The sequence below is a fragment of the Alosa sapidissima genome, chromosome 11 (genome assembly GCF_018492685.1).
Source record: "Alosa sapidissima isolate fAloSap1 chromosome 11, fAloSap1.pri, whole genome shotgun sequence".
In the NCBI taxonomy this organism is placed as follows: Eukaryota; Metazoa; Chordata; class Actinopteri; order Clupeiformes; family Clupeidae; genus Alosa; species Alosa sapidissima.
In genome coordinates, this window is record NC_055967.1 from 21,687,567 (window position 1) to 21,746,476 (window position 58,910).

General features: G+C 41.7%; 3 protein-coding genes and 3 long non-coding RNA genes across 6 annotated transcripts; 3 read left to right on the top strand and 3 right to left on the bottom strand.

Moving 5' to 3' along the window:
• Positions 1-286: 286 nt before the first annotated feature.
• Positions 287-8,546, bottom strand: LOC121724619. Its single transcript, XR_006035245.1, has 3 exons — positions 8,535-8,546; positions 7,606-7,612; positions 287-370 (listed from the first exon to the last, which is right to left on the bottom strand). It is a non-coding gene; the product is annotated as an uncharacterized LOC121724619 (long non-coding RNA).
• Positions 8,547-8,911: 365 nt separating this feature from the next.
• LOC121724111 (C-C motif chemokine 18-like) lies at positions 8,912-10,474 on the top strand. The gene is made up of 3 exons (XM_042110466.1): positions 8,912-9,189; positions 9,634-9,754; positions 10,207-10,474. The coding sequence occupies exons 1-3, from the start codon at positions 9,123-9,125 to the stop codon at positions 10,313-10,315; spliced, it is 297 nt and encodes a 98-aa protein (XP_041966400.1). The 5' UTR covers positions 8,912-9,122; the 3' UTR covers positions 10,316-10,474.
• Positions 10,475-18,307: 7,833 nt separating this feature from the next.
• On the bottom strand, positions 18,308-32,580 carry LOC121724112. Its single transcript, XR_006035126.1, has 3 exons — positions 32,515-32,580; positions 19,148-19,235; positions 18,308-18,529 (listed from the first exon to the last, which is right to left on the bottom strand). It is a non-coding gene; the product is annotated as an uncharacterized LOC121724112 (long non-coding RNA).
• A 9,332-nt stretch (positions 32,581-41,912) lies between these two features.
• Positions 41,913-43,488, top strand: rxfp3.3b (relaxin family peptide receptor 3.3b). The gene has a single exon (XM_042110583.1). It carries the CDS (start codon positions 42,033-42,035, stop codon positions 43,251-43,253), a length of 1,221 nt encoding a protein of 406 aa, XP_041966517.1. The 5' UTR covers positions 41,913-42,032; the 3' UTR covers positions 43,254-43,488.
• A 1,796-nt stretch (positions 43,489-45,284) lies between these two features.
• calml4b (calmodulin-like 4b) lies at positions 45,285-54,704 on the bottom strand. The gene is made up of 6 exons (XM_042111291.1): positions 54,591-54,704; positions 53,915-53,973; positions 53,773-53,803; positions 51,055-51,195; positions 46,418-46,606; positions 45,285-45,544 (listed from the first exon to the last, which is right to left on the bottom strand). Exons 2-6 carry the CDS (start codon positions 53,915-53,917, stop codon positions 45,438-45,440), a joined length of 471 nt encoding a protein of 156 aa, XP_041967225.1. The 5' UTR covers positions 53,918-53,973; positions 54,591-54,704; the 3' UTR covers positions 45,285-45,437.
• A 3,112-nt stretch (positions 54,705-57,816) lies between these two features.
• LOC121724506 lies at positions 57,817-58,503 on the top strand. The gene is made up of 3 exons (XR_006035219.1): positions 57,817-58,057; positions 58,166-58,334; positions 58,412-58,503. It is a non-coding gene; the product is annotated as an uncharacterized LOC121724506 (long non-coding RNA).
• The last annotated feature ends 407 nt before the right edge of the window (positions 58,504-58,910 follow it).

Here is a 58,910-nt window from a genome sequence, read left to right on the forward strand (position 1 = left end):
TAAAACGAGACATTGAGAACTTTGAAAAAGCACTGGTAGTTTACTTACAAGACGATTTATACAGACAGTATCTTCACGAAGTTTAGCGTTTGCAGCCATCTTGAATTTAGTCACGATAAGTCGAGCGACGAGTAAGAATGAACAGGTATGATAAGGGATCAGATTCCAAAAATAATTCAGTGGAAATGCATGGATTCCAGTTTCTTCCAGTAGCAGCAACTGGAATCCATGCATTTCCACGGACACATTATGCTGTTACTGACTGCTGACAATTGTACTCTGTAGGCAGTGTTGTAGAAGTTCATACAAGAGCTAGATGGACGTTGGAGTAGGCCTATTTTGTAAGAGGTAGTGTGGATCATAAAAGGGCCTCCCCCGGCCATTTTTTTTCAATTCTGGCTGTTAAATAGACTACACAATTTTAGCGCAGTTTGGGAGGAACAGAAACAGAGCAGGGCCCGTCTTGGTAGCTTCTTTCTGACTCCCGTGACGTGAACACTGGCTACCTGCAACTGCATAATGTTATCACTTCACTGACACTATGGAGACATATTTCACGCCAACAATGGAGATGAAAACTAGCTTTCGGTTAACGGAGATGCAGATCATCTGCCTAATTAATTTCTTTGCGCAACAGGCCACATTCTAAGTTCATTTCAGCGAGATGAGTGAAATAAATGTTTTTTTAAGCTGCCATCGCCATAGGCTACCATTTGTTATGATATTCATCTGTTAGAAATATAACAAGTTGCTATTTCCTTTTTTTCGTGCAGTGGATTAGGCTATCAAATCGCTCCGATATCCGATAATATTCGATTCGATCCGATAATAGCCTGCTGCAAATTAACAGACAGAAGCACGGCAGAGCACGCCCCAAATTAAAACGAATGAACGGAACCTCGCTTCTCGCGTCAGTCAGGAAAAATACTGTTCACCAAGTCACGATGATCAGCTATCCAGCAGCTGTGTGTGATGTTTAGCCTAGGTAATGTCATGTCATTTATGAGAACTAATATTGCCTGGCAATACTACATTGACATGGCGGTGGCCATGTCTCCAGGCATTTTGGTGTTAAAGTTAACGTAAGTTTGCTTTGCATGTGAACATGACGTGACTTGCAATGCATGACACGAAGCAGTAGCCTAACATTCCCTTGCACTAAAATTAGCATTCCACATAATTTAGATATTAAAACCATATAGCAAATTATAGCCTAATGACATACTACAATTATAACCTTATGATATATTACAAAAAAAAGTCAAGTCCTCGACGAGTCATCGCGAGTGCGAATGCACGAGTCCGAGTGCAAGTTCGAGTCATTCAGTGCTCAAGTCCAAGTCAAGTCACGAGTCTCTAAATTTAGCTAATGACTCGGACTCGAGTACTACAACACTGGTTTATACTGTATATGCACATATGTATATGTAATGTTTATTAGTCCAAGTGTGTGTGTGTGTGTGTGTTCAGTCTGTTTGTTCACCCTGTAGGCAGCAAGACAGTTAAATTGACCTGCAGTGTCTTGGGAGGTCTGAAAGTCAGAATCAAGTTGAAGGTGGTAATGAGCTCTGACACGGATCAGTAAACCATTTAAACCATTTTAAACCATTTTGCTTTGCTCCAGTTCAGAAAAGAAAGTGTGTAATATTTTTTTTTGTGTGTGTGTCTGCTATAACGTGAATGAGAGATGCTATTACAGTAAGAGTTTTTGTGTTGGTCAGGACTTGTTCCCCATAAGTTTATGTGTACTGTAACATAAGAAATGAATAAAAAAAGAAGGATTTAAGGATTTAAGTATGTAAAAATGTAATTAGAGTGTCATTAGATTGTTATTGTGTGTAGTGTATTTGTGATGGCAAACTTTTTTATTGTTTCCTTTTACATGTAAACTGTATGAATGAATACTCCAATAGATATTTGGAATGCCCTCTACGTGTGGAAATTGCAAATGTGAGTAGTGTAAATGAGAGTATTTCTATGGTATAAATGCAGAGCTCTGTAATCATGTACAGCCTGGGCTACCCTGCCCTCCCCACCCAGGGGAGTCTCTGCTATTTCTGGAGGGGGGGGGCAGCGCCCGCCCAAACAGCAGTCTGTAATTTAGCCTCAATGAAAGAGCAGAACTCTCTCTCTCTCACACACACACACACGCACACACACACACAAACACACACACACACACACACAATCACACATACACACACAGAGAGAGCTGCTTCCTCAATCTCCCTCTCTCTCTCTCTCTCTCTCTCTCTCACACACACACACACACACACACATACACACTGAGCTGCTTCCCCCAACCTCTTCTCTTCAAAATAACTTCCACATGGCAGCCAGGCAAGAACAACTTCCCTCTCAACAAACACACACGGCTGAGCCTTTACTGCTTCTGCTCAGTCCGAGAGTTCCATCGTGCCTTTACTGCTTCTGCTCAGTCCGAGAGCTTCCATCATGCCTTTACAGTTTCTGCTCAGGCCGAGAGTTCCATCGTGCATCCAGTCCTGTGTGGCCCATGAGTCATGCTGCACGGTCTGCTGCTGTTCCAGTCAGACCTGTAATGGCAGCAGTGCTGATCAGGCCCCATTAAACCAGCAGAGTTCCACCACAGGGAGACACACTATGGGAAAGCACTGATGAGTAACTTGAGAAGTATGAGAAAGATCAATGACAAAGCACTGATCAGTTATTCTATGAGAAAGTAATGATCAATCATTCTACGAGAAAGCATCAATCTCTCTTGTTCCTTCTTTATTGACTTCCTGTCTGTGTGTGCAGGAGCAGAGCACTGGAGACAAGGTGCTGTAGCTGTTTACTATCAGGAGGTCATACCAGAGCTGTGGAGTTTGCTGCTGTGTGTGAAGCGGGGAAATGATCAGTGGTGCTGGCTAACACATGTTCAGTCATATTTACACCTCCTGTTCTATGTGTCTGCCATATCATATTGTCTGATTGATTGATTTGATATGTGATAATCAGACACAGCAATCAATGTTTGTCAGTGATGGAGACAGACTGTAAAACCAAGATCACCAATATCTTAAAAGCCATTAAATTAAAAGGAAGGTAAACTATATTATGTCACAATGACAGTCTAGAATAGGAGTTTTTTTAGGGACAGAGTTTTTTGGAGTATTTTAGAGAGACAGTGTGGAGTAATAGTGGACTATGTAAGAGAGTGTGGAGTTAAAGTGGAGTATTTTAGACAGTGTGGGGTTAATAGTGGAATATTTTAAAGAGACTGGAGTTATAGTGGAGTATTTTAGACAGTGTGGGGTTATAGTGGAGTATTTTAGAGAGACTGTGTGGGGTTATAGTGGAGTATTTTAGAGAGACAGTGTGGAGTTAAGTATTTTAGAGAGACTGTGGAGTTATAGTGGAGTATTTTAGACAGTGTGGAGTTATAGTGGAGTATTTTAGAGAGACAGTATGGAATGGGAGTTGTGTTGAATCACCAGCTTTAACCCTCCCCAGATAAATATGACTGGCCCTACCCTAACCATACTGTTACGAGATATGGCATCCATGCCTCATTTGTGTGGTGTATGTAACAGCGTATCATATATGCAATATAGAGCACCCTCTAGCCTCATTTGTGTGGTGTATGTAACAGCGTATCATATATGCAATATAGAGCACCCTCTAGCCTCATTTGTGTGGTGTATGTAACAGTGTATCATATATGCAATATAGAGCACCCTCTAGCCTCATTTGTGTGGTGTATGTAACAGCGTATCATATATGCAATATAGAGCACCCTCTATGCAGGTGTTTCTGAAATGGTGTGGTGGTTTCATGCCATGGAGGGAAATAATGCAAAGGTGAAGTGACCTCTATTTAACCTCTATTTAAAAGCTGTCAAATAAGCAGCAGTATAATTGAGGGAAATCATATGGGAGATAAAGTTTCCATATCATATTGCCTGGAGGTTTGGACTTCTTAGGATAATTGGACAGTGTTTATACCGATTGTTGCCTGATTATAAAAGTATATTCTCAAAATAGTGAACTAGGCATTGGAATGGTTATAGGACTTTTTCCAGGTTGAATGGTGGCCTCAGGCCTCAGAGTCAGAAAGTCTCGCGGGAGTATCAGATCTCACAATGTAACGAATTGCTTTACAGCACTAAACACATATTTGACAAGCACTGGCTGGAACAAGGTAGCAATGGAGTTTCATCATGGCAGAGCCAGCGAAAAAAAGCAGACAGTGAGTAAACCGTCAGAGAAACAGGGAGAGACGAAACGGCAGACTGACCGAGTGAGGAGTGTTTTAAAATATCTACTCTGAAGCTGTAGGAGGAGCTCTATGGAGAAAATGGCGAGCCAAAAGATAGAAAATAGCGAAGAAATTGGCAAAACTGCATAGAGTCCCTTTAATCAACTCTTACACTTTGAAATTAGCCTGGCTAGCGCCACCACTTCTCAATGAGATGTGGTCTGGGAACCAAACGTTAATTTTCTCGTATTTGAAAAAAATGCCCAGATCCGTTTATTGGGTGCCACGGATGTCTATCAAATGCGTCTGTGCATAGCTCATCATCGTCTTGCTTTCCCCCTTGTTCTGTGATTGGTCCCCTATCTCAGGGGAACATTTGCTCCATGGTCTCCAGGCTGCCTTAGCAGCGTGAATCAAATCGCGCGCAAGGCAGCATGGGAACACCCAGGCTACTTTGAAATAGTAGTGTAGAAGAATGACATTAAAGGAGAATTCCGGTGTGATATTGACCTAAAGTGTATTGAAGCATGATACCGAGTGTGAACGTATGTCTCATAGCCCATCTCGGCTTGTCCCCTGCACTCCAAAATCTGGCGCTAGTTAGCCGATGCTACCAACAGCTTTTTCAATAGTGGTGCTTCGGCATCGGGCTAGCCATGCAAATAAATCACTGTTTTACACCCATTTACGAGGCTCAATGTATCTCCACACTTCATTGGTAGACTTCCGAGGGCCCTGACATTTAAAACGAGACATTGAGAACTTTGAAAAAGCACTGGTAGTTTACTTACAAGACGATTTATACAGACAGTATCTTCACGAAGTTTAGCGTTTGCAGCCATCTTGAATTTAGTCACGATAAGTCGAGCGACGAGTAAGAATGAACAGGTATGATAAGGGATCAGATTCCAAAACTAATTCAGTGGAAATGCATGGATTCCAGTTGTTGCTACTGGAAGAAACTGGAATCCATGCATTTCCACTGAATTATTTTTGGAATCTGATCCCTTATCATACCTGTTCATTCTTACTCGTTGCTCGACTTATCGTGACTAAATTCAAGATGGCTGCAAACGCTAAACTTCGTGAAGATACTGTCTGTATAAATAGTCTTGTAAGTAAACTACCAGTGCTTTTTCAAAGTTCTCAATGTCTCGTTTTAAATGTCAGGGCCCTCGGAAGTCTACCAATGAAGTGTGGAGATACATTGAGCCTCGTAAATGGGTGTAAAACAGTGATTTATTTGCATGGCTAGCCCGATGCCGAAGCACCACTATTGAAAAAGCTGTTGGTAGCATCGGCTAACTAGCGCCAGATTTTGGAGTGCAGGGGACAAGCCGAGATGGGCTATGAGACATACGTTCACACTCGGTATCATGTTTCAATACACTTTAGGTCAATATCACACTGGAATTCTCCTTTACGTAAATTGAGAATTTATCCTTCACAATTTCTCCGGTGCCAAACAAACATCCTGTGTATGCCTTCTCTCCAAAGTCCACTGCCAAAGCTCCAGTAGGCCTCTCAAGGCACATTCCAGACCAAACCAAGTAGAAGGAAAAGCCAAGTTTTGCAAGCAGAGATCACAGAGGTTATCACTGAAGTGAATTGAGTTTGGGTTGACTGACATATAAGTATGCTGCGATAGGTCTGCACTCTGAGCGCCCTTTTAGTTCATTCATTTATTTTGTCATTTTGTTTGTTTGGTGAACATGATTATGTGAGATATGAAAGAAAGTGTCTTCTATGAATGACTTGGTTTCAGGTCAGGCTCCCATGCACTCATGTACGTTTAGTACAAAACTAAGAAACAGGGAATCTGTCGCAGTTTCATTTCAGTACAGCTAAACTGTTTTGTTTGGAATTAGTTTCATTGGTCTGGCATGCACAAAGGTTGACATTTGGCATTCCGTTTTAAAAATACACTTGTGTGTTTGAAGGGTAAACTTACAGGCCTGGCCAGAGAACATAATGACACAGAGGGCCTCTTTTAAAGGCAGAGTTGGAGTCGGCCTCCCATCTTCAGCTGTAAGAACGCAGCTCCTTACTGGCCTCCCTCAGCTGTAAGAACATTACTCCTCACTGCCCACCCCCCCCACCCCCCCTTCTGTAATGCTCCTCATTGGCACCTCCTCATCTGCACTGCTCCTCACTGCACCTCACTAGCCTCCCTCCCACCTCAGCTGTAAGAACACTGCTCCTCACTGCTCCTTACTGGAACTAACTCCCCCCCCATCTCGGCTGTACTCATCTCAGCTGTAAGAACACTGCTCCTTACTGCACCCACCCCCCATCTCAGCTGTAGGAACACTGCTCATCACTGTCTCAGTGTGGCTGCTGTCTCATATGCTGATGTGAGCTCCAGTCTCTCCACTGGTCTCAGATATGCTCTGTTTGATTGACAGCATGAGTTGAGTTATGTTATGTTTGTGTGTAAATACTGTAGCTTGTCTACATACTGTGTGGTGTCTATTAGTGATTTCTGTGCTTATGTGGTGTGTCGAACATGAGGCAGGGGCATTGGGTGGTTGGAGCACCCTCTAGTGGTAGTCTTACTGTCATTCTGTGCGGAGTCCTGGCACTGAAATTCTGTCTCTTACATCAGTACATCATTCCAGCGAATCAACATGTGGCTTCAGGGACGTAGTTTCCTGAATCTAAACATATCTATGGCAATATGAGATTAGAAGGGCATTCCAAATAAAACATTTTAGCCATCAATATCCCTTTGCAGTGGGTAAGGAGCAGAGAATACAGCCTTGCGATTGCAACACAACCATGTGCAACTCAGTGAGGTTTCTAGGCCTTAGGACTACACATACTCAATAAAAAATAAATTTGAAATATATTTTCACAATATATTTTGAAGTATATGTAAATATTCAAAATTGGCCCAAAAATATATTTTTTACACTTAAAATATATTTCTAATTTGTTTTTCTGTAGGCTATGGGTATGGTCAAAAGTAAATGTCAAAAGTAAAAAATGTCATATTTTATGTCAAAAGTAAAATGGTCAAATGGCTGTTGATAGAAAATACTATAATTATCACCGCACATGTATTTTCAGAATAATTGCATAAGTAGCCTACTATTAATATGGCTAAATATTATTAGTCAGTTATTATATTATATTTTTAGTTAGTAGTATTAAATGCCATCATCAGTATCACTTATGATATTTTCTATTATATGTTTTATTACTGTAAACATTATCTGTGTCTGTCTTTTCAATCTCAATCTGGTCGAATAGATCAGTTCGTTTTAGCTAAATTACCAACATTCAATTATAGGATTTTGTTATATGTTGTTTTATGTTGTTGTATTTTAATATTATCACCAGATAATGTACAAAATAGAACATTGCTGCCAAACAGGCACATGTGACATTTTTTCTACAATTAAAAATGTAAGAAAAACATTTTCCTCAATAAATAATTTTTGTTCGTTAAGTATATTGTCACCCATGGCTGTGTAAGATTTTATTTAAAAAAAAAAAATCAAATCAGTATGTCTTTTTTTATCTTTTAAGGCATCATACGTGAAATAATTGCGTAAAACAAAGCCAAGACTCATGGGGGCAATTGCTCTGTCACTAGCTTAGCCACTTTTTATAGTTTAACATGGTTTTAATCCCATACCTGACCAAGCTCTCCAATACAGCCTGATACAATACAAACATAATCCTAAAAGTATTATCCAGGTGAATTCCCTGGTACTTGTATGAGCAGACCTGACTAATGTGTGTGTCATATATGACCACTGTGGTCCCCTAGGTCCACCATCTCCTTAGTCTTCGAGATGTTTATGATGAGATGGTTAGCGTCGCACCACTGCACAAAGTTTCCTATTTCTGAGACATAGGCTGATGTACATGTGTCTTGATGCAGTAGGCTATGGATAGCTGTGTCAATTGAAAATGTAAAAACATAGTTCCCAGGGTGACTGTTTGAGCATCCATTTGTATACAGGACTGGTGAGCTAACACACCCCTGTGGAGCACCTGTGCTGACTGTTCTCGCTTCCGAGATGGTATGGTTGACTCTGACACACTGACTACGGTTGGTAAGAAAGGGTTCACATTTATCTGCTTTGAAACTTTGAAAAAGCATATGAGGCTAGAGTGTGTTGAAGGCTGAGCTAAAATCAGCAAATAAAATATGTGCGTAGGCTTGGGGAACCTCTACAGCATGACCAATAACACAAGCTCTCATCATCAGTAGTGTGAAACATTGATCAAATGTGCAGTTGATATGTGAATACAACACAACTGCAATCAGATATTGTACAAAACATCAACATATTGGACCAGGACACAAGATTCTGGCTAATTTGCACTGCAAAAATGTAGTGACTATTGTTTTTTCAGTGTTTGAAACTTACCTAGCGTTTTCTCAGTAAGATCATTTTGACATAATTTAATATGAGGGTAATATATTCATATGAGGGTAATATATCTGTGTAATGTCGTCTGGCTCATCTGTGAGGAACAGAACATGACAATAGAATCATGTGTAACACTTTTATCGACCTTTGCCAGAATAAAAGGAAAGCAAAAAGGAGAAGTGAAACACTGACATCACACCGAGAGAAGGAACAGAGTGAGACCAACCCCCCCCCCCTCCCCCCACCCAGGCTCTAAACGTGGCCAGACTGCACACAGTTCCTCTGCCTCTAAAGATCCTCTCGGTGACTAAAAGTGGGATTTTATGTGTGGGGTTTTATGAAATCTCCCCACCTGTTAGGGTCTCCCCGACAGCCTCCTCATAAAGGGCCGTTTGTAACCCAGTCCCCAGCAGATCGGTCTGTCACTTGGTCCTCAGCCGAGCCAAAACATCCCATCACTACCTGCTGCCTAGCTGCTCAGCTGCTCAGCCGTCCTCCTGCTGCGTGCACTCTAGTAACATGGCCGTGTCTCGCCTCCTGCTGCTCACCACTCTGGTGCTGCTGGGTGCCATCATGATCACAGAAGGTAAGAGGGTCAAGGGGGGTAAGAAGAACACTAGAGGAGAGATGGGGGGGGGGGCAGGAGTATGTGAGGAGTGATTCATGTGACAGAGACAGTGAATGATAGAGGAAATCATTGGGAAAAGAGGCAGAACTGCAGTATTCAAAAAGGTCAGTGTCAGCCAGAGAGTGAGTGAGTATGTGTGCATATTTGTGTATGTGTGTGAGTGAGTATGTACAGTATGCATATTTGTGTATGTGTGCATATTTGTACATGTGTCTGAGTGAGTATGTGTGCATATTTGTGTATGTGTGAGAGAGCATGTGTGCGTACTTGAGTACTGTATATGTGAGCGGGTCTGAGTGAGTATGTAAACATGGTGTATATGGGAATATGTGTGTGAATGTATGTGTCTGACTGTGCTGTTGATGTTTTGAGACCCTAACACCTGCATTGTCTGCATTGTAGGACTGCGTATGGCCAGTGGCCCCAAGATGTGCTGCTTCAAGTTTGAAACTCGCCCACTGCCTCAGAAACGTGTGATAAGCTACAGCCGCATCAGCATGCAGTGCCCTAAACCTGGTGTGGTGTAAGTAGAGCTTCAGGAATCTCTCTCTACTCTGACTGACCACCTGTTCATATTTAAGATTTTTAAGTTAGTCATTAAGTTAGAAGAGTATCATCATATTAAACAGGCAATACAACGCAACAGTTTTAATTTATTAGCTGCAGATCATTCTGACTTCCCTACTGCTGTGTTCATCTAATAAAAGCACTTAGATTTAACAATATCCATTTCTGTCTGTAGAAAAACTATTGACAAATTATTTCACATACATTCAAATTATTATCAAATGTTTTTTCTTGGTTATTATAAATGACATGAACATAACTTTTGCAGTGGTCTATGAAATATATGGCAGATCATTGGTAGTTAAACATCCATTCAGTTAGAGAGTCAGTATACAGCTTGGTCATTATGTATGGTCTGCTTAAACATAGCTCGGTGTAATCCTCTCCACTGATCTCTCTGTCTATTAGACTTCAGACTCCAAGGCGTCAGGTGTGCGCGCAGCCCTCCGAGGCCTGGGTGCAGCAGATCATCAGTGGACTGGACGCCAAGAAACCTGGACAGCAGAGCCCGCTGTGAACATGAGGCACACACACAAACACACTTGTTTGAACATGAGGTCTACAGATACCAACTCATGTGAACACAAAGCCTACAGACACACACACTCATATACTAAACTACAGTGAACTATATGATTTTGAATGTAGAAAAATGTAAAGTTACACTATGCAAGACTTTCACCTTAATATAACCTTTATTATATACCAACTTGATGGTAAACAAACTTGTAATAGGCAAATCGTTCACCTAGCATAGCGATACAGCATAGACGTAGTGAGTCGCTACTGTGAAAACCAGCCATGCAACTTCAAGAATGGCGGCCTGACAAATCTTGCGAGAATCGTGAAACATAACCTTGTCAGTAGATAAAGCTTTTTGGAGATTTTGTCTGTTGCCTGTTGTTAATCCTTCATCTTCACAACAAAAGCATTTTCATTGTGTGCAAGGGGGATAAGTCACGAGAGTAAAATACAGCTGCAAGCGGCAAGCACCTGCGGTTCGTGACCCATGACATTTCGGAATCCAACAAAGCACTGACATGTGGTGTGTTTGACAAATGTACATATCTGATGCGCAGTGATGCCATTCTGACTGAATTGTGGGAGGAGAGAGATGCTCGTTTTCTAGCTATAGAGTCATTATTATTACATTTTGAATTTCCCCTTGGGGATCAATAAAGTATCTATCTATCTATCAATCTATATATCTATTGTTTTGATTTTGTGTCGGCTAAACATGAGAACATTAAAGGCACACTATGCAGGTTTTTTAGCTTAATATGCAAGTTTTTTAGCTTAATTTACCTTCATTTAACAGTTTCAGAGTCATTGAAATGGTTATATGACTTTTTTCGGGTTGAATGGTGGCCGTCTCGCTTCCCCCTAGCGCCTGTGAGCGGAAAAACCACCCTTGCAACTGTGGGCCGGCAGGCCGACGGTCTCAGTGTCAGGAAGTATAACGAGTGTAACGAATTGCTTTACTGCATTTAAATACACATACATGCCAGGCACCGGCTAGAAAAAGGTAGCGATGGAGTTTCTCAGACATTCGTCATGACAGAGCCAGCGAAAAAGAAGCAAAAACCGAGAAAACAGTAAGGAAATTGCCAATACTGCATAGTTTACCTTTAAGGTATGTAGTACACTCTGTGCTGGCGACAAAGTGCTGTCTAGCTAGACATCCCAAGTCTCCCGGAAGTTCTGGAAGTCTCCCTCATATTGATAGCGGCTCCCTGACGCCCGCAAATTAGATAAAGGGCTAGTCCACACGTACCAAAATGATCTTTTTTTCCTCCATCTTCCCTGGAACCGTATCAAGAATATTTGCGTCCAAACGGATCCATCTCAACACGACTCAACACGTTACTTCATATCCTAGGCCTATAGGTGGCATTGTTTCTCTTACAGAAATTGACCAAAGCTTGCGCGCTGTAGGCTATACAAACAGACAGAATAGGCTAGGACGAAAATGGCTAGTGCAAGGAAACCAGAATTGTTTGTGTGGACTGATAGTGAACTGCCAACTGTAGTCAACTGTAAAACTAATAAACTTCATTTTTACGGTTTGTGAAGGGTGCAGTCCCGTCCTTTATTTGGCTAACGCAGGTACAAATAATCTCCTTTACTTTCTTTGGTTGTAGGATAGTCCGCGATTCACATTAGTTTTGGCTATCACCGCAAATGCATAGGCTACTAAACGCTAGGTCTACCTAAGTTAGGCTATTCTGTCGCCAAATTTATAATATTGCTATAATACCTTCGTTAGTAACAGTCGATACTTTTGCCTGCATCAAATCGCGCATTCGCATTTAGTGCGCATCTACCATAGGCTTAACATGAGTTACGTGTCTTTGTATGCTCATATCTGACTTCACTAGACTATGAATGCATTTATTTATGTTGTAAGACATGTAAAATAAATTAATGACACCGGCACTACACACAAATTAATTTAAACTTACACCGCACTTCCCTAATAACTTCTGACTAGTTCTCTCGTGTCACAGACGATAGCTGGAAATGCATCAAGAAAACACACGAAACACTGTTCAGTCCACCAAGTCATGATAATGATCTTCTCATGAAGTCATGAGAATGAGTCATGATTGGCGCTGCGCAGCACCAGTTGTGATATTTATCCTACTGAATGTAATCGTAGGTAATGTCATGTATGAAAACTAGTATTGTTAGTGTCAAGTCCAGGGCAGTTGAGGTGTGGCGATGACATCATCAATTCACAGATATGCGGTTTCGCCGTCCAAACGAACTCACAAGGGCTATGGTTTCAGATTTTTCCACCCTGGGACCAGGTTTCAAAAAAGTGCGGTTTCGGGCACTGCGTTTACAGGATTCGTTTGGACGATTGGCCAAGACGAAGCAAAACCGGTGCGTTTAACCCAAAAAGCGTCTCCGTGTGGACGGGGCCAAAATCTCCCGGAATCTAGAGAGACCGAGCAAGAGTACACACGTGAGATCGAGACTTCAAATCACGTGTGCATCTGAGTGTAGCGTGCACACGACAGAGAGGGAGAGAGAGAGGGGTGGTGCGTGTGTGTCTGAAGCACATCCAAGACAGAGAGCATCTTCGCCTGTTTCGCTAAATCAACCAATCAGTTTTCAGTGTAGGTGGGCTTTTATCTCTTTTCTCCAGAACTAAATTAATCAGTTCAGTGTATCTAGGAACAGGAGCGTCATGGCAGAGTCAGTGCCCCCTAAAAAGTAACATTTAAGACCCATTTCATATCAGACTACACGAAAGTGTACCCTTGTCTCATAAGAGTAAAAAATAGTGACTTGCACACTGCACTGTTTGTAACAGGGACTTTAGCATTGCCCATGGCGGGTTAAATGATTGCAAAAGACTTGTTGAGGTGAGTTTAACAAGTGTCATTTCATTTGCATATTCAGGCCTATACTTGATGGCTAGTTGCCAAGGCTGCATGAAAAGCCCAAACTACCTAAATCTACATATTTTATTATCACAATTGCTATCTATAGGCCTTCCTTATTTGGTGTACTGACTAGACATTATTGAACAAACATATTCATCTGTATTTCAGTATCTAAGTAGCCTAAAGGGATACCTCCCTGAAATTACTTTTTTCAGGTTGGGATGTCTGCTATACATTGTTGACATTACTGTTAAAATGCACTTTCAATAAAGTGAGTATTGGCAAAACCAGTATTCATTTTTATGTTGAGGCAGAGGGGGTGTTGTCGTCAGCTGCTGAATGTAATTAATAAAGTAACTTGTAATCTAACTTAGTTACTTTTAAAATCAAGTAATCAGTAAAGTAACAAAGTTACTTTTTAAAGGAGTAATCAGTAATCAGATTACTTTTTCAAGGTAACTGTGGCAACACTGCTGATGCGTGTGCTATTTGTTTTTGCATGTTTTATACATGGTAAGCGATTGCTCACTTCCTGTTGGTTGTGGTGTATGGTGGCGCTATGCCAAATATGCATTTTGGGCATGTGAATATTATCATTACCATAATAATGAACAACCTGTGAGGTTTGAGCCATGTCAATTAATGCATGACAAATTTATCACATATTTCAACACAGCATAAATAACACATACTGTAACAGACCATGTATTTTTCAAAGCACTTCATAACTACTGATGTCAATGCCATCGGTCTAAAGTCATTATTTTCAGTTAGGCAGCTATTGGCACCAGGATTGAGTTTTCCAGAGGGTGGGGACAGTATGTAAGTCCACAGACTTCTGAAAAATGGGGCACCATTGCACAAATGCACATGCCTTCAACAAGAGCATCGCAGAGATGCCACCTGGGCCTGTGGCTTTGTCACTGCATGTGTGTTTGAAAATGGACTGAATCCACTGATGGTTAACTACAATTCTACACCCAGGGTCAGTAGAGATGTTATTTATTAAGTTGTCACCTTCCTCTGTAAAGTTGCTATTTTCAAACCTGGAGAAGAACACATTTAATTCCTTTGCTTGATCATTATCAGCATTTCATGCATTTCCTGGTTGTATTCATATTAGTAATGGCCTTTACAGAGTGTCACATCTTTCTGGAGTCCATTGACATAAAATTATTTTCTAGAATGTCCTTATGATGCCTTCTGGCATCTCTACGCAACTTATTGAGCTCCTTTTGCACTACCTTCACCCCGCCTTATCATTATTTATAAAAGCTATCTTTTTCTGTTGACAGTTCTTTACACTCTTTGTTATATATGGCTTGTTGTTGGGGTAAACTAAAATGTCCTTTTTGGAGACAGCACAGTCAACACATAACTGTATGTAGTCAGCTATTGTATGTATTAATTAATGAAAAGTTTATTGAACAGCAATCAACAAGAAGTGTTCAAAAGGATATACAAAACACAACAAAGCCCAAAGGCTCGTTTCCATTGTGGTCCTCAAGGAAGGGGAGTAACAAGACATGGACTAAAACATTAAGGACAAAGGGGTCAACTAATAATCAAAACAAACAAATACAAAAAACAATAAATACAAAAAACAAGAGCTAAGTTCCCATTAGCGACCACGTCCAACTCTAGGTTATGGAATTAGTCTCAATCTGTGCAAAGGAGGGATCCTTTTTAACCCTTAACCCTTACCCTAAAGGTGTAGGTTTTTGAACATTCTAACTTCCGCAACAATTGAAGGTTCTAATATTCTATGATAGATGGCTCTGGTTGAACCCTGGTCTCAGTGAACCCTTTAGAACGATTTCCCAACATTCCCGTCACACCGGTGTGACGGTATCCTTTAAGGGTTAAGTGTCTCTGTACTGTCTCTATCCCATATGGCCACTCTTTTGGTTTGTGGCTTGTTCCTTTTCAGAACACTCTTGTAGATGAGAATGAGCTGTACAGTGTTATGGTCAGAGTTTCACAGGGGGAGGTTGATTTGGCAATATAGGCATTTTTAATGTTTCCATATCATTTATCTAAAACTCTGTCATTATACAAACACATACACAATAATATAGTTGAAGTCATTGTTACAGTTGATGTACTTAGCAAAAGTGACTTAGACAGAATATTTTAAGATCTAGGACATTAACAATGATACAATGTAATTCATCAACACTAATAATATAATTGCACATTGTAGCACATTGTGAAAAGTACAGCCTGCCATAGATAGAGCTTTCAGACCTGTGAATGAGACACTTACCCACAGGGTGGCGCTACAGACCCATAATTTCTCAGCTGCTGAACCTTGTCAGTACACTCATTCACCACAGGAGGTGCGGTGGTCAACAGCATTCTGTTGGAGGAGACTGCTGTTATCCCATGAGCAAACTGAGAGTGGGCTTCCTGATTTATTTCCATAAGCAGGTTGCCTTGTTAATATTGGTGGGGCGGTCACTGCGCCTGATTTATGACACACACTCCTTGTGTTTGCACTCTGCTGTTATCACTGTCTCTCCCTGCTACTGTTTGACCACCCTATGATGGTTGACCAGCTAGACCAGCAAAACTCGTGATATGAATATGATATGAAGGCCTTCAGCTGGTTTACCCAGCTCACAATGGTAATTCAGTTGGTTTTGCTTGTCGTATCACCTCAAGTGGGTCATTTTAGCTGCTGTTGCTGGTCTTACATTGCTGGTTTAACATTGCCATGCCTGCCAGCTTATGTTGGTCATTCTTGCAAACCACCATGACCATCTCACACCAACAATGTCAAGCTTGGCAGTCTGGTCACCAGCATGACCATCTTATACCAGCTGTATCCTACATGACGGGCTGGTCACACCAGCATGACCAGCTTCCTCAGATGGTCACGCCAGAATGTCCACATGGTGGCCCAACCAGCTACACCACCAAAGACCAGCAAGAGCTGGAAAAAAAACAGCAAAGATCAGCTAAAACCAGCTACCAGCATAAGCTGGTTTGGTGTAGCTGGTTGGGCCACCAGGTGGACATGCTGGCGGGACCATCTGAGGAAGCTCAGCTAACTACTCACTTCAACTCCTAGCTTACAGCTATGCTCTAAAGCCAGTTTTGCCCACTGTAGCAATAGCCCCATGGAAATACACAAGGAGTCCTGCATGACTGAGCCAGAACCATTCCCTCAAAGATTGGAATTAAATGTTTCTGACTTGTCAAGTATTGTTCTTTTGTACGTTTTCTCTACTGGCACTTCAGCATATGTAGACACAAAGCATAACCCCCCAGACCCTCACTACTGTTGTGAAAAAATCCATATAATCCCTAAAAATATATATATTTTTTAGGGATTATAATTTTGCTGTCCAACAACCTGGGCCTCTCACAAATGAAGTTGTAATTAATTGGGTGCAGTTTTGAACTTCAGCATTAACTTATTCAGCCGACCAAAGTGATGCAAGTGCTCAGCATCAGTTCAGTTTGCTGTGGCAATGCGTGTGTTATATTTAGCTCGGAGGCTCAGCTTTGGTAAAAGGGAATTTCGTATGGAGATGGAGAGAATATGAGACTGCAAGCTCTTGTACAATGTACTATGTAACCCCAAAATACGGATGTATATTCAAGTTACCTGAAAGAAGCACATATAATTAGCACATCTACATAGTACAGCTAACGTAGTCCGACTTAATAAGCTCCTTGCTAGGTTTGACTGTAGATGTGGTAAGCATTAAAACTCATAATTCTTCTGATTCTTGAAAAACATGGAAAAACACCCTGATCAACAAGTGTGGGAACAGTAGAGAGTAGCCATTGCATTGGAACTTTTCCGATGTCTGCCAACTGTCTGGAAACAGCAGGGCTGGTGTGTATGTAAATTAGGGGTATTGCAAAAAGCTACAGACCAGAGCCTAATACGGTGCAGCCTGGAATACTTCGTCACACTGCCACTTCATTCTGACTTCGTCACACTGCCTCTTCGTTCTGACTTCGTCACACTACCTCTTCATTCTCGTCACACTGCCACTTCGTTCTGATTTACCCGTTTTACAACGACAGTTTCAAGTTGCAGATATGAAGGAGGTGACATTGGGATTTTGAGGTTCCCTGGTTTAGGTATGAAGAATATTGGTAGTTTTTAATATTGTTTCCTGTCTCAGCCAAAAGAGATAGCTGAGACAGGATGTTTATTGTAAGCAGACAGAATGTTGCCACCTACAACACCAAATGGTGTACTTTATTAATTGCTCCTCTCAATAGAGACATTAGGGTTAGGGTAAGGGTTAATTGTTCCCCCAATATAGACATTTACATTGGTTAGGAAATTAGAATTAAAATTTATTTTGATATGTAGTTGGTTTGACTATTGTGCACTGGCCAGTTGTTCTCGCCCCACTATTCCCATCTAAAAGTCAAATAAAATAAAATAAAATACAATAAAATAAAATAAAAGTTAAAAAGAAGAGATAAAAGAGAGGAGCTATAAAAAAGACACAGAGTGGTTTAAAAATGTAATTTAATTTTTCATTAAGACCATGTGGGTGTAATGTTTGAAGTTTTAAAATCCACAATCTCTCTGCTCTTTTCCTCTGTAAAATGGTCCAGCCTGGGTTCCCTTCAAGGCCACAGACCCTCAAATGTGCGATGTTGTGCGTCTGGAAGTGTGTGACGAGATAAGTGTTGAGTGTATTTTTGTGTATGTTGTGCAGATGTTGTTTGTTCCCCCATTAGATACATTTACATTGGTTAGGGTTAGGGTTAATTATTCCCCCAATAGAGACATTTACATTGAAAAAGAAATACAGACTCAGCCATGATGGGAGGATGCAGTTTGATCTGCATCTTGTGACATCAATTCTTAGCTCAGCTCTAGATATTTGGGGTACATTTGATCTGCATTGTCTTTGTACTTATACTCTGCACAATGACAATAGTTTAATAATCTAATCTAATCTAAAGGCTACCCCTGGTATGAAAGAAGTAGGAGGGCACAGTCCACAATCTCACTTTCACTCATCACACAAGTCACGCTCACCCCCGACCTCCTAATGGCAAATGCAAAACAAATTGGAGGGCAAATAGACATTTGTTATTGTAAAAACTTTTTTAGATTCTTTGGCTGTGAGTGTCAGAGAGAGAGTGAGAGAGAGCGAGGCAGAGAGGGAGAGAGAGAGGGAGGATGAGAGGGAGGTGGCAGCAGGGTGTGAGAGGAGATCCCTGGCTGCTGATGTTGGCCCAACATGGTGATTCTTTCGGCAGGGAGGAGGCATAATGCATGTGTGATGCTGCAGGATAATCGTCCAATCTTGTTGGAGCAGTCGGGAAGGATTAATGCATCAAAGGAAAGATACTTCTATCTGCTCCAGATGATAAGTAATACAGAAGTCAAGAGAGCCTCCATCCACATAATGTGTAAATATTAAACAGATTATTACTTCAGGTTAAATGAAAAGCAAAAAACATGTCATCCCATCCTCCAAAGCCATGTCATCCTCCAAACCAACATAATACTAAGATGACACAAAGACAGCTTATTGTTTCCATGTATGACAGCAAATCTTTTCAAAAATGTGTAATTAGTTAGCATGTTCAATCAAGAATAAACTTCTTCACAGGACTTTGGAGGTCACCGAGTACTGTCAGTACGGAAAAAAAAACAGTGCTACCTAAATCAAGTTGCTGCTGCCAACAAGTAGAGCAGCCTGGCAACTACAGTGATGCCCCCAGATGACCATGCCCCCAGAGTGTAACACTGTAGCTGCCTGGGGACATAATCATGATCATACGCCCAGAGAGCAGCACTGTAGCTGCCTGGCTGCCGGAATTCTCTTTTACCCTCAGCTTTGGGCAGGCAGCAGGACATTAAGATCTCTAATTACTCTAAGCTCTGCTTCCATAGAGGCAACAAACACAAAAGGTCTCAATTTGTTTCACAATAGTTAAGGAGAACGTGAGAATGACTGCCGCTGACTCACGTAGGCTCACAGGTAAACTGCATGATGATGTCCACACGAAATGACGCCTAATTTTCTGTCAGCAGAAGTCCATATCAGAAAATGTGGTCTGGGAAACGGACACACAGAAGTGAAATAGGTTAACTTGGTCTATTTGAACATTGCTGGTAATATTAACTGATATCATATACACCTTGAGAAGGCTTGGTAGCCTAGACTACATATTTCGGATATATCACGTTGCGCCTAGTATTCATGATTACATTTTTGTCGCGCAATAAATGTGGTTACCACAACAACATGTTACATTTCTATAGCGCTTTTCTCAACACTCAAAGCGCTTCACAGGGAAGGGGGGACCTAACTGACCACCACCAATGTGGTTACCACAACAGATTCATATCTTCAATATCGGAACTCCCTCTATTACCGTCGGTCCCGTATTTTCGCCGTCTTGCGTGTATGTGTCACTTAATATCCATTTCTATACAAACCAAGACACAGGGAAGGGGGTCTTGGGAAGGGAAGGTCCTTTTTACCTGCCAAGGGAAATTACTGCGATTCTGCTAGTCGCAGTATACATCCCGCCTACCAACAACAACAGCGATAAGAACGCGGCTCTTAGTGAACTGTACCAGGCTGTCAGTGAACAACAGACGGCACACCCAGACGGTTTCACCATCTTCACTGGAGATTTTAACCATGCTGATCTCAAAACTGTACTTCCAAAGCTACACCAGCATGTTGATTTTCCAACAAGAGGAGATAACATCCTGGACCTGGTCTACACTACACACAAAGGAGCATACAAAGCCACCCCCCTCCCCCACATTGGACTTTCAGACCATATCACTGTTATGCTAATGCCCGCATACAGACAAAGGGTAAAAGCGAACAAACCGGTTCGTAAGCAGGTAAAAGTGTGGCCTGAGGGAGCCTCTGATGCTCTTCAAGACTGCTTTGACACAACAGACTGGGAAATGTTTAAGCAGGCAGCCACTTACAACAACCGGACAGACATAGAGGAGTATACAGACACTGTAATCTCTTACATCACCAAGTGCATCGATGATGTGACCCACACAAAAGACATCATCACTCGGGCTAACTGGAAGCCATGGCTGACAGGGGATGTCCTCAGGCTGCTGAGGGCCAGAGACAAAGCCTACAGAGCTGGGGATGAAGCTGGCATGAGAACAGCGAGAGCCAACCTGTCCCGTGGCATCAAGGAAGCAAAAAAGGAATACACTCACAAGATAACCACCCACTTCAAAGACAGCAGGAACGCACAAAGCTTATGGCAGGGCATTCAGGCCCTCACGGACTACAAGCCCGCGCCACAGAGCTGTGAGAGCAACATCCCTCTGCTCAACAACCTGAACCGCTTCTTTGCTCGCTTTGAAGCACAAAACAGCACCTGCCCACAGAAGACACATCCCCCTCTACATTAGCAGCCCCTGTGCCTCTCTGCCGACAGCGTGAAGAGGACACTTGCTGCTATCAACACCCGTAAGGCAACAGGTCCAGACAACATCCCAGGTCGTGCGCTGAAGGACTGCGCAGGGGAGCTTAAGGATGTCTTCACAGACATCTTTAACACTTCCCTGAAGCAAGCCATCGTCCCATCATGTTTCAAAGCTGCCACCATCATACCTGTGCCGAAGAAAACTGCTCCATCCTGCTTCAATGACTACCGCCCTGTGGCACTGACACCCATCATCATGAAGTGCTTCGAGCGGCTTGTCATGTCACATATCAAAGCCATTCTCCCCCCCACCCTGGACCCCTTCCAGTTTGCATACCGAGCCAAGCGGTCTACAGAGGATGCAATCTGCTCTGCCCTCCACCCAGCCCTCACCCACCTGGAAAAAAGAGACTCATATGTGAGATTGCTGTTTATAGACTTCAGTTCTGCGTTCAACACCATAATACCACAACAACTCATCTGCAAACTTGACAAACTGGGACTCAGTACCTACCTCTGCAACTGGCTACTGGACTTCCTCTGTCAGAGGCCCCAAGTAGTACGTGTTGGCAACAATACCTCAAGCAGCATCACACTGAGCACAGGGGCCCCCCAAGGCTGCGTGCTCAGTCCGCTGCTCTTCACCCTGCTGACGCATGACTGCACTGCAACCTACAGCAACAATCACATAGTGAAATTTGCTGACGACACAATTCTGGTGGGTCTCATCACTAAGGGTGACGAGACTCAATACAGGTTGGAGGTCGACCATCTGACCACGTGGTGCAGGGACAACAACCTCCTGCTGAACGTCAGCAAGACCAAAGAGATTGTTGTTGACTTCCGGAGAGGTCACACCCAACACCTGCCACTGACCATCGACGGTGCTGTGGTGGAGAGAGCGAGCAGCACCAAATTCCTGGGGGTGCACATCAGTGAAGACCTCTCCTGGACCACCAACACTGCATCACTGGCGAAGAGAGCTCAGCGCCGCCTGTACTTCCTGCGGAAACTCAGGCGAGCAAGTGCTCCACCAGCCATCATGACCACATTCTACCGAGGCACCATTGAGAGCATCCTCTCCAGCTGTATCGCTGTGTGGGGCGGAAGCTGCACTGAATACAACAGGAAAGCCCTGCAGCGCATAGTGAACACAGCTGGAAGGATTATTGGTGCTTCACTCCCCTCCCTGAAGGACATTTACACCACCCACCTCACCCGCAAGGCGACCAAAATTGTGAGTGATGCAAGTCACCCCGCTCACAATCTGTTTGATCTACTGCCCTCTGGGAAGAGGTACAGAAGCCTGCGCTCCCGCACTACCAGACTCACCAACAGCTTTATACACCAAGCTGTAAGGATGCTGAACTCTCTCCCTCCTCTCCCCCCTCCACCCTCAGCTACATAACATCCTGGACATTGGACCCAAAATGGCCGCCTGCACTACTCCACTTGCACACTTGCACACTTTACAACTTGGTGTTGTTGTCCTGAAAACACAACACTTCTGCTGCTCTTACATAACTTGCACCACTATGCCACTTTCTTTCTTACTTAGGTCAAACAGAACTACCCAAGCCTTTTATTGGCCTGACTTTGCACTAGTATTTTATTGACTGTCTATGCACAATTTCAACCAAATTTTGCTGCTCTTATTTTTTCATTATTATATGTGCCCTCCTATTTACTTATTTACTTACTTTTTTGTTTACTTGAATGTTATGTTTGTCTGTGGACCTAAATTGGCAAAATATGTCTTGTCTTCACCGTGGGATAGTGAGAAACGTAATTTCGATCTCTTTGTATGTCTGGAACATGTGAAGAAATTGACAATAAAGCTGACTTTGACTTTGACTTTGAAGACGGCGGACTCCTAAAGAAACGCAACCACCCACACCATAGGTGTATCTAAATTAGCTATGTACCAAAAATGACAGTGTTGTAAGGCTGCGTGTACACAACCGCTTGGAGCTCCAGTGGAATTTTAATTTCATGACGAGAATTCTCGGTCTAACCGTTCATGTGCCGTGGAAACGGCGTAAATAGGCGACCCATCAGGCCACTATAACCAAAGTCCTTTTAGGCAAGTCCCTTCACTCGGCGGCCATATAGCAACGCTTTTTGGGCACTCATCGGGCATCCTATTCAGCAGAAATGCACGTCACGACACCAATCTTGCTCCAGCGGCAAGTTCATAACACATGATTGGCAAGATGTCTTCACAACACACCATATGATTGGCTCAACGTATTCACATCACACCACATGATTAGAAGCCATCCCGAGGTGACAGCTGAAGCTGCAGAGCTGAACTCTCTGATGCACAGGAGGACTTAACTCAGGAACTTTAGAATACAATCAATCATTTAAAAACCATCAAACCAGAATAAAATGTTATTAGATTTGGCTACATTTCAAATCCATCCATCCGCACATGTTTCATTGATTGAGAATGAATATCCCAGAGGGGAGCGTTGTCGGCTCGCTGGGGGTATAGCTTGGGCGCTTCCGCTGGCGTTTTGCTCATCTGTTTTCGACACATGGGTAGAAAGTTGGGTAACACTTTACTTGACAGTATCGACATAAGAGTGACATAACTGACCTAACTCTAATCCTAACCCTAAACCTAACCCTAACGTGTTATGACAAAAAACGAATGACACTTAAAATAAAAGAAGCGTTACGTCATAAATGTTTATGACTTGTTTATGACACGTTCATGTCACTCTTATGTCGATACTGTCAAGTAAAGTGTAACCGAAAGGTGTAGGTCTTTCGACAGTGATGCTGCCACAAATAGCCATTGGCCCCCTGGCCCCTGTGCTTCTGACGCCCATGCTCCCCATGCTGTCCAGTACTGTCTCTGATGTCTCTTAAGAACTCTTCTAATTAGCTTCCAAGGTCTGAAAACAGACTTTTATTTTAAATGTTACACATTAAATATTTATCCTATGGACAAACACGTCATTAAATGATTGGCCTGTCTCCACTAACCCCTACTGCACTTGCTGGAATCTCCATTTAATTAACCCAGCGAGGCCTGCGCTACAGTTTAAGGCTGTTGGAAATTGTGATCTCACCGATGCCTCTGTGACCAATGAGTGTGAATTAGCCTGTTTTTAGTGATAAGAGACACATCATAATAACTCCTAACTGTGAGTTGATTAGGGACCATACACCTGTACAACTTTTTTGAGATGTGTTGCTGGCATCAAATTCAAAGTGTGCTTATATTGTCCATGAAATAGTCAAATTTCTCTCTTTCAAAAGTTGATATGTTGTCTTTGAACTATGGACTCCATTTTGGATTTCCTTTCTACTGGTCAATTAACTTCCTGTTTACACTGTACACAGTAGGCTATGACTGGTGAAAGTACTTGCCTAACTATGGATCAGTCTTGAGACCAAGCAGAGGGGCCGCAGAGTACCCAATGGGGGACATCAAAGAGGAAATGCATCACAGTGAGTGTGCAGGAAACGCATCACAGTGAGCGCGCAGGAAAGGCATCACTGTGAGCTTGCAGAAAACACATCACAATGAGCGTGCAGGGAAGGTATCACAGTTAGCGCGCCGGAAAATATATTTAGTGTATATTACATAATATAGAAATTCAGAGGGTGGGCTTCTTTGGGTTCATGTCAGGACACAAATCTTCACTACAGCTCCTGCTTCAGGGTCAGTGCTGAGCAAGACATTCTGTCTGTGTCTACATCTCTCAATTTGTTCTAACTCGTAAAAGGCTTTAAATATAAGATTTAAATACTTTATTTGGGGTATTGCATATTAATCAAACAAGCTGTCATATATGGGTCAGATTCATCCTGACATCTGCAGTGCCATTCCAGATGGTCTTTGGTAGCGTAAAAAGTAAAGAACAGCCAAGAAGGATTGGCACACAGAGGGCCAAAAACTTAGACAAGTCTGGATGCAAAACATCTTTATTTTTTCTACAGACAAGAGCAAAAATGTGCAAAGGGGCTGTGCAAACGCTTCAGTCCATGCTTATCCTCAGTGCAAAAGATAGTGCCTGCTTAGCCACCCTATAAATCAGTCCTATATACTGTATTTTCCGGACTATAAGTCACACTTTTTTTTCATAGTTTGGCTGGTCCTGCTGGCTGGTCCTATATATAATATATATATATATATATATATATATTTATATATATGTTTTTTTCCTCTTCATGACACATTTTTTGACTGGTGCGACTTATACTCAGGTGCGACTTATAGTCCGGAAAATACGGTAATTACACTTGAACATGCAAACTATGGATATATTTTTGCAATGATGTGGTTTCTAAACATATACAACTGTACCGGTAATCTGTTCATTTCATATCAAGTGTATACGCTACAGAGGCGGCTTTATAAACATAAACAGCCGTGCAGCCGTGGCCTACTGGTTAGCACTTCGGACCTGTAACCGGAGGGTTGCCGGTACGAACCCCGACCAGTAGGCACAGCTGAAGTGCCCTTGAGCAAGGCACCTAACCCCTCACTGCTCCCCAAGCGCCGCTGTTGATGCAGGCAGCTCACTGCGCATGGATTAGTGTGTGCTTCACCTCACTGTGTGTACACTGTGTGCTGTGTGTGTTTCACTAATTCACAGAGTGGGATAAATGCAGAGACCAAATTTCCCTCATGGGATCAAAAGAGTATATATACTTACTTATACTAAACATATGAGCTGTTTGTTTCATATCAAGTGCAATAGGCTATGTACATAACAAAACACAAGGTAGTGCAAGTCTAACAATGATTGTTCATAAAGACCCAGCCCATCCACCAAACCAGCTATCCAGGTGTAAACATCTCTGTTTCCATATGCCTATGACGAAACTTTAAACACCCTCTATTCTTTATTTATGTCATGTTCAGTACTTTACCTTCCATTGTGTATTTTTTCTGAATTAATTCCATATTTTAACTTTTATTGTCTTTTTATTGCATTGTTTAATTTTGGCTGCTTTTATATATGTTAAGCATATGGAATTAGCTCCGTTTAAGAATTGTGTTCTATAAATAGCTTTGCCTTGTCTTGTCTTGCCTATGAGGACATGTTGGTTATGTAAATGTGATCACATGTATAGCTTACACAAAAAAGTTAATCAAATGCCAAAGTTAATAAATGCTAGAGCAATCTGCTTGAGATAAACACTGGCTGGCAGTACAGCTCTTATCAGAGGGCAATAACAGCAGCTGCGGCAGCAGGATGTTTTCTCAAGCGTCCTCAGAAGCTGCATTGCTCCAACCCTCAACCCCTCAGTCTTGCTGCAGCCTGTAGGAAGGTGTGGTTGGATGTCCAACCCAACACATCCAAGTCGGCCATTGCACTTGATCTGTGCATGTACTGTAACACTGCCGGAAACTTTGTTGCGCTTGATTTTATTACTTTGTTGCGATTTTACTTACTGACGATGTATCCACAGATTTCCTTATGTAAAAAATTATTGTTGATATGATAAATTTACAGATGTAGCAGTAAATAGCCTATCTTACCTGCGCTTAAGGCTATGTATTACCCCATCATTAACACTGCAGTGTTAACTTACAGTATAGCCTGACGTCATTAATACTGCCGTGTTAACTTATAGCCTGACGTCATTAACACTGCAGCCCTATGTCACAAGATGGCCGACTTGGATGTGGGCAGGGTTGGATGTCCAACCACGCCTTCCTACAGGTCACAGCGAGAGGCTACTGCCTAACCCCTTCAACTCCCTAGCCCCCCAACCCCTCAACCAGCAGCAGCATCAGACAGGCAGAGGCTACAAGGCGAGTCCTCCTCACCCCTGACATGTTGTCAGCTTGTCCCTCTGCCTGAAGGGTGGGTCAGAAGTTGGCAACCACCGTTGGCATGCAGGCCAGGGAGCTCTTCCAGCCAACCAGACACTTGGCCTTCCTACAAGACAGATACACTCCACAGTCATCACGGCTGCCGGCGGCACTGTAGAGCCAATCTAAAGAAGCTGTGCTGATGCTATGGTCTCATCTAACTGCTATGCTGTGCTCTGATCTACCTACCGGTGCTGTGTTCTGATCTGACTGTTAATGCTGCGCTTTCATCTAATGGTTGATTCTGTGCACTGCATGCATTGGTCTTTTAACATTTACTCGATGGTGGACCATTGGCAGAGTCACCAGTTAAGGTCAATTTATAGTCCTTGTTAAATTGGCCTTTCGGTGATGCTTGGGGGGAGGTTACAATGGCCTCAGTAAAGGCAAATGAGACCAATGTTTCCCAGGTCAGTTGTCACTGGTAAGGCATGTGTATCCCTAACATTAGCTTTTACTACTATGTATCCTAAAGTCAATTGAAATTTGAAATTGAAAACAGGCTTTTCAGAAAAAACACGCTATTCGCATTGTCAGTAGCACTTTGCATAAGCTACATGAAGCGATTTGTGAGACAAATCAGTTATTTCCATGTCCCATGTTGGTCATCCTAGTTGGTTTACACCAAGCTCAAAGGCAGCATCTTTTAGGATTGTTGTTGTACACCAGCAAGAAACACAATCACTGAACCTCAAGCTGCATCTCTCTTGCAATTGACTTATCACTCTGGGAGACTCTGAGACACAATTAACAAGTGACAGAAGCCACAACAAACAGATATCATTTGACATTTAGAATAAGCATGACCGCGTATGAGGTGTTCCACTGTTAAGATGATAACAAACCAAAAGTGCATCAGGAAACGACTATCTAATACACAGCCACAGAAAAGGTCCCACTTCTTCCCCAGAGCCACTCCCTCTACTGAAGGCCATGAACCACTGAGTAGCAGCCAATGATATCCGAGCTGACAAACGGCAGCAGCAGCAGGGAAAAGCTTTCCCTTTGATACATTTGTTTCTGTCTTGCTATCGCGCAGCGCCTGTGAAAGCAGATCTGAATCGCCTAGATAAATCTGTCCTGTAGGCCTTTGTCTGGTTAATAGGTTGCAGTATTATTTGAGGGAAGGGCAGACAAATGTTTTGACTGACACCCATCATATGTTACCTCCACTCTCATATGCTTCATGAGTAAGAGCAGCCAGACATCAAAATCAGCTTAGTAAACAGATCAAGGCAAACAGAATACCATCTGAGGAGAACTGGTTGGTATTCATCTTACTGGTAATAACAATAAAAGTAAGAACAATCAGTTGGTATGGTCAACACAGTCTGCTTTTGTCCTTGACAGCTCTTTGCCTGTGGAAAGATTGACCTTGGGGTTGACCTTACCAGACCACATTCAGTTTTTTGACCTTGACTACACTTTTCTGGAGACCTTCTGAAACAACTGGATCACCATGGCAACAGGCACCATTCTCCAGCTCTGCCATGGCGAATTCCAAAAAGGAAGTCATTGCCTGATCCATTCCCCATTTCTGTCTAATTGGGGGATTCTGACCTGTTATCTTTCAGCCTATAAATTGCACCGAGACACATTTCACTTTGTTTCCACCACCCTAGTGGGTAAATAGTGGTTTGTCTGTGGCTAGAACGCTCCAGCCAGTCACCAGAGGTGATTAGAACCTCACGAGAACAATTAAGCTGGGAACAAACCTCCCGATTTTTAAGCCCAGTTTTGAAAGGATGGAACGTGCAAGGGACTCAACGGTAGTTGCGGTGTTCAGTCGTGGTAGGAATCGTTATGTGTGACACAGCAGATTTTTGTTTGGCTCATTCAGCATCATTACTGTACAGCAAAAAAAAAAAAAACATTTATCGTAGGGGCCTACATCAGTGGTTCTCAGTGGTTCTCAGAGTTAAATTAACATTGGGGTATGAAAGAGATCTACAAAGACAACTAAAATTCTAAAGAATGAGAACTGCTGATTTACATACATTCTAAACGTTACCAAACATAATAAATAGAAATTACCATTTTTGGTTATTGGCTGAACCTACGTTCCTCTGATACTGTGTCATCATAGGGGGGGTGGTTGGGGGCATGGTCCCCTGGAAAAAAATGTTGTATATTTTAACATTTAAATGCATCACATTGGTGCACTTTGAAAAAAAAATCAGAGGTTAGACTTGCTTATTTTATCTGGGGATGGAAATATTTGTACTGTAGCCTAAACTAGTGATGGGCAAATGAAGCTTTGGTGAACCACTGAAAGACAGCAGTGTGAAGCTAGCGACACTAATGAAAAAAATCCAATATGGCCACCACATGTAGATTTTTCCACATAACCCGTACGTATGTACGCACGTAATTAAAAAGGGCCTCGCACCCCCTTGCGACGGCCCTGCAGCTCCTCCTAAGACAGCGGGGAAAAAAGTTAAAATGATAAACCCAGAAAAAGTTGACAGGTATGTTTCGGTCCCGGTGATTATTTGTGAAATTGTGCAAACGACAGCCTTTTCAATGCATTTCAAGGAAGGAGTGGTAGCATGCAAGCTCCAAATTGACCCAGTACAGAAGGCAGCAATAATTTGTTGGGGAGGGTCAGGTTTTTTCTCACTCACTTTGGAGGGTCATAGAAAAAATTCTTGCTGGCGAGGGAGGGTCACGTCTTTTTTGACTAAGGCTCCCAAAACTCCTACGGTAACCCCTTAAATAAATAACAAACAGTCCCTTAAGGACTTTTATGTTGAAAAATAATAGTGTGGCGGCCATCTTTTTTTTTTGACTGCCCGGGTTGACACCATAGATATTAGAAAGCTAGATACCGCATTGGGCTCCCATGTAGGCTACGTAAATAGCGCTGCCATATTGGTGGGGCAGCACGTTTACTGTCTACAGGGGAGTGACAGCAACACTTGCCGCAATCAGAGACACCTGTTTGATTTCCAGTCAGTCACGTGTTTCTCCATTGGCCTCCAGTTATTGTTGCCCCCACCAATATGGTGGCCGCGTTTACTATGCCACCTAATAGAACTCGACAGTCAATGCGGTATCTAGCTTTCTAATATCTATGGTTGACACTTCAGCGTAAGAAATCAAGGGTGTGGTGTGAGAGTGTGCGAAGCCAAATGAGTGAGTCAATGCGTGGCAAGCAGTCCTGGTCAACATAACAGCCTACATTGTGGAGAATAGGCTACAAGCTCCATAAGGTCTCTTCTATGAATATAACTCTCCAACTATCGAATCCTCTGCTAATTTACTATGATGCACCATAAGACGGCTCACTCAAAAATTAGTGTGCATGAGTTGAGACTTCACGCGAGATTTGACCGTAGCCACCGCTGACTTCAAATTGATAAATGCCTTGCATTGCGTGACCATTGAAATGACCATATGCCTGTTTGTTTCGTAAATGAGGGCCTGTCCGGAAATGTGCTCTGTGCGCCAGAGTTGGTTGTGATAGTTGGGGCTGAACAGAATGAAGGACTAGCTGGGCATTCGGCACCAGATGTTTGCTAATCACTGTAATGAAGATGCATACATTATCCCAAAGGTCACATTCTGCATGTGCAGAGGGAATCTTACACAAACACACACATTAATGACCCCAACAGCGGTAATGTCTTGATTAAGCCAGGACAGGACAGACTCCAGCGTGGCTGTGCAAAGTAAATACTCTACATCTGCCACAATAGGCTCCACACAGACACACACACACACACACATACTCACTCTCACACATGGATGGATAGACAAGTGGACACAATTACAAGGCCCTCTGCCTTCTACAGTCACAGCCTTACAGGGGCCCTACAAAACATTTGATCTACTCGGACAAATAATATCTAAAACATGCTGTGGAGGATTTTAACATTTCAGTTTCACCAACAAAGTCTTCACAAGAGCGATTTCTTTATCCCGAATGCAATTTAAGATGCTCCTAGGTGCTGATGTCTAGTCAATAGCCTGGAGGAAGAAGCTGTGAGATGGGCTGACACTTACAGTAGGTTAACACAGATCCAGGACCAGTGGAAAAGAAACACAATCAGGCTGCCGATCAGCAGGCATGCAGACAAACAGAGGGACAAGCACACTGCAGAAAGGTCAAATACGTTTATCAATATAGATGTAGCGGGTAGGGTGGTTGAGACAGGAAGCGCAGCTTGAAGGCCGTCCCACTGACGCTGATTATTTGGATCAGGTGGCACAAGTAGCGCTTCCTTTTAAATGTGTAGTGAGATGCGGACAGGAGAACAATAGTGCGGTGTGCGTTGAAGAGGGAGCCTGGTGGAATAAGCTGTGCAAACAGGAGAACCTCGGTCTGGAGTCTGTGCGTATGGTGACCAGTAAATGGTACACGCAGTTTCAAGTCTACTTTGCTCGCATAATAGCGAGTAGTGAATCTACACTGGTTTGCAGCAACAAGCAACGCTGATGCTGGCGAGAGTGTGCACAGCTATTTGTCATCCACACTGGTATAACTTCATTGGCTCTTCTAATTCATCTTGGCTGGTCTTAAAACCGAGGATTGCCTTCGTCTGTCCAACAAGCCACTGTTTTTCCTGGATTTAACTATTTCGTTTAATTTCAATTCATGTATGTGCCTCTGAAATCTACCACACCTGTTGAGGGTTTACTGGGAACTTAGGTGGGCCTAGGGGGAGGCCTGCTGGTGGTAACCTGTTAGCTTAAATGTTTTGTTTGTTTCTTTGTCTGTTTGTCTGGCAGTCATTGTAATACGTATTCGGCCTGGGAATTGTGCAATATTTCTTATGGGGACAGTGCTTCGTTTGCAGTGCTCACTAGTGTGAAGTGTGAAACACCATGTCTGTGTGTATGGCCCATTTGGTGTGAAGTGCCTCTTGCAGATTGGAGTGTTTTAGATTGTGTATGTGAAAAGTATGTATTAATGTATTCGACTTTATACACTGTAACTCATCTGGAAGACCTATTCATTCATTGTAATTTATTTATTGTGGAATTTCATCCACTGTTGCCTATGTGGAACATTTGCTTGTCCTGATTGCCGATCAGTGTATTTATGGTGTCTAGTGTTTAATAAATGTATATTTTTTTGATTACATCAGTTCCATTCCTGTTCCTTCATTGGACATAACCTGCCTAGATAGTTTGAGGGAGAGCTCTGTTTGGTGGTCTAGCTTAGCTATACAAATTGTGAGCTTGAGCACCCCCTGGGGGTCACACAGAGAAAAACAAAACAAGGCCCCACCATAGATCCAAAGTCCTTTTAGGCAAGTCCCTCCACTTGGTGGCCATATTGTAACGCTTTTTGGGCACTTATAATCATCTATTTCGGCAGAAATGTGCGTGCGCAAGGCTTCACGACACCAACTTTGCTCCAGCGGCGAGATCACAACACATGATTGGCACGATGTATTCACAACACACCACATGATTGCCACAATGTATTCACGTCAAGTTTTTTGCTGCGGAATGGGCAGGATATGTGTAGACAATGACCATGTGTTACAAACTAACCCCATGCATTTCTATGGAGGATTTTTTGAGTGCTGTGTCTACTCATTAGAAAGTATCTGGTAGATCTTCCCAAATGGGTGGAAATGTTTCAGACTGACCATAAATGTCCACAAGTCGAGGGTGTCATCTACCAACTCCTTCAACCCAAACCCAGACCCATTTCTTCTGTGCTAAAATTATCAGTCAGTGTTGTCATCAGCTTAATCTTCAGTCCTCACTTCTCTTTGACATGGGACATGTCCTGAATGTAATGGATAAATCATAAATGTTGCTTCAGGCCAACTGCTCTGAATGTGTACTTACCTCTAAACCTAATTGTGTGAAGTGTAAGCAGAATGCATGTCAAGTGGTGCTGAGTCTCACAGTCCTTTTGGCACCCCCCCCCCCCCCCCCCCCCTCCCCCTCTCTCCACTCCTTCCCCCTCTCTCTACTCACTGCAGTCACTGTAAACACATGAGTCCATTAACAGTGGATGACACAGCTGGTGTAATGAGCTTCCATTACCAAACCTGGAAGCAGAGCAGAGCTGTGCTGCTGTTGGCAGGGTCCCAGAGGAGACAGTGGGACAGAGGTCATGCCTACCTGCTGCTCGGTGGACTGCCATCGTGTTTGCAGGATGTCAGATGAAGACTAAGAACAGAAACAAGTTTACATAGTGCAACTGGAAAACAGCAGTTGGTCCTGGCAGTGACATGTCAATAGACCTCAGTAGTTTCTTATTGAAGGTTTATTTGCACATGCGAACATATATAAACAGGGTTAAATTATCAACTCTGCTGAGTTATGTTTAACTCACAAGGGTACCTTGTGTCCAATTTTATCAATGGATTTAACAAACAACACTCAAATATTTGTCTCTTGTGGAGTTGGAAGTTTCACTAGAGGAAGTGATCCCTGGTGGAACCGGTTGTCCTGTCATGCGGCCTTTAAGGAGGGCTGAGGTCCTGTTACGCTTTCTTAAAGTGTTTAGGAGGGCTTTGGAGACAGCTGAGAATGCCTGTTTTTTTCCATCATGTCCTGTTACGCTGTCTTTAAGGGTTTAGGAGGCCTGTTGAGACAGAGAATGCCTGTCTTTCAATCTTCCACAGACAAATCAGCGTCTCTGCATTGAGGATACAGATATCATCCCACTCAATGCGCTGACAGTAGAATGGTTAAGCCTGGAGCACAAACAGTTATCTTGTACTGGATGGGCTGATGCATTGAACTGGATATTAGGGCCAGAAAGAAAGGCAACGTCTTGTCTCGCTCTTTGTCCATGGCCATGCCTCATCAAAACAGAGCTTATTAGTTAATTAGTCCAAATATAGAGCTTATTAGTTAATTAGTGCAAATACAAAGCTTATTAGTTAATTAGTGCAAAGACAGAGCTTCCAGAGTAATGAAGGCTTGTTATGAACAACGTTGGTGTCTGTGGCCGGTTGCACAAAGCACCTTAAGTTTTTTCCCTTAAGTATGACCCTTAACACTTAATTTCTCCTCAGGTAAGGGATTTACTTAAGGGTGTTAGACAGAATACCTTAAAATGTTTCCTTAGTTAAGGAGAAACGTCAAGGGATTTACTGCACTGAAAGGGATTTTCCGGCATGAAAATTCTATAGTTTCCACGGAGATTGTTCAACAGCTGTAGCCTAGCTAACTGCCTTTGCCGCGATGCTGTTAGTTAACCCACCGAACACAGTGCTTATATCTTATCATTAATCTTACCTTAATAATATTAGCGGAAATTATCCAGGTAGCAAGTAAAACATGTTATATACATGAACTGAACAATACTAGTTGGCAAGTTAGAAATGATCCTGACTGTCATCAGTGCACCAACGTTTTGCCTAGCGAACCGAACCGAAGCTCATAGGCTAACAAGACATCCACATGAATTGTTAACGTTAGCCTACGTAAACCAAACAATAACAATACGGCATGTTTCTGATAGGCCTATCTATTTGACAGAGGAAGCATATTTTTATATTGTTTTGAATGGTCAAAAGTAGTTAATAAACTTCATTTATCAGCATCAATTCAGTTAATAATATGGTTAAGGTAGAGTCAGATGTCCCTAAGGTCTTTTGTGCAACAGTTTAAGGGATTTCTTACAAGATAAGGACAAACCCTTAAATACTAAGGGAAAATGTTAAGGAACCCTTAAGGAGAAAACTTAAGGGTGTTTGTGCAACCGTTTTTATTTTAAGGGACCCTTAAATCAGATTTTAAGGGAAAAACTTAACTTAAGGTGCTTTGTGCAACCGGCCACTGTCCCTCATTACAGATAGAAACAACGTTTCTTCTTCACAGACACATGAGAAACAGCCCACAGCATGCAGAACCATTTCACAACATAACAGTTCATGGCAAGCATCCACATCATTAGACAGTGAAGACAAAACACTTCCAAACACTTCCACTTCCACAATGTGGCTCACTGACACGCAATATGCAATTTTGTGAATCAGAGAGCCCAAAGCCCTGCTTTGCTATGGAAGGAGCATCTGTGAACACTGTGACGTATAAGAGCTGCCACTCAGCCAATACTCAGTATGCACATCAGGCTTTAATTAGGGAGCAAAGGACAGATAACAGTGCGCCTGCAGAGAAGTTAATTTAGTCGGCACAGAGGCAGTTTGGTCAACTCTGACACCTTATTTCAGAGTGTCAGCAAACTTTCCATTAAGGAGACTGTGCATTAATCAGATGGAATGGAGCTCCTCTCTCTTGTACCTCCACCTCTATGCCATGTGAGATGCACAAAGGTCTGTAGCACTGCTTTTGTGTTCTGCTGGATAGACGTTCCATGTATTGTGTTCTTTGATACATTCATCCTTCCTATCTAGCAGAGGCAAGTAACGAGGCATTTGCACAATGCGTTGTGTGCATGACATGCTCTGTGCTTGGCTCCATTCATCTGGAAACTGTATTTCTCCCTTGCTTGAGAAGGCTAATCTTTCCTTCTGCTCGTCCAGCTGAGAACACAAACTCTACTGTGTGCATCAATACAGAACAGAGCTGGCTGCTGTGAGTGGCGGGGAAGAAACAAGACAAAGGAAAAGGCAGCTGAAAGTACATTTCATGCTTGTCAGTTCTGGCACTGCAGCATGAGACGTTTGCACACGCAGATCCAGAGCACCAGCAGGAGATGCAACCGCCTCCCCCCTGTGAAAGAGGCATTATATCAGGTGGGCGATACGGAGGGCCAAGCGAAAAACACATCCATACTAACAGGCGAAAAACACATCCAGACTAACACCCAGAAAAAATATCCATACTAAACGCCAAAACACATCCATACTAACACCCAGAAAACACACCCATACTTACAGGCGAAAAACACATCCATACCAACAGGTGAAAAACACATCCATACTAACAGGCGAAAAACACATCCATACTAACAGGTGGAAAACACATCCATACTAACACCCAGACAATATATCCATACTAAACGCCAAAACACATCCATACTAACAGGCGAAAAACACATCCAATAGCCAGAAAATACACCCATACTAACAGGCGAAAAACACATCCAGACTAACACCCAGAAAATACACCCATACTAACAGGCGAAAAACACATCCAGACTAACACCCAGAAAACATATCCATACTAAACGGCAAAACACATCCATACTAACAGGCGAAAAACACATCCATACTAACAGGCGAAAAACACATCCATACCAACAGCCAGAAAACACACCCATACTAACAGGCGAAAAAAACACATCCATACTAACAGGCGAAAAACACATAACAGGTGAAAAAAACATCCATACTAACAGCCAAAACACACAGTATTAACAGCCAGAAAACACACACATACTAACAGCCAAAACACCCATACTAACAGTATCTAACCCCACTAACAACATCTAAGTAAGGGATAATGTGTGGAACGCTGGTCATTATCGGGAAAATAAGTCCCAACAGGGCAACCAGACCCCGACGAAGGGTCTTGCTTTTCCCTGAAGGGACTTATTGCTTCGCCCTGAATGGCTTTAGTTCCATACATTATCCCGCTTTTTATACGACTACTTGCCAAAAATAAACTTCACACGATGTCTCTTTACATTTATTTGTTATTGTTTCGTTGTGGCTTTTGCTGAGAAGTAAATAGTTCACAACACACGCTGAACTAGAATCAAACATTCTTAAAACAGTGGTTCTCAAATGGGGGTACGCGTACCCCTGGAGGTACGTGAAGGCACTCCAGGGGGTACGTGAGATTTTAACCCTTAGAAGCCGATTACGCAAAGTGTGTCAAAAAACACACCCTTTCTTCTCTGTTACATTGCTCTACAACTGTTCATAGCAGTGAGAAGCCTTTATTGTGTGACAGAGCAGAAGTGGGGCTTTCCAACGAGACCACACACTTGTCTGTACGTTAAAGTATGAAGATAAAAAAAAATCATGAAATTAAATCAAATTGCATCATATTTACAGTCTCTGCGTTCACCTGCGCACCCATTACTCTCGTTTGAATTACTTGCGAACCCGTGAACGCATAGATATGGCAAGCATATCAGATGAAAGAGGAGGCACAGGGCTATCCATTGGTACCAAGTATGTCGATCCGTCTGGCTTATGAAAACAGACAAAAGTGACTGCAAAATAATAACGTCATGTACAAATACCAACTGCACACCCATTCTCTCGTTTGAATTACTCCCGGACCTGTGATCGGATAGATATGCCACACATGTCAGATGAAAGAGGAGACACGAGCTATCATTTGATACCAAGTACATCTTTCTGGGTTATAAAACAGACGAAGTGACAGCAAAATAATAACTTCATATAGCTCGACTTACCTCACGTTTTTGTCTGTTTTTATGGCAAAGCATGTTTATAATCCAACGCTATTGTGTGTTTCTCTATGGCAAAGAATGTTCATAATCCGGTTTTGAGATCCTAGCAAATTCCTGCATGGCATTCAATTCAAGGCTCATATTGCATCCCAATTTGTTCGACAAAAGAAACACCTTTTTTGCCTTTACTTTGTTCATGGCAACGCAGTAAAAAGTTGTAGAGAATCATAAGTGCAGACAGGCACACACACGTAAACTCGGGTCAAGTCAGGTCAGATCAGTTCGTGTTCCAGATATGGAGCGCAAAAAGGTCATTTTTAATCACTAAATTAAAAAAATGGCATTTTTTTCTGTAAGGCGCACACCAAATATGTCTGTATATTGCTCAGCCCCAGAGAATCTCTCCACCATGGCAATGATATTGCCAGATTCAGGACAGTCTGCCCTACACACACATGAAATGCATGTAGAGCTATGAGCTTGCTGTGGTGAGATACATGTCAAAATATAAGATTTTTTATAATACGCTTTTTATATTTTAATTCTTTAAAAATCTACCCCCACAAACAGCGTCTATAGCATCTAATCAAACAGCCTCTAACAGCACTACCAGCATCTTCCCCCACAAACAGCATCTATAGCATCTAATCAAACAGCATCTATAGCATCTAATCAAACAGCATCTATAGCATCTAATCAAACAGCACCTAACAGCATTTAACCAAACAGCAGTTACTCCTCTAAAACTTCCCTCTCCACTCTCCCATTCACCCCACCCCCGTTTTCTCCAGGAGAGAGAGATAGAAAACACATGTCCAAACACAGGAGAGGCCGTGCTGCAGTAGGGAGACGGGGACATTCGAATGCATCTGAGGGACGCAGTGAAATCACACAGAAATGCATATTGCCTTCAGATAGCTGAAGAACTGTTGTCCAGGTCCAATGTATCCAGGACTTGGGCTTGTTGTTTCCTTCTTCCTCACAGTTGAATAAGCTATACAAATGTTATTACAGTTCTTCAGTCTGAGGATCTGTGAGGATCCCTGTATCCACACAGACATTTCTCCACAATCCAACTCCAACTCAACTCAAACGCAGACATTTCTGTACAATAAACTCAACTCAAACGCAGACATTTCTCTACAATAAACTCAGTTCAAACAGACATTTCTCCACAACAAACTCAACACAAAACCGAGACAAACCAACACAGACATTACTCCACAGACAAACCAACACAGACATTACTCCACAGACAAACCAACACAGGCATTACTCCACAACAAACTCAACACAAACACAGACAAACCAACACAGACATTACTCCACAACAAAATCACCCTCTGCACAAACTTCTCTTTGCAGCCACACTCACATTGACAGCACTGCATTCAGAAAATCAAATATGAAAAGCCATTATAAGTTAATTTCACAAGAAATATCTTACATTATCTTGCAGTATGGGGACACTGATACAGTACATCACTTAACTCTATTGAATTTGCTGTTAAAGAGGGATCATTCCACAGGGACCAGAAATGGGCTATTATCCCACTGCCATGGAAAAAAAACAACAAAAACAAAGGGCCTTTGAATTGTTTAGGCTTCAGACTTACAGTATACTATCTGTTTAATCTGTGCTGTTACGGAAATATTTGCAAAGATATTAGTTACAATGGAACCCCTTATTGCTGATCTCAACCAAATTAGGACCAACTGTTTTCATTAAATGGCAGATAATGTCAGTTTGAGGAGATCACTCCATCATTAATCTATCTAATACCTCTAAGGATGCTTCCGCAGTGACTTCCACAGTGACAAAGCGAAGATTGATCATGAAAATATCCTCAATATGACTAAACTGTGGTGTGCTGGGGAGGCAGCATTAAGCAGAGGGATGCTGGGCGACTGAACAGGCTGGAAAGCTGGCTCTGTTGTTGGCATTGAGTAACTCACAACAACTGCAGAGAAAAGGACCATGAGCAGGATGCTGGCGTTCATGGACAATCATCGCCACCCACTACACAGCACGTTCAATAAATAGAGGAGCATGTTCAGTGGCAGACTTCTGTCACTGTCATGCTCAACAGATAGGTTGAGGAGGTCCTTTGTCCCCAGGGCCATCCAACTTTTCAATGCCACACAATAGGGGAGGGGAGAAATGGCCTCTCTCAGCCCATACCATCATATCACTTTGTCTGCTGTCCACCTGATTTTTTTTTACAGGCTACAATAACCCTCCTACGCAATCTGGACTGTGGTCATAACATATACATCTTATAACTTATTCTCTGTTTTATATTGTTCTTAAAGTATATTATTTTTCTTGTTTGTTAAGAAATTATATTATGTTTACATGATTGTGTCATTGTTGTATTAGAGCAGCACTCACTGTACAAAGCAGGAGCCCTGTCCAGGTTAACACACAGAAATCATCAAAAAGATTTGGAGACTCCAACTTCCAAGTCAGTACAAGCTATCATAGTAATAGAAACATCTGGAAACATTTGTATCTGGAATTCTTGTGGAAAGCAGTTTTATCTGTCAGTAATTCAGTAATAATAGCCTACAAACCACCTTTGCAATAAAGTTTTCAGATCATTGCACAGACAAATAATGAGTAAGAATAACAAGAAACAACAACTTGAAAACAATGTTTTTATTTTGTTTTAAGATAGGCTATCCCCACCTTCTGTGACTCACTGACCAATCGCGCCTTTGTAGAGGCTGGCGTTCTTCGTTCAGTAGTTGAGAGAGTGCAGCCAGTTGAGGGAACATCGATCTTACAACAGAAGAAATTATATTATGTTTACATTATTGTGTTTTCATAGTCATAGTTAATATTTACTAATAAGCAAAGTTATTGCACTATTCACATGGTCATTGCATCATGGGGCAGCCGTGGCTACTGGTTAGCGCTTCGGTCTTGTAACCGGAGGGTTGCCGGTTTGAACCCCGACCAGTAGGAAACGGCTGAAGTGCCCTTGAGCAAGGCACCTAACCCCTCACTGCTCCCCGAGCGCCGCTGTTGTTGCAGGCAGCTCACTGCGCCGGGATTAGTGTGTGCTTCACCTCACTGTGTGTTCACTGTGTGCTGAGTGTGTTTCACTAATTCACGGATTGGGATAAATGCAGAGACCAAATTTCCCTCACGGGATCAAAAGAGTATATATACTTATACTATACTTACTGTACTTATCACATGGTCAGTCCAATACATCACATGGTCAGTCCATACCAGACCTTATTATAGTAATCAATTCACATGCTCCTTAAATTTAAACTACGCTATAAACTATTGGATGCCTAAAATTTCCCTCAGGATGAATAAAGTGTGTGTGTATATATATATATATATATATATATATAAACCTTTCCTGAACTGCTGTCTCATGGATTGTCAAGGTTCAACAGAACTGATGCCATCCACTCATTCATTCTATAGAATCCAAACCCAGCACAGTGGTTCCCTCTGGGCAGCCTGACCTGACCTGTACTGTAAATAGCCATGCATGCCGTGTTTGAGACTGGATCAGTCTGTAAATAAGCTGGCCTCTTCTGTATGGGAGATTCTCTCAGAAGTTACCTTGAACCAGCCAGAGCAAATCAGCCATTCCCCAGCCACACACACACACACTTTGTTTATGACAAATCTTCTGCTCAGAAGAGTAGATAGGAGATACACACACACACACACACCTTGTCTAATTAGAATTACATAATTATATATCATATAATTCAGAATTTCTCTGTAGACAGATGTCATGTTGACCACATTACGTCAAATGTTATGCTGACCAACCCCTCACTCTCTCCGACATCTGTTCTGTTTGAGTTTCGAGTAGCAGCTTGGCAATTGTGGCTATGGCTACGCAGCTATTGCTTATTATGAAGTCAGACCCACCTGGAGGTCTAAAGAGAAAAAGGGGAGACATGTTGGACTACGTGTACATTACAGTATAAATCTCTCCAGTTCAAAACCCAGCACCTGTGCCTTCTGTAGAACATTGGTAGTCTGAATTATGATATTCTTTTTCTACTCTAGCCTGTTATAGCCTCTGTGAGCAAGAGAGTGTATTGTGACATATTGTACTGTCAATGTCAATGTCAATTTTATTTATAAAGCACATTTACAGACGACTTAGCCGCACCAAAGTGCTTCACAATGCAGAAATGCACTGTGATTATCTAATTATTTAAAACGTGTCTCCTCTCAAGTTAGAAAGCTAGAAATTGTCTAGGCTGATTTGACATGGAACAATACTCTCATTCCAGCGTAATAATCAAGAAACACCATGGGCGCAGAAGCACAATGATATCATGCAGCACCTGAAAATAGTTCCCGTAGGCTAACTTCCAGCAACAAGGTTGAGCTGCAGCAGACAAATTGGTTAGTGACTGGATTATTACGCCTGAATGAAAGTATACTGTAGTTCCATGTTAAATTAGCCTAGAAAATCGCCATGTTTCATTTAATTTCGATTAGTCTTATTATACTTTCTAACTTGAGAAGAAACCAGTTTTAAATAGGAAAATTAGTCACTTTTACGTGATGCTAGCAGGCGAGATGTTAATGGTCTAGGTGGTATCACCAGACTCAGAGAACGGCTGGATGAACTTGAGAAAGGTAAAAATCAATTGTTTAACTCAAGGGGAGGTGGAAAATGTAATTCCCCAAATGGTGGACTATCCCTTTAATTTATATGTAAAATGTTAACTTTTATCTACATGTCTCATCTGTGTCAACAGAGAGTGCCATGTGATATGGAAACATACTCATCAGTCCAATTAGAGCACTCACTACAAAGCAGGAGCCCTGTCCAGGTAAACACACAGAAATCATCAAAAAGATAGATTCCAACTTAGTCAGTACAAGCTATCATGGAAACATCTGTAGCGCCTGGAATTCTTGTGGGAGGCACTTTAATCTGTCAGTAATTCAGTAATAATAGCCTACAGACCACCTTTGCAATAAAGATTTCAGACCATTGCACAGACAAATAATCAGTATATCAAAGAATAACAAGGAAACTTTGAAAATTGAAAACAATGTTTTTTTATGTTTTAAGAAAGGCTATCCCCACCTTCTGTGACTCACTGACCAATCGCGCCTTTGCAGAGGCTGGCGTTCCTCGTTCAGTAGTTGAGAGAGTGCTGCCAGTTGAGGGAACATCGATCTTACAACAGAGCAAAGGGTAGACATGGCTCAAAACAGTTTGCTATGGAGTCGAAGTATGTTTAAATACATTCATCGTGCTAAGTCTCCGTTACCCTGCATTTTGTTTACGTTAGCAATGCAATGGGTGACACTTTATTGGTTTACAGCGTGGTGATTGTGAAAGTGTCTGGATTTGACTTTTTATCCGAGAGAATGGGAGAATCTTTAAACACCACCGGAATCCCTTTCAACCAATCTGACATAGACCTGGACCGGTTCAGCAGTCTGGAGGATATTGATGCGACGGCCGACAGTAGTCCCGTTTTGAGGATCATGATCACCATTGTCTACTCTGTCGTGTGCGCGGTGGGGTTAGTGGGGAATTTATTGGTATTTTTCCTGATGAAGGTTCGGCAAGGAAGGAAAAGGTCAACAATCAATTTCTTCATTCTCAACCTGGCAGTGACAGACTTTCAGTTTGTTTTAACTTTACCCTTTTGGGCTGTGGATACCGTCCTGGACTTCAGCTGGCCATTTGGGAACGCTATGTGTAAGATTATTCTGTCTGTGACTGTCATGAACATGTATGCCAGTGTGTTCTTTCTCACGGCCATGAGTGTGACGAGGTATTGGTCAGTTGCCTCGGCACTAAAAGACAGCACGCGGCACAAAACCTGTTCCGTGAAGTGGGTGAGCGCGCTTCTCTGGATGTCCGCCACTGTAGCTACGGCACCAACCGTTTTCTTCTCCACCGTTACAAATATCGCCGGGGAAAAGCTATGTCTTCTCAAATTTCCCGAGGGGTATCGCTGGCTTGCTCTGTATCATCTTCAGAAAATCCTCGTAGCCTTTGTTTTTCCCATGCTGATAGTTTCTATTTGCTATATACTACTTCTACGTTTCATCCGCTTGCGAAGCATGAATAACAATCACCCCGAACGAAGGTCCAGAGTCACCAAATCTGTTATTATCGTAGTGCTCTCCTTCTTTCTTTGTTGGATGCCAAATCATGCTATAACTTTATGGGGAGTACTAGTCAAATTCAATCTGGTTCATTGGGATAAAGCCTACTATATGGTCCACACATATATATTTCCGGTGACTATTTGCCTTGCACATGTCAATAGTTGTTTAAACCCAGTTTTATATTGTCTAATGAGAAGAGAGTTTCGGAAAATGCTTAAGGACTTGTTCTGGAGGATATCGTCAACTACAGTGTCGAAAAGCAGTCACATTCGACCATTTTCCGCCACTCTGAAAGCTGATAACGACAATACTCAAGCAAGTATCCCGCTAAATGTCATTGAAACCGAACAGTGCGGGCTATCTGTGGAGAGCGGCCAGTGCTACGCGCAACGTTGACCTGATCAGCCACGCGCTTTGAGATGGAAACTCCGTGTCACGACGGGATGCCTCTTCGGGTTAAAAAAACCAGCCAAACTTCAAGTTTGTACACCAATAGCACAGGTTTACTGGAAATGGTGAATGGTGAACCACTTGTGCCAAAATGTATAAAAGAAAAAGACTTGAGCTTCAGCTTAAATGTATTGTATAGCTTGATTATTTATAAAACCGAAAATGCAACAGACCCAGCTATGCTCTATGCTCTAGCACAAAATAATGACATCTATGATAAACAAAATATTGACATCTATGATAAATAGTGGTTGTGCTGAGATGTTTCTCTTGTGAAATTAATAGTATTGAACTCAGCTCAAGCAGTAGGCTACCATATTCTTCTTTTAGCTGTCATAATTGTCTCAAGCGTCTCTGTGGATCTTATCAGCTGAACATAGTTGACAAGCAGGTGAATGTAAACACAGGCCTTGTGGACTGTAAAAGGTAATAAAGTCTTTTTTTTAAACATTGTTTGGCGCTAACAGTCGCATCTGATTGCTATATTACACATTTCATTATCAGTGGAATGGACTTCTTTACTCACTCATACATGTGTGCACACATGCGCACATACACACGAGCGGATCTTTATCGCAGGGATCATTTGCATGTGTGCATCTGCAGTGCAAAGGGCACATGTTGAGGAAACCACAACATACTAGATCACTGGGCAGTCACTGAGTTTACAGGGGAGTTTATTACACCAAACCCAAATCAGTGTAGCAGTCATAGAGTTCTTAGGGCAGTCTCTGCCTTTACAGGGGAGTTTATAGTTATATGCACATCTCAACATACCAGATCACTGGACAGTCACTGAGATTATAGGACGAGTTTAATGAGGTGCACAGCAGTTGTGTTCACAGGTACAGGCCTCATCCCAGACAGCCCTGTCTCACTGACCTCAGACCTGCTGTTTGGCCAAGAGACTGATAAGCTCATAGAGTGTGTGGCTCAGTTTGAGCCATTTTTTTGTTTCCCATTTGTTTTTGAACCAACAGTCTGAGTGAACAGCCAGAGGGATATTTTGTTGAATCAGATTAAAAGTTTGAGTGATTGTAATCAAGAACTTTACCATTAACATTTGCATTGAAAGAACCAAGAAACCACAACCACAGATAATTCAGAGATTCTGGGCCCTATCATGACAGTCTAAAATGCAGGGTCACTGGCAAAAAGTCTAAACAAATTTCGTGGGTTGTCCAGTCCACATTGGGTGTGGTGTAGTTATGAAGCGTTATCAAACGTCCGGCGCTTGGTGCAACTTTAAACAGCGCATCGGTATTTTGATAGTCAGCTGCGTATTTGAAGGAATCTGCGTGCATGCGAGACCGTATGGAACAGTTATTCCACTAAACCATGCTTTTGAGAGTGTGGCCTACACACATTTGCGCTCGTCTATTATTTGAACTCATTGGCAAAGTGAAACAAACTTCACCGTGGTGTTAGTCAACAACAAAACAGTTATACACAGTTAATTACTTTCACTATTGCCTGACAATGGGTTACACTAACACTTACCCCAATAATGTTTGAATGACTGAATAAAAAAACGTTTATCCTGCAGAGGAGTTGCTTACATCTCGTGACAGTGCGTCTTCAGCTGTGCTTCATATTTGCCTCTCGCCTATCACTTTTATCCGTCATTACCAATTTGCAAATGATGGTGAACTACTCATTGTGAGATGTATTCCATAGTATCTTTATTCTAATTATGTTTCCCATTGTAATCATGTAATTTGTAATGTTTTGCATGGATGTGCTATGGTTGTTATAGTTACCATTCATAAGAATTGTTATGGAACGTGATCTACTTCATAGGTGTCCCGTTATTCAGAATTAATAGCCACCATACCAGCCAATCAGAAAAGAGTATTTCTTCTCTCCGGGTGATAAAGCGCATTAGCAGTGCATACGGAGAACCACAAGATGGCAGTATAATGCACATTTAAAAAGATAAAATATCTCAACAAGAAGACCAGGTTATCATACACGATGCACAGTCATTTTGAATTTATTTGGTTTCACCAAACCAATGACAGTCACAGAGGAGGCAGGAGTATATGTCCCATAACAATGAGAACATGTATAAATGTATAACTCAGTGTACCCAGCGACCTGTCTGAAAGGGCCCCCCCGCTGCCTCGGGGCTCAGCGTTTGCTGGACGGCAGGGGTGGGCGGGCCATTGTTCTGGCGAACTCCTCATAGTGGATGAAGCCATCCGAGGCCACTCCTGCACTCCCGAACAGCTCATCCACTGCCAGTAGGAAACACAAACACACACGGTCACTCAATCAACATCATCAAACACAAAACGCATAGACAAGCCAATGCACAGCACACAACATTAAAACACCAAGGTGAAATCAGGCACTTTGTGGCAGTAATTCTGACTGAAGTGTTAATACAGTAGGTGGAGCTCTAGGAAAGCGTGATTGTAATCATCGTCAGGCACTCTCTGGTCCATGGTTAGGTAAACACAGACTAAGTATGAGTGCCCATTCAATATGTGCGCGTCTGCAAATGAAAATGACAAACTGAACCACTTTGGAGAAAACGTGGGAAACCTAAGTTAAAAGAAGCAACGATATTTAAAACAACAAATGGAGTGGATTCCTGTAACTATCCATGAAAACAGCCGAGCTATTGGACAGCCTAATCCACTGCACGGAAGAAAATGGAAATCGCGACTTGTTGTAGCCTAGTCCTAAGGTAAATATTGTACCAAATAGCCTATGGTAATGACAGCTTTAAAACATTTATTTCACCTGACTCGCTGGAGTGAATGCAGAATGTGGGATGCGCAAAGAAATTATTTAAAATAAATCTGCTTCTCTGACTGACATTTAAAGCTGCAGTTGGCAAGATTTTTTTGATCATATTTGCTCCGACAGAACAACATAAATCAGCTGGTTTTTTAAAAAAACTGCACTTCTACCTCCACCTAGAGCCTGTTATTTGTTTATCAGAGCAAGGCTGTGTGAGATCTGACTGTCAATCACAGTCTGTGAGAGAGTTGTAAACATTAAACATTTTGGCTAAGTCCCCTCAATCTGTCAGACTTGCCAACTGCAGCTTTAAATATATCTTTTTGGGGAATTCCTTGGAAGTGTGTGTGTGCATAACTTACCCTCTTGATCAGTTAGTTTCTCCCCCAAACTAGTGAGTTTGGATCGGAGTTCGGCGGCAGGGATGTAGCCCCGCCTCTGTCTGTCAATCATCCTCATAGCCTCCAAGATCTCCGCTGTGGGGTCTTCCTGCTGCTGCTGCCGGTGCATGATGGTCAGGAATGTGGAGAAGTCCAGCTCACCGGTCCTGTCTATGGACAGAGGATAGCCACAGCGCTCAATATACAGCCGTATAATTAACACAACAAATAACAGACAGACACAACGCTTAACAGACACCCGATGTATAGATGAATGGACAGACAGACAGATGGACACAGGAACAGACAGACAGTAAACATAATGTGTCTGGTACTGTATTTTAAAACCACTAAGGAATATAGTGGCCAGTAATGCAGTTTCACAGCACTGAAGCATAGAGTGGCTGATGCTACATTCTAGCACTTAATCCTGGACCTGGCCTGTAGACCCGTTCGCAATTTGGTGTTTGAACTGAGTTAGTGGGTCCCTAGACATGAAAAATCACAGAGGTGCTCATCCGCCATAGTGCCACGAAGTTGAAAATGTATCTTTTTTGTTTCTTTACACATGTAATACCTCTATTTTGAGTAATTATGGTATGTGGAATTCATTTTTGCCATTGATATGACCATATTGGGTGAGTTTGACCTTGAAAGGTCATGGTCAAGGTCGTTTTCTGAAGAATCTCAAGACATGCGAACCAACTGCAATTTTCAGTCCGCCCTTATACTGTGTATCTGTACAACACTAGACAGAGTTCACAGAAAATAAGAGGACAAGGTTTAACTTTTCTTGTATTTTACCAGGAGTATCAAAAGATTCCCAAGGTTCCCAAAGTTTTCATCTCACTATTGAGCATTGCACCAATTGATCAACAGTGAATTACACATGTACATGAGAACTAACTCAAATTTAGTCTGCCCTTATAATGTGTATTTGTACACCACTAGACAGAGTTCACAGAAGAAAAGAAGACAAGGTTTGACTTTCTTGTATTTTACCAGTAGTCAAATTTAAAAGAGTTCCAAGGTTTCTAAAGTTTTGTCTCACTATTGAGCCATCGCACATATTGATAAACATGGAGCATTCTAAAATACCTGTGGGGTATACTACGAATCTCGATTAGTGGGTTAGCGAGGTATGTTGCGCTCAAAGCCTAGATATGTCTAACGTGCTTCGTAGTATACCCCACAGGTCCCAAAAGCTTGAATTTGGTTGCTTCAATGGCAGATCAGGACAATCTTAATCAAATGTTATGCATCATCTGTCAAGATAATAAATTGCCTGTAACAAGTGAAAAGACAGGATGTGAGAGAATCAAACAAGCTGCTAAAATCCGTGATGATGTGATTACAAATCGTATCAAAACTCTGATGGGGGATGATGATGTGGATAATGATAATAGCATGTTTGTTTACCATAATACCAACAAATGCTACAAGTCATACACTCATTCTCGTAAACTGATATCTATTGAGAAGAAAAGAATTGAAGAATCTAAGGTGTGTGAGACAGAAGATGAGGCTTCTACAAGTGTTAAATTCACAACAACCTTACGAAGAAGTGTTACACCTTGTGCACCTCCAAGTTCTGACAAGGCTGCAAGAACATTGCCCTGTGTTATATGTGGATATATGGAACACAAGAAATGTCGTGACAAGTACAGAATTTGTGAGTATGATAGTGCGAAGAAACTTTTTGCTGCAGCAAAGCATAACCAAGATGTAGTTTTCATACAAATTGCGGATCGACTGAGGGACGATGAAGATAGCTCTATTAAATCAGTCATATCAGCAGATTGATTTTGCCAGAACTCTGTCACCAGAACTACATGCAAAAATACAGTATATTGACAAGCTTTTGGTGAAGGGAGAGTGTTGCACTGTGAGTGATATTGTGGAGTTTGCGTTGAGCCTGTTGGAAGAAGGTGAGGTACCTTCCAGACCCGTGATATGAAAAAGCTGATCCTTGATCACTATGGAGAATTGGTCACAATCGCTCCCAACAGTAGGATGAATGAATCTGACATTTTTTTCTCATCTGACATTAAGCTGAAGAATCAGGACATAATGAGAGAGGCAGGCACCAAGTTGAGAGAAGTGCTCCTGGACGTTGATTTTGGTCTGCAAGACAGCTTCTGTGACAGTACTGACTTGAAAGCATCATGAGAGAAAACAATGATGCCAGCACCTCTTCTTACGTTCTTAGCAGCTTTTTTCAAGGTCCCCAAGCACAACCTCTTTAGAAGCAGTGCTAGAGACCTAGAGAAGCTTCTCCAGCCTCTACAGGATGAGGACAATCAGCCAGCAGCAGAGGAACTGCTATCACAGCAGCAATATTCCACAAAGGGAGAAGATAATGAACAATCCACACAGGGGGAGGATAAGTACAGCCAGCTAGCAGAGGAGCAGCCACAGCAGCAACATCCCACACATGAAGAGCCTCTACTGAGAGAACAGTCTCACAGTATGTACTGTAAGTGTGCAGGCAAGTGTGACAATCGTCGATGTGTCTGTCGTGCTGCTGGAGTTTCATGCACTGTATTCTGCCATGGAAAAAGCATCCTGTAAAAACCCATCTAAAATGCTTGCACACATACAGTACACTTTGAGAGAAATCAGACTATATGGTGCACTTTTACTTAATTTGGTATGATGTTATTTTGTATCACTTTTATTGCTACATAGTTTTATTTGCACCCAATTGTTTTCTTTTATATCATTGTACTAACACCCAATTAAAATAAAAGTTCAAAGGGGATGTTTATAATTGTTACGTTTCTTCTCTTCGTGTCTTGTTATAATTAAAACAAATAATTGTGGGGAAAAATACAATAAAAGTGACTATAAAGAAAGAAATCTTAATTCAGTTATTGAACAATTATGTTGACATTGACATTTCAATGTCAAATATAATCCTAAATGTTAAAAACAATATTAGCAATGAATGTTTTATGTCAGATTTAGTAGAATTAGACTTATTGCATCTGTTTTTTATTCCTGGCCAAGGTCTTCAGAATAGAAAAATGACCTTGACCATGACCTTTTAAGGTCATAAATCACCCAATATGGTCATAACAATATCAAAAATGAATTCCACATACCATAATAAGTCTAAATGGAGGTATTACATGTGTATATACATTCAGAAACAAAAAAGTTTAATTTTCATCATAGCCGATGGTGGCCATATTTGATTTGACCATTGCGCAATTCGTGGCACTATGGCGGACGAGCACCTCGGTAATTTTTCATGTCTACGGACCCACTAACTCAGTTCAAGTGATAAATTCCCCCAACACCAAATTGCGAACAAGTCTACAGGCCAGGGCCCAGTTTCCCGAAAGCATAAAGAGAAATTACAACTTAGAATACATAATCCAATTTAGATCCGAAGTTTAAACGGTAGGCCTATAGCTGTGACGTGCAGTCACCTGACATCACCATCAAATCACAGAATATTTCAGAACTATTAACGTGGACAGCTCCCCTTAAGAGCATCTTAAGAGCAGTGCACGCGCGTTCACGCTACGAGCATGTTCGGGAAACAGTCGGAAACAGAAGCAAACAGCGTGTCTCCGGGTTATCGGGAAACTGGGCCCAGGTACTGGATTAACTGAGCTGCGTTTGTGAAGACGTCAGTCAGGGCTTCTTTTACTGTGATGTCGACACTCACCAGGCTATCGCGTCTTGTATAAGATATTGACAGTGTAATAACTTCTTTTTTTTTCAGAAAACAGTGTTATAAGTGCTAGCGTTATTCGACAATACTGTAGATATGTAAGATATGTACTGTAGTATAAGATATGTACGAAGTACGAAGAGTCAGTGATCATCAGGTGATTTAAAGTCTCCCGCATGTACAACCCCAAAACAGAAAAAGTTGGGACCTTGTGTAAAATGTAAATAAAAACAGAATGTAATAATCTGCAAATCTCTTAAACTCATATTTAGTTGGAAAAAGGTCACAGACAACATATCAAATGTTGAAAATGACAAATTTGACTATTTCATGAAAAATATATGTGAATTTTGAATTTGATATGATACCAGCAACATGTTTCAAAAAAAGTTGCGACGGGGGTAACAGAATGCTGGGAAAGTTGTGTAATGATAAAGAAAACAAAAGGAGGAATGTTTCACAATGGTTGGGTATGAAAAAGAGCATCACAGAGGTGGTAGGTAGGGGTATTCATCACTCTGTGTAAACCTGTGTGCACAAATTATGGAACATTGTCATTTTAATGCTTCTTAACATGAAATTGTGAGGTATTTGGGGAGTTCATCATCTACAGGACATAATATTATTAAAACATTCAGAGTACTAAGGGGCTTATAGGAGAGATGCTAACGGTCTAATCTGACTCAATGAGCTGGAGCTAAAAGTGCTACTGTCAGACTCAGAGAACGGCTGGATGAACTGGGGAAAGGTAAAACTCAACAGTTTAACTCAAGGGGAAGTGGGAAACGAGTGTATTTCCCCAAATGGTGGAATATCCCTTTAAGGCATAGAGGAGCTTGCACTGTGTTTTAATAACAGTGAGGAATAGAGTGTATTAAAGAATAGTTTAGTAGAGTAGTAGAGTGTTTAAGGAGTAGCTGGCGCAGTACTGTACTACCTATTTTCTGGATCTGCAGATGTCTGCCCACTTCACTGAAGGTGGGGCTTGTTCCCAGACTCCTCATCACCGTCAGCAGGTCTTTGGCCTGGATTCTGCCTTGGTGCTTTTTGTCATACAGGGAGAAGCACTCTTTGAACTCTAAGAAAGCAGAATGTTCAAAGGAGGCAAACTTACTCAAGACATTAAGGTAAGACAAGCTATCTGCATCCATTCCTAACTGAGAACAGGGCTGCAGCTTTTTTTCACTGTTAGGCTTTTGGCTGGAGGTGCTGAAGCCAGTCAAATTCGGTACTCCTTTGGTCAACGTAATCTAGCTCTCGTAATCTAGCAGCGTAATCTACACCCTGGGTTGAAATCGCTCCGGAATTATGCTTTAATTTACAACCACACAGTCCCTATGGCATTTTATGAAAAAAATAAAAATAAAAAATCAAGCAAGCTTGTTGCCTACTACCAAGCCAAGGAGCGGCTTGCAAAGAAACAAACATTCTGTTTGAGGTAAGATCACTGGCAGAATACACCTTCTAGGAAAACTATGTTTTGCTGTCTGTACACACATTGAATTCAACAAAGTTTTCCATTATCATGTAACCACTATTTTGGTGCTGTCCCTAGCACCAGGGTTGTGCAAAATTCAGAATTTAATTGAGAATGACTCCTAAATTCCAATTAAATTCTTGAATTTGAATTAACTTTGAATAGAGGTCAAATAGGATCTAGAATTGAATTAAAAGAAGTAGAAAGTTGAAATTCAATGAAATAATGTTTAACAATGAAACTTTACAGTATATGTCAGATATGATTGCATTAAATATTCTATTCTAATATTAGTTTGAACTACTTGTACACATAGACCTCTGATGTGGTACAAAATACAGATATTTCTTTGAAAATGTAAGAGAGTAAAGTAAAAAGTTGTTTGAAAAATAAAATACTCAAAGTACAGATACCTGAAAATGCTACTCAAGTACAGTTCTACTATAAAGTATTTGTACTTCGTCACTTCCTATCTCTGGTAGAAAACTAGTTTCCCCTTTGGGGATTACAGTTTTTCTAAGACGCTTTGGTGCATTTTTCCAATCATAATTAACATTTGCACAACAGATTGCAACAGTGCATTTCTTAAAACAATTAGTGCAAACTGGATTACCTGCAAAAGCACGTATTTTAGCGTTCTTATGAGTTATAGTTTGTATACTATAGTATTTCTTTATTTTCATTAGGCTATCATTGATATTGCATTGAGATTGTTTATTATTGCTATTTTCTTTAATGTTTAATGTAGCCTTGGCAACATTTTAAAACTGTTCACTGTTCATTTTAACTATTGGTATTGTTTTTATTATTATTATTATTATTATTATTATTATTTGTAAATCACTTTGGACAAAAGCATCTGCCAAATCCCATAACCATAACCATCTTGCTCAAAATGCTTTTTATATGTCCGAGCAAGCATTTATACAAATGAAACTGTCAGTGCAATCAAAATGACAAATCCTTACACCATTGTTTATGTCAATATAGTCAATCTGTTTTTACAGTTTACTTAGTGAATATTTTCTAATGAACAATGTGCAAGGCAGCACTATTTTCTATGTGGCATAGCTATTTCAAAACTACAATGTTTCACATTATTGTGTGTGGAGGGGGTCGATTGCAAGAGAGTGTTTCAAAGTTTTTTTTACTGTTGACAGTATGAAAACAAAGGCTTTTACAGTATTATGCAAATGAAAAATGACCACTATACAGTAAAAAAAACCTTGGTCAGACCTGCGCAACACTGTACATCTTTCTATATCCTGACGTTCCTATCTGTCAGGTTACATATATGTATATGCTAGACAAACTATGACAACTAGTTCAGCACGTGTGCATGTAATTACTCAAGCAATGAAATAAGGCAATTCCTTTTATGAGTAGGACTATTCAGCATGGAACCAGTATAGTGCATTTTGACCAACATGACATTATTGGAAATGAAAAACAGCAGACATTTCTACAAAATCATGGCAGTTGCATGGATGTACTAAAGCATTGCTGTTTGTTCAAGATGGAGAGAAACTGGTTTAATGATGTGCACAAGTGATAAGATAACATGGAGTTTGAACAAGCAGGATCATTTCAATTCTAATCTGAGAAATGTGCCAAAGCCACTGAGAAAAACTGTAATAAAGTCTATCAATGGCGGGACATGATTGACTGTGAAATGAGAGACTGTTCCAGAGGGGCAGTGGCAGAAAAGGCATGGTCACCCTTACCAGGTGATTTATGATCTATGACATAATTATTGGCTAAGATGCTGTTTGACTCGTAATATAAAATTACGACATATTAACGACACATTACAGAGATAGACATAACAGTAAAACAATAGGGCTATTAAAATAATAATAATAAAAAATAATAAACTAAACAAAAAAAAACAAATAGCCTAAGCCCTTTTAAAAATCTGATTAGGCCGTGCTTTTGCAGTTTCAATGTGCAGTTTGGCCACGATGCCACTGAGGAACAATTTGTCCTTGTTTGTGGTCTCTCTAGCATGAAAGAATCAGCGAGGCACTGTAGCACAATTTCAAGAGATTATAAAGACAATTCACAAACATAATAAAGTTGTCTCCTGGATCTGCAGTAGCCTATTAGCAACAGTTACGTAGACCATAGTTTACCAACGTGAATATAATATTCCGCTTTTATCCGACAAAACAATCTTACCGTTTATCTGATCATGTGACAGGAACTTTGCCTGTGGGAATAAAGATGAAACTTCACACACATCGGACATAAACCCCACAAACTTGGTTTAAGATAAAAACTAAAAAATAAATGGTAGCCTACTGTAGCCTAGCCTACTTACCATGGTGTTCTGAGTCGGTGCAGTCTCTCCTCCTGTGACTTACCAGGCTTGGGAAAAACCTGTATAATAATGTGAGGTTCAGTAACTGATAACGAGGTGCCGTCACCATGAGCAATGCAAACGTGACACCAAGTAGGCTATCACGTGTCCGCCGGTGCACGGAGTCTGGAGTCCCAGTGGGGATGCGACGGCTGTCAGATGCCACCGTCAAAGCTCAAATTGCTAACTGAACAGCAGCCAACCGTGTGAGATAACACTCTAACTCGAAGTGCATGACTCTGCAGCCTCTGCAGCACATATTCGAAGTCGGGCTAGCGTTCAATCACTAAGTGTCCTTCGAGATAAGGCTACTGAAAACATTTGCGGTTTGTGAAATGCCTACCATCATTCCAATTTCGATTGCTTATTAGCCTAGTTTAAGGACAATCATTTTAAAAATCCGCTCGAAATAAATGTGACTTTTGAGAAGTAGCTCTGATAAAAATGGTCAATTCATATTATTATTAAGGTGCTATCGGAACTCCCCCTATTACCGTCGGTCCCGTATTTCCGCAGTCTTGCGTGTATGTGTCACTTAATATCCATTTCTATCCAAGACGGCGGACTCCTAAAGTAACGCAACCACCCACACCATAGGTGTATCTAAATTAGCTATGTACCAAAAATGTCATTTTACCGTGACTCGAAGAGCTGTAAACGGTCTTGCAGGCTAAGGCTGTGTGTACACAACCGCTTGGAGCTCCAGTGGAATTTTCATTTCATGACGAGAATTCTCGATCTAAACGTTCATGTGCCGTTGAAACGGCGTAAATAGGCAACCCATCAGGCCACTATAACTCCGAGCGTGGTAGGCTAAACTAAATCGGATATTTCAGGCAGTAAATGCTCCCGTTAAGAACCAAACCATATTTTGTTCAAATCTACACACCTTTGGCTACTGAAAAATGTAAGGTTAATTTAGCAAATGTTATTTTGAAGTGTTAAAAAACATCGTTGTTTTAGAATTTCTGAACAAAAGTGGTGATAATTGGGGGTGTTACGTGATATGTTCTTTGAGGGCAAAAATGATCCCAAAACCCAGAATAGACCAAACAGTAGCCTAGTTGGCATGGCAGACATTGCAGCTTGGGGGGAGTTTAGGCTAGCCTTCTAGAGTTATTTCTCTGTGTATGTTCATCTGCCTTGCTGTTTTATTTGTAATCTCCCTGTGGGCTTTTAAAATTCAAGTAAACATTATAATGTAGCCTACACCGTTATATAGCGCGCTACCAAACTTAGCCTAAATAGACAACTGAAACAAAAGCAAGTCACAAACTCTGTAACTCCACATCAAAGATTGTTAGTCATTTTCATAACAAGTTTGACCTCAATAATCTTCACCTTAGGTTGTAAGACTGCTATATTCACAGTGTGATTGAGGGTCAATTTGATTCTGGATATTCTCTGATATCTTGAGAAACAAATCAAAACACTATATAAATAAACTTGCCTTGCCTTTCTTAATGATACTTACCATTGAAAAAGGTGGCTGATAAATATAAGGCGGGCAGACCTGTCATTAAATGCCACTCACAATGAGCTCGCCATGGAGTATAGTGTTTGTGAGGCACATTTCAAAAGTACGGCGCCCTAGAGGTGTCATCACAAAATGTTTTGCATTTTGAGAGAATGTGCACTCGTTTTACTACATTGTGCGCTCGTTTTACTAAATTGTGCTCTCGTTTTACTATATTGTGCACTCGTTTTACTAAATCGTACGCTCCAGTTGCTGCTACTGGAAGAAACTGGAATCCATGCATTTCCACTGAATTATTTTTGGAATCTGATCCCTTATCATAGCTGTTCATTCTTACTCGTCACTCGACTTATCGTGACTAAATTCAAGATGGCTGCAAACGCTAAACTTCGTGAAGATACTGTCTGCATAAATCGTCTTGTAAGTAAACTACCAGTGCTTTTTCAAAGTTCTCAATGTCTTGTTTTAAATGTCAGGGCCCTCGGAAGTCTACCAATGAAGTGTGGAGATACATTGAGCCTCGTAAATGGTGTAAAACAGTGATTTATTTGCATGGCTAGCCCGATGCCGAAGCACCACCATTGAAAAAGCTGTTGGTAGCATCGGCTAACTAGCGCCAGATTTTGGAGTGCAGGGGACAAGCCAAGATGGGCTATGAGACATACGTTCACACTCGGTATCATGTTTCAACACACTTTAGGTCAATATCACACCGGAATTCTCCTTTAACTGTACAAATGTTAAGATCATCTTCTGAGTGAATAAGATAGATAGATACTTTATTGATCGCCAAGGGGAAATTCAAGGTCTCAGTAGCATACAGACATCACACACAACATGCACTTACAGCAGAAAAGGTAATATACATATAAAAATAAATAAAGAAAAATTCCACTGTACAATAGAGACAATAGAAGATAAACATGGTACTAAAATACTAAATATACTATACTAAATCATGAGACCTCCCCAGCAGACCACAGCATAGAAGAGGATGCTGGCAACAACAGACTGGTAAAACATCCTGAGGAGCTTACTGCAGACACTGAAGAACCGCAACCTCCTCAGGAAGTACAGCCTGCTCTGCCCTTTCTTGTAGAGTGCTTCAATATTGACTGACCAATCCAGTTTATTGTCCAGTTGTAAGCCCAGATACTTGTAGGTGTTTACCACCTCCACATTGACCCCATCAATGGAGACTGGTAGCAGAGCGGGCTTTGACCCGCGGAAATCCACCATCTCCTTGGTCTTTGAAGTGTTGAGTTGAAGGTGGTTGAGTTTGCACCATTGCACAAAGTCCTCCACCAGGCTCCTGTACTCCTCTTGTTCGTCCCTGATACACCCCACAATTGCAGTATCATCAGATAACTTCTGCATGTGGCATGACTCGGTAGCAGAAGTCAGATGTGTACAGGGTGAACAGGACTGGCGAGAGCACAGTTCCCCGTGGAGCACCGGTGCAGTGTCAGAGAGACAGTTCTTCAGTCTCACGAACTGTGGCCGATCGGTCAGGTAATCTGTAATCCAGGATACCAGGTGAGTGACCACACCCATCTGCAAGAGCTTGTCTCTCAGTCTCTAAAGAGACACAGCTCCATTTTGATCGTGCATTTTATTAATCAGACCAAGAAGTAGGCCTACATTTGAACAAAGCAATGCTCTCTAAGATCTCTAATGAGGCAAACTTAGTATCATGTTTATCTTCTACTGTTTCTATTGTACAGTGGAGTTTTCTTTTTCTACTGTACTGTAAGTGGATGTTGTGTGTGATGTCTGTATGCTACTGAGACTGGAATCTATCTATCTAGGAGAAATGGCAGCTGAGTGTGACATTACACAAAGAAAAGAAAAGAAAAGAAAACAGTTAAAGACAAAACAGCTATGGAAGGCCAGGAAGACCAAAACACAAATTTGTCAAAAAGTCAAAAACCTCAAATCAAAGTAGGCAATGATTTACAATGTAATTACAATATGATTATGATATAGTAAATAACAGTACAGGCAACACTGTCACTCATTTCTCATCTCATTTTTCTCAGATTAAAATCTGAGAAAAAACATACAAAATTGGCTGAGGTACTACAGGATCTTCCAGACAAAACCAAAGAATTTCTTATGGTGCAAGCCAAGTACCATGGCTCCCGGCCTCGGACTTTCCCAGAAGCTCTCAAGAAGCTTGGGCTTGAAATACGGCATCAAAGCCCAAGTGCTTACAAGCTACTGCGGAAGCAATTTGTGTTGCCCTCACCCACGACACTCTTACGCTTCCTCCAAAAACTTGTGGGCCAATTCAGAGTAAGGACATGAACATTACAAAACAATAAACATAAAGAAAATACACACAGACTGCACACAAACCAAACAAATCTAATTAAAAACCTACTGTTCCTTGCTTCATAATGTAACACTATTGTCCTGTGTACAGCCGGGGTTTTTGGAGACAGTACTGTCGCATATGGGCACAGTAGCTCATAACCTTGAGGTGCATGAGCGGGCAGTAACTCTGGTCTTCGATGAGATGGCCATAAAGAGGCTACAGGAGTATAATGCAGGTGCAGATTGTGTGGAGGGCATTACACCCAAAGGTGGTCCTGATGGCTCGCGGACTTGCATCAAAATGGAAGCAAGTAAGTCATGGTGAATTAGGTACAACTTACAGATCTTTCAACACAGAACTCAGAAACACAGAAATCAAGTAATATCAAAATAGTGACAAATATTATATGTTATCACAGATTGCAGACAAATCTGCCAAATGTGCACATTTGGAACAAATTTTTTCATGTGGACCGGCAGAATGCTCTCACTGGCACCAAAATTAACAGAACGGCATCAATCTACCCCCATTTATGAACATGCTTGTCCGGCTGGCCACACTGGTGTTGAGTCACACTGTGTCTGCAGGTGAGGAGAATACAGTACAAATGGGTATATCCTAATAGGCATTACAAACTAAAAAATGATATGGTGTCATTACTTAGGAATGAAGACACTGGTCGATATGCAGGGTTCGTATACCTATTCCAACATCAAATTCAAGCACTTTTCAAGCACTTTCAAGGTCAATTTTCAAGCTTTTGGCAAATGATATTGTAGAATTCTGGGGTATTCTCACTGTATTCTGATGTGTTCATATGTTACATCTGTGTGTAGTATACAACAGGGAGAGGTCCATATTATTGTACATAACTGTGCCTTAGGCCTGTGTACCAGCAGGAAGGTCATACAGGCCAATGTTTAGGAACATCCGAGAAACATCAGTGATAACATGGGCCGAGGGAGACAGCAGGTCTGCCTATTCGGGCTAGTATCTCCATCTTGCCAGGGCCGGGTTTTGTACACTGGTTGGCACCTGCCACGTTGGCATGATTGACATTTGTATGTTTTAGTATAACAGGCTTTGTCTTAGATTTTGACACGGAGACGGATCGAGGAAGCAACCCAAGGAGCATCTTCTGTCGGAAGGCTCAGCAGCCGCTT

What these genes read in the sequence shown, in the direction of transcription:
- LOC121724111 (XM_042110466.1), top strand. Translation starts at nt 9,123, where the DNA reads ATGGCCGTGTCTCGCCTCCTGCTGCTCACCACTCTGGTGCTGCTGGGT. An exon ending in TGCCATCATGATCACAGAAG is followed by an intron (nt 9,190 to 9,633) that starts GTAAGAGGGTCA and finishes TCTGCATTGTAG; the next exon opens with GACTGCGTATGGCCAGTGGC. An exon ending in TGCCCTAAACCTGGTGTGGT is followed by an intron (nt 9,755 to 10,206) that starts GTAAGTAGAGCT and finishes TCTGTCTATTAG; the next exon opens with ACTTCAGACTCCAAGGCGTC.
- rxfp3.3b (XM_042110583.1), top strand. Translation starts at nt 42,033, where the DNA reads ATGGGTGACACTTTATTGGTTTACAGCGTGGTGATTGTGAAAGTGTCT.
- calml4b (XM_042111291.1), bottom strand. An exon ending in GTCACATGATCAGATAAACG is followed by an intron (nt 51,196 to 53,772) that starts GTAAGATTGTTT and finishes CTGCTTTCTTAG; the next exon opens with AGTTCAAAGAGTGCTTCTCC. An exon ending in TCTGCAGATCCAGAAAATAG is followed by an intron (nt 46,607 to 51,054) that starts GTAGTACAGTAC and finishes CTCTGTCCATAG; the next exon opens with ACAGGACCGGTGAGCTGGAC.